The sequence below is a fragment of the Rhinoraja longicauda genome, chromosome 10 (genome assembly GCF_053455715.1).
Source record: "Rhinoraja longicauda isolate Sanriku21f chromosome 10, sRhiLon1.1, whole genome shotgun sequence".
NCBI classification, from domain to species: domain Eukaryota; kingdom Metazoa; phylum Chordata; class Chondrichthyes; order Rajiformes; family Arhynchobatidae; genus Rhinoraja; species Rhinoraja longicauda.
Window position 1 is genome coordinate 4,047,495 of NC_135962.1, and position 60,948 is coordinate 4,108,442.

General features: G+C 45.7%; 2 protein-coding genes and 1 long non-coding RNA gene across 4 annotated transcripts; 1 reads left to right on the forward strand and 2 right to left on the reverse strand.

The window, feature by feature from the left end:
- Nucleotides 1-10,990: 10,990 nt before the first annotated feature.
- Nucleotides 10,991-12,349, reverse strand: arf6b (ADP-ribosylation factor 6b). Its single transcript, XM_078406085.1, has one exon. The coding sequence runs from the start codon at nucleotides 11,888-11,890 to the stop codon at nucleotides 11,360-11,362; it is 531 nt and encodes a 176-aa protein (XP_078262211.1). The 5' UTR covers nucleotides 11,891-12,349; the 3' UTR covers nucleotides 10,991-11,359.
- Nucleotides 12,350-15,413: 3,064 nt separating this feature from the next.
- LOC144597148 (uncharacterized) lies at nucleotides 15,414-54,855 on the reverse strand. Its single transcript, XR_013547701.1, has 3 exons — nucleotides 54,638-54,855; nucleotides 21,818-21,986; nucleotides 15,414-17,999 (listed from the first exon to the last, which is right to left on the reverse strand). It is a non-coding gene; the product is annotated as an uncharacterized LOC144597148 (long non-coding RNA).
- Nucleotides 54,613-60,629, forward strand: cdca4 (cell division cycle associated 4). Of its 2 annotated transcripts, none has more exons than XM_078406083.1 (2): nucleotides 54,613-54,746; nucleotides 59,207-60,629. In XM_078406083.1, exon 2 carries the CDS (start codon nucleotides 59,213-59,215, stop codon nucleotides 60,047-60,049), a length of 837 nt encoding a protein of 278 aa, XP_078262209.1. In that variant the 5' UTR covers nucleotides 54,613-54,746; nucleotides 59,207-59,212; the 3' UTR covers nucleotides 60,050-60,629. The 2 variants fall into 2 exon arrangements, with proteins under 2 accessions (XP_078262209.1, XP_078262210.1); XM_078406084.1 differs by having other exon boundaries at nucleotides 54,714-54,845.
- The last annotated feature ends 319 nt before the right edge of the window (nucleotides 60,630-60,948 follow it).

Genomic DNA, 60,948 nt, shown 5'->3' on the forward strand with positions numbered 1-60,948 from the left:
TCGGAGAAAACCCACGCAGGTCATGGGGAGAACGTACAAACTCCGTACAGACGGCGCCCGTAGTCAGGATCGAACCTGAGTCTCCGGCGCAGCATTCACTGTAAGGCAGCAACTCTACCCCTGCGCCACCGTGCCGCCCCGCCCGTTATAACCTAGTAAGCTATCAACATTGTATGCATTTGAAACAAAGGACAGCAGTTAATGGTTGATACACAAGAGATTCAAAGTGCTGGAGTAACGCAGCGGGTCAGGTCAGGCAGCATCGCTGGGGAACATGGATAGGTGAAGTTGGGACCCTTCTTCAGACAGATTCAGCCTGTTGAGTTACTCCAGCACTTTGTGTCGTTTCACTTCGAGACTAGGCCCGATGCTGCTGGTCCCCCTTCACTGGTTCACAGGGCTGCTGTTGCAGCTCACGTTGAAGTCCCTGGAGACAGCACTCTCTTCAGGCCGCCACCACCAACAGGGCGTGCTTAATCACCGTGGGGCTCCCTCCCCTCTCACCTGCTGCCACTTCCAAGCTGCGACTTGTATGTCGGCGACTGGGGGGGGGGAAGAGTAGGTGGTGGTGTGGTGTTGGAGGGAAGAGGCCGAGTGGACAGAGTGACGGGAGGAGGAGGAGATGGCAGGGGTCGAGCGGACAAAGTCACCACCGACAACAGCAGCAGCTGAGAGGGAAGGGCCCCCCGCGGCGAACGAACGCGTCCTGTCAGTGGCGGCGGCCCCAAGAGAGCACTGTCCCCCAGCTACAACGTGAACCACGCAGTGTCAGCGGACCATACGGTGGGTGAAGAAGGGTGGTGCACCTTGTCAGTCGGGGCTCTAACCAGCTCGGGAGACGATGCGAACCAGGGATAGCTTTGGCAGGTCCGTCCACTATATCTGAAATCCGTTATAAAGGGGTCCATTAAAAGGAGGCTTTGTTGTGCAACGGGTTTGACTATTCAGATTCTATTCAAACCTACAGCTTCTCATGCAGATCCTTCTTGTAATGGGGCGACCAGAACTACACGCAATACTCTTAATTCAGCCTAACCCAAGTCCTATGGAGCTGCTTCATGACTTCCTGACTCTCATACGCAATGCCCTAACCAATGAAGGCAGGCATATCAAACACATCCCTTCACCACATGAGAAGTTCAAACTTGTTAAGGGATGCATTGAAATTTTAGTAACTAATATGGATACAAATCACAGGATAACTTAAGATTTCATTTGGCTTAAATTTAATATATTAAAATAGAGTAGGTATCTCAGCATTTTATTTGTATAAAAGTCTAATTTCATCATGGTGGGGGGGGTTATATATGGAAACATCTGTATTTTTTATGTGATTCTTCCTCGGACTTGGTGCAGTTGAGATGCCAGTTAAAGCACTGGTCTGATCCTCCTGCAAGATGTGGGAAGTCAGGGAGACTGCCAGAGTTCCCAAGGGAAGTGCATGCAGAAGATGCACTTTGGTGCAGATGAATTCTAGAAAGAATTTAGATACCATGTGTAAATAAACCACATTTAGCAATTCTGTTAAGTGCGCGAAAAAGTCAATTTACAGGACCAGAAAAGTCCTTCACCTCCCCCCTCAACTCCATCTAAGGACCCAAACAGTCTTGTCAGGTGAGACAGAGGTTCACCTGCACCTCCTCCAACCTCATCTATTGTATCCGCTGCTCTAGATGTCAACTTCTTTACATCGGCGAAACCAAACGCAGGCTCGGCGATCACTTCGCTCAACACCTGCGCTCAGTCCGCGTTGGCCAAACTGATCTCCCGGTGGCTGAGCACTTCAACTCCCCCTCCCAGTCTGACCTTTCTGTCATGGGCCTCCTCTAGTGCCATAGTGAGGCCCACCGGAAATTGGAGGAACAGCACCTCATATTTCGCTTGGGCAGCTTGCAGCCCAGTGGTATGAACATTGACTTCTCCAACTTTCGATAGTTCCTCTGTCCCTCTCTTCCACCCCCCCCAGTTCTCCCTCTAACTTCCTGTCTCCACCTATATCCTTCCTTTGTCCTGCCCCCGACATCAGTCTGAAGAAGGGTCTCGACCCAAAACATCACCCATTCCTTCTCTCCGGAGATGCTGCCTGACCTGCTGAGTTACTCCAGCATTTTGTGAAATAAACACCTTCGATTTGTACCAGCAGCTGCAGTTATTTTCTTACACTACCCATTCAAATAGTTTGTTCTCCAAATTCTTGACAAAGTCTACATTACAGACCAACACTGCAACACAGTTGCAACAAACTCCCACCTCCAACCAAGAGCAGAACTGCAAAGAATTTAAGACAATACAGTATGCTTTGAACAATGCACAAGTTCAGACAACTAAATAAGGTGAATCACCTCATTTATTCTAATTTTAGAAAATGGGGGCATCAATGTTGGAAAGTTAGGGTTACCCAAACAATGCAACAGTGAAAAGATATCCAATTCTAGAATATTCTTTTATATTTTTGCAGATGGAAGTAGCCAGTGTGCTTCTGCTGACAACTGCCTCCAGTCCCATTCCACTTAATTTTCCTATCAACTATTCATCTCCCATTTGATCTAAGGTCAATAGGGATATCATCAGAAATTGGTAAGAGGGACCCTCCACTTTCCATCATGAAACTTGTTCATAAGTGATAGGAGCAGAATTAGGCCATTTGGCCCATCATGTCTATTCTGCCATTCAATCATGGCTGATCTATCTCTCCCTCCTAACCCCATTCTCCATATCCAGGCCTTTCACTATTTGGTAGGTTTCAATGAGGTCCCCCCTCATCCTTCTAAACTCCAGGGAGTACAGGCCCAGTGCTGTCAAACACTCATCATATGTTAACCCAATCATCCCCAGAATCATTCTTGTAATCCTCCTCTGGACCTTCCCCAGCGCCAACAGGTTACATTCCGATAAACCCGTCGTAAATCAAAATATCGTAAGTCGAAAATGCATTTAATATACCTAACCTACCCGGGAAAAGATCAAAATTCAAATTTGAAGTACAGTTTCTACTGAATGTGTATCACTTCTGCACCATCGTAAAGTCGAAAGGATACAGAGGTCCAACATAAATACAAATCTCCTCTTTCTTACTTCCAATCAAACTTTACGATAGTGCTCGCCCGTTCACAGTAGTACGTATCAGGAATACCAATGGCCACAGGTCTGTCACAGGCAGGCCAATTCAGGGCAATGAATTTACTGCATCGTGAAGAAGTCTGTTCCCTTAGCATAACAAAAATTGTGTTACCCACACATCAAATAAATATTGTGCCAAACACTGCTTATGCAAAGCATGTTAATTTGCAGATAAAATAATATTTTGAGCCAAGTTAATGGTTCTTACGTTAAGTCAATTCTAGTGTAAAAACATAATTCCTGTTGAATACAAAACAAGAGTTAGCACAATTTTAAGACTGGAGACACAAGAGGCAGTAGATCCTGGAATCTGGCACCAAAGCAAACTGCAGAAAGAACTCAACAGATCAGGCAGCATCTGTGGAGGCGAAGGTATGGTCGACTTCAGGGGCCGAGACTCTCCATTCGGATGGATTTTATGTACGAGCTTCAGCAAGCTGAAAATTGTAATCAATTTAAATTCATGATAGAGACAGGTGCAAAAAAAAATTCCTACAGAAAACCACTTTCTTTTCAAGGACTACAATATCACTATTCAAACAAAATTGCAACCTTCGGCAAGATCCTGCTCTTATGTAGATAGACACAAATTGCTGGAGAGTAACTCAGCAAGTCAAACTATTGCAGTGCTCCGTTGAAGGGCGGCGCGGTGGCGCAGCGGGTAGAGTTGCTGCCTTACAGCGCCAGAGACGCGGGATCGATCCCGACAACAGGTGCTGTCTGTACGGAGTTTGTACGTTCTCCCCGTGGGTTTTCTCCGAGATCTTCGGTTTCCTCCTAAACTCCAAATATGTAGATTTGTAGGTTAATTGGCTTAGTATAAGTGTATATTGTCTCGAGTGTGCGTAGGATAGTGTTAATGTGCAGGGATGGCTGGTCGGTGCGGTCTTGGTGGGCAGCAGGGCCTGTTTCCAAGCTGTATCTATAAACTAAACTAAAATCAGGCAACATCTCTGGAGAAAAAGGATAGGTGACTATTCGGATCAGAACCCTTATTCAGACTTTTTTTTTGTTGAGGTGGGGGCAGAGAAAGGAAGTGGACAGGGGTTTAGGTGAAGTATTGCGGGGGATGATGGGGGTTCAGAGAAGGGGGGTGTGAAAAATAGTGTATGGGTGGGGGGTAGTCAGGGTAACCTGGTAAACTAAGGGGAAGTGGAATCGTTACTGAGCTTCCCTGTGCTTGTATTCATTGGTTTGGGAATTAAGTCTAAGAGACAGGTCAGACTTGGATGGGTTTTATCCACAGTGCCGGAGGCTGAGGGGAGACCTGATAGAAAGGGGTAAAGTTTAAAATAGGTTTAAAATTAAAGGGGTAAAGTTTAAAGGAGATGTGGAGGCAAGCATTTGTTTTTTACACATGGTGGTGTTTGCTTAGAATGCACTGCCAGGGGTGGTGATGGAGGCAGAGACAATAATGGTGTTAAGAGGCTTTTAGATTGCACGTGGATATGCACAGAATGAAGGAATATGGATTAGAGTGATACAACAAGGAAACAGGCCCTTCTGATCTTTCCTATCCATGCATCTGTCCAAATGCCTTTTAAATATTGCTAGAGAACTTGTCTCAACTAACTCTTCTGGCAGCTAGTTCCATTTTCCCATATGCTCCATATGTCCGACCTGCTGAGGTACTCTAGTCTTTTTTTTAACCTGCTCTCCTACATCCCTCTGCTCTACAACACTCCCCAGGGCCCTGCTATTCAATGTGTAGGTCCGGTTTCACTACCCAAAATACAACACATCGTACTTATCTGCATTAAAATTCCTTAAACATTCCTCAGCCCGCTTGCCAAACTGATCAAGGTCATGCTGAATGTTTGATGACATGTTCTCTACAATTCCACCCACTTCAGCGTCACCTGCAAACTTACTAATCGTGCCTTCTACGTTCTCATCCAAACCGTTGAAATAAACCAAACCACAATGATTTCATCACTGAACCCTGAGGCACCCACTAATCAGAGGCCTCCAGTCAGAAAGACAACCTTCCATCATCGCCCTCTGCTTTCTTCCATGAAGCTAATTCTCCATCCATTCAGCTAGATCTCCCCGGATCGCATGCAATTTAACCTCCCAGAGCAGCCTACTATGCAGAACCTGATCAAATGACGTGCTGAAGTCTGTATACGATGTCGATGGCTTTGCCCTCATCAACCTCTTTGGTTACTTCTTCAAAAAACATACAAGACCATGCTGACAATCTCTAATCAGTCCTTGTCTTTCTAAATGCATGTATATCTGATCCCTCAGAATCCTCTCCAGTAACTTTCCTACCACACGTTAGGCACACTGGTCTATAGCTCCCAAGCGTTTCCATGCAAGCCTTCTTAAATAGAGGCACAACATTAGCCATCCTCAAGAATTTTGGCAACCCACCCATGTCTAAAGATTCGCAGATCTATGTGTAGGCAGAAGAGATTTGTTTAGCTTGGCACAGACGTTATGGGCCAAAGGACCCATCTCTGTTCGAAATATTGAAATTGGAAGAGATAAGATTATGTACAGCCAAATACTTAATACACTGGTGCAACAGTTATACGATATTTACACAGTACATTAAATTCCACCGAGAACAGAGAGCTTAAAGATGTAGCTGTTCAATATCGCACAAAACTGTATGTGGTATGAATCATAAGTGAACATTTCAAAGATTCAAACTCCAGCCCGTTGTCTAGTGTGGGCTTATACATTTATTTGGTAAAGCCATTTCTAAAATGTACTCAAGATTTTTTTAATGCACTACAGTGTTGAGAACGATATTCTGTACCTTTTCGATCTATCTATTGTACCTGAGTTCAACCCGATTGTATCAGTGAAGAGTATTATCTGATCTGTTTGGATAACATGTAACACAGCTTTTCACGATACCTCTGTATACGTGACAACAGTAAACTTAAATCTATTATTTTATCATTCAAAAATTTTAAATGCTGGAAATGTGAAATGAAGAATACAAGTTCTTTGAAATAAAACATTAGATTTTTCTCTTTCCACTGATGTTGGTCAGTCTGCTGAGTGTTTCCAGAATTCTCCATTTTACATCAGCAATTTTATTCCCCTTTTTGTATATTTATCTAATGTCCATTTCCTTAAGGAATTCTAACAATGAGATATTTTGCGAGCAAGGGCTCCAGTTTCTATTAGGTTTACCATCACATTTTGCAAGCTCCATTAGCAATTACCATTAAGTCAGTTTCCTGCAAAGCAAGATTTTTCCCTCTACAAAGCTACCTTTAGACAACAGACAATAGGTGCAGGAGGAGGCCATTCGGCCCTTCGAGCCAACACCGCCATTCAATGTGATCATGGCTGATCATTCTCAATCAGTACCCCGTTCCTGCCTTCTCCCCATACCCCCTGACTCCGCTATCCTTAAGAGCTCTATCCAGCTCTCTCTTGAATGCATTGAGAATTGGCCTCCACTGCCTTCTGAGGCAGAGAATTCCACAGATTCACAACTCTCTGACTGAAAAGGTTTTTCCTCATCTCAGTTCTAAATGGCCTACCCCTTATTCTTAAACTGGATTCTTAAACTCTATTGCTTTGGATTTAATGTTTGACTTCCACGTCAAAACAATGGGAGAGACACGCTGACTAAAAACTTGAAATGTTGGAACACCTTTGAGAAACCAAATGTTACATATAAGCTGCTGTTCTAACATTTTATCATTCACCTTTTGCTAATGTGAATGGATCTAAATACAACACAATGGAAAGTTCTATACAATAATTAGAGAGGCACTTTTGAATCAGGCCATCTGGTTATCGAAACACTGGATTTTCTGAAGTTAAAAATTATTCACTGCAGAGAAACGTAACAGTGCAATGTTTCTACTGATGACATATGCACAATTGTTTCAAATCAAAATGGCGTACTTTGAGAACAGCTGCAGGAATTAAACAACTATAATTAAGTCTGCAGAAGCATTTCTGTGCAACATTTCAAACTTAAAATATTAAAAAAAGTACCAATTACGTAAAAAGTTGTTGCTCTCTTGTGTAATGGTTACAGTACTGATGAAATGAGCTAATGACGTGAAGGAATTTAAAAATGGTGCCTCCATATTGAAGGAGACAAGACACTGCAGATGCTACAATCTTAAGCAAAATCCATAGTGCTGGTGGAACTCAGCAGGTCAGGCGGCATCTGTGGAGGGATGGACCAGTCTGAAGAAGGGTCCGGACCCTAAATGCCCCTTGTCCAATCCCTCCATGGCGCTACCTGACCTGCCGCGTTCCCCCAGCACTTTGTGTGTTTCTCTCAGGATTTTGACACCTCCCACTATGTTTAATTATGAATTCAGTAAATCTGCTAAACTGGCAAGCACCAAGAAAAATACAAAGTTGTATTTTGGTTAAAAATTAATCATTAACCTCTGAAAAAGGAAATTTGCCACCACTTATTCATAGAACCTTACAGCAGAGGAACATGCCCTTCAGCCCAATGCCCCTGCCAAAGATGATGCCAGGTTAAATTAATCTCCTCTGCCTGCATGTGATCCATATCCCTCCGTCCCTGCATATCCATGTGTCTACCTGAAAACATCTTAAACGCCACTGTCGTATAGAAGGAAAACTTTTTCACCCAGAGAGTTGTGAATCTGTGGAATTCTCTGCCACAGAAGGCAATGGAGGCCAATTCACTGGACGTTTTCAAGAGAGATTTAGCTCTTCGGGCTAATGGAATCAAGGGATATGGGGAAAAAGCAGGAATGAGGTACAGATTTTAGATGATCAGCCATGATCATATTGAATGGCGGTGCTGGCTCGAAGGGCCGAATGGCCCACTCCTGCACTTATTTTTCTATGTATCTGCCTGTACCACCACACCTGGCAGCACATTCCAGGCACCTGCTACCCTGTGTAAAAACCCTTCCCTACACTACTCCTTTACATTTTGACATTTCCAAAAAGGTCAACCTCTCATAATTGTCATAATTTTATTCCATTCTATCAGGTCTCCCCTCAACCTTCGGCATTCCAGAGAAAACAATCCAGGCTCATCCAAACTCTACCGATAGTTAATACCTCGGTCCCAAGTCTCATTCTCAGTCTGACCTTTGTTTGATTCTTTTCCGCAAGGAGGATCACTTCAATGACATGGGAGTGAAAAGAAACAGGAAAGAACGATGCCTTCTTAGCGTTGTTCACAACTCAAGACCGCTGCACGGTAGCGCAGCGGTAGAGTTGCTGCTTTACAGCGAATGCAGCGCCGGAGACTCAGGTTCGATCCTGACTACAGGTGCTGCACTGTAAGGAGTTTGTACGTTCTCCCCGTGACCTGCGTGGGTTTTCTCCGAGATCTTCGGTTTCCTCCCACACTCCAAAGACGTACAGGTATGTAGGTTAATTGGCTGGGTAAATGTAAAAAAAAAAAAAAAAAAGTAAAAATTGTCCCTAGTGGGTGTAGGATAGTGTTAATGTACGGGGATCGCTGGGCGGCACGGACTTGGTGGGCCAAAAAGGCCTGTTTCCGGCTGTATATATATGATATGATATGAATCCAATTAAGAGAGCAAATTTGGTATAAAAGAGTTCAAGATAACTTAAGCTTACTCTTAAACAGGAAAGCAGACTCCAAGAAACTTTATAGACACACCAAACTTTAGGGGGATTACAAGTAAATGAAACAAAAGTGTATGCTGGACATCCAAAATAGCATAAAATGCTGGAAAATATTAGATCAGGCAACATCTGTGGAAAGAGAAGCAGTTATTGTTTTAGCTGAGGGGGCTTTCATCAAACTTTAGAAGGAAAGGTTAGCCTGGGAGGCAGCAAAATGTGCAAAACCAATTGAATTTCTTTATTAGAATGAACCCGTAGTAGATGGGATATGAATTAACGGTTGTGTAATTTGTGACTGATATGGAACTGACATACTATGACTTGGTCAGGGGACCAGAAAAGATAAAAAGACGGCAAGCAGAAGTGATTCTTATATAGACGGGAAGGGTATGTGTTAATTAAGATTAGAAAACTGGATTAGATGCACTTTCTGTTAGAAGCTTTCTGCACTTTTTCTACAAGTGCATAAATCACAAGACTTGATAAATTCTGTGATCAGAATAAAAAGAAAAATCATATTGACTTGTTTGTTCAAATAAACTTTCAAGTTTACTGATTGAAATGCACCAAGCATTTTTTCATTAACGTACAATCAACATGCATGCTGTGCTGAAGTCCAATGATTTTTTGAACCTGAGAATGATAAAGGCAAGTAGATATTTGACTGCAAAATTAGAATACAATTGAATACATCTGAATCCACACATATCCATCCCTCTGTAGTAACCCTCCAAAAGAATAGCATTTGATTCTGAGCAGAACTTTCCTCAATCATTTTCAATAACAAGCTGGGATTACAAAGCAATTTCAAATTAAGACTATTCCCTACTGTGAAGCTTCTTAAAGTGTCTTATGAATAACTAAGTGAGGTCAGAAAAATCTTGTCCAGATACCTGCAGGTTAAATCACACAATATGATAAATAAACATTCATAAAATTGCATCAGATGGGATAGCCTGCAGGAAATGCATTCCCCATATGAGAGGTAGATAAAACTAGGGGTAATGGTTTCAGGAGAGGGGAAGAGATTCTGAAGGAATAAAGGGGACCTTTTCATCCAAAGAGTGCCCGGGAAGTTCTGCCTAAGTCAGTGGTTGAAACTTGTTTCACCAACGGTGTTAAACAGGTGTCTAAATGAACACCTGAACTGGCTTTTCTTCAGAGAGCTATGAACCAAGTGCTGGTGATGGGGTTAATGTGGAAGGGTGTCCCTTGGTTGGCATGGATGAGTTGGGCCAATTGGTCTGTTTCCATGCTGCATGATTCTATGACCACTCACAACATGAAGAATATAATCAACCAGCACTAAATCTCCATAAACCCAACTGCAATTGAATACAAGTTTATGAAAGGTTTACCCCCAATCACCTAATGTATAATTTGAGCTCCCGTCCAATGCCCAGGGAGTGTACAGGTCTTTTCCAGTCACTATTAACACATTCTATATCTATGCAGCCGAAATATTACAACTGGAACTACAGAACTAAAATGGTACCTGACCACAGTATAGTCACAGTCAAATGACTATGACTGCAGTAGATTTGGTTAAAGGAGTCAAATCAATGACAGGGATCTTTGTCTGTTTTATATCTGTTTTAAAGCCTTTACATTTGTATCAAAAAGCAACTTTTTGTTCATCAACTGTAAAAGCCAGCCTAGCCACTCCCAAAACCTCTGTTCTGTTCTGCAGAAAGCCACAGGCACAGGAAGTTGCAAATGACTGCACTCAATGTTGCACGCATATATTAAACTGTTGCTGCTTTATATTAAACTGAAAAGGTTGCCTTTACTGACCCAGTGAAAGCAAAGACCAACTTTCACAAATACTAAAGGTGATTGAATGCAGAAACACCAACCCAGAATGAATATTTAAGAATTTCAGTTCTCCTTCAAACGGACATTTTGGCAGATTGCTGGTTCTGCAGGCATTGAATCTTGATCAATTTAGTTGTATTTGGGAACAGGAGCCATTCTAGTTTTCAATCTGAATACTATACAATCCAGGAGACTTAATATCTTTATGTTGTATATGCAGGAGCTTCTAGGTAAATAGGTTACACAATTACTTGCAATTTTTCCACTGGTGTGCAAACATTTCCTTATGGTAGTACATTTGAGCTAGTGGTACTTATAAAATAGTTAAACTGAAGCTCAATCAGAAAAATGCAAGTAATCCATATGTTTAATCCCTCTTCAGTATATAAATGAAACATTTTACTCAAAACCTCTAAATTCAAATTTATAAATGACAGGGTTCTAAATCATTTATGATTAGAGGGGAAAAAAAGACAAATTATACAGTGACTAGTTTGTTCAAATAAATTTTCATGTTTACTAATTGAAATATAGATCAGACAATTCTCCATTAATGTAAAACCAGCGATCTACTATATTGCAAGCTATTAAAAAGGGAAGTCTAAACAGTTTCAAGTGCTGGAAAAACAAAAATCGAACCATAATACAGAAAGAGGAAGTTATTTCAAATCATGGCAAACGGTTTAAATAAAAACCTTTCCAAATACTTAACATTGCGTTCTCGTTCTCAAGATTAGGAAGTTAAAAATGCGCCGAACTAAAGCAAAGCCAACAAATGTCAAAGAAAATCAAAGGTGATTAGTAAACGGCCCAGGATGTCACTCAGCTGTGGGTACATTGTTTGACCAGTTTGGAGAGACTATTTGGACTTGTAATTGGAGGTGAGCCACGTCAGGCCCTCGAAGAGTCCGTCTCCCGAGGTGGCGCAGGACGGCTGCACATACCAGTTCCTGTCGCGGATGCGGGTCAGGCCCAGCTTCTCCTGGATTTCGTGCGGCTTCATGGCGTCGGCCAGGTCCTGCTTGTTGGCGAATATGAGGATGATGGCGTCGCGCATCTCCCGGTCGTTGATGATCCGCAGCAGCTCCTGGCGCGCCTCGTCGATGCGGTCCCTGTCGGCGCAGTCCACCACGAAGATGAGCCCCTGCGTGCCCGTGTAGTAGTGCCGCCACAGCGGGCGGATCTTGTCCTGCCCGCCCACGTCCCACACGTTGAACTTGACGTTCTTGTAGGTGACCGTCTCCACGTTGAAGCCCACCGTGGGGATGGTGGTGACGGACTGGCCCAGCTTGAGCTTGTACAGGATGGTCGTCTTACCGGCCGCGTCCAGCCCCAGCATCAGGATGCGCATCTCCTTGTTGCCGAAGATCTTGGACAGCACCTTGCCCATGGTCCGGCCCGGGCATGGGCGGCCGCGGCCGGGGCAGCGACAGGCCGAGCCCGAGGCCCCGGGCTCTGGGTGGGATCGGGATCGGGCTCAGTTGAGGCCGAGGCGTCTCCAGCCGCCGCTCCGCTGCCGCTGCCGCTGCAGCAGCTGCCCCGTCCGACCTGCGGTCACCAGGGCGCCGCCGCGCTCATGGAGCCTGGACGCGGGTGTGCCCGCTCAGCTGCGTCCCTCAGGCTCAGCTCCGCCCGCTGTGTCCCGGCCGCGCCGCTCCACTCTGGTCCCGGGTACTGGGCGTGTGTGTGTGCCCGCCGCTGCCCTGTCCTGCCCGCCGGCTGCGCTGCGTTGCTCCGTCCGTCCGTCCGTGTTGCGGCTTCACCGGAAAAGGCGCGGGAGCCGACGAATCGGCGCCGCCACTTCCCGCCCACCGCGCATGCGGCACCGGCGCCAGGCTCGCACGCGCGACGTGCTGACACGTCACAAAGCGGCGGCGGAGGGCGGGCCCTGGTGTGATCGACAGGAGGAGCAGGGACTCTGAGACGTGGGGAAGGCGGGGTCAAGCCAGCGAGGGCGGGGCCGCGGGTGATCGTCATCAGGAGGAGGGGCTCTGGCGTGGGGAAGGCGGGGTACGTGCGGGCAGGGCCCCTGTGATTGACAGGAGGGAGGGGAAGACACTAGGATGGTCGTGTGGGCGGAGCTGGACGCCAGGGGCGGGGCCTTGAGGTGATCGACAGGACGGGTGTTGGGCGAGGCCGTGTGTGAACGTCATCAGGAGGAGGAGGGGCTCTGAGGCGTGGGGAAGGCGGGGTCATGCTAGCGGGGGCGGGGCCTCGAGTGATCGTCATCAGGAGGAGAGGCTCTGAGGCGTGGGGAAGGCGGGGTCCGATCGGGCGGGGCCGCGTGTGATCGTCATCAGGAGGAGGAGGGGCTCTGAGGCGTGGGGAAGGCGGGGTCATGCCAGCGGAGGCGGGGCCGCGAGTGATCGTCATCAGGAGGAGGGTTCCTGACATCAGTCTGAAGGGTCTCGACCCGAAACGTCACCCATTCCTTCTCTCCCGAGATGCTGCCCGACCTGCTGAGTTACTCCAGCATTTTGTGAATAAATCAGGAGGAGGGACTCTGGCGTGGGGAAGGCGGGTCCGTTCGGGCGGGGGCGCGAGTGATCGTCATCAGGAGGAGAGGCTCTGAGGCGTGGGGAAGGCGGGGTCCGATGGGGCGGGGCCGCGAGTGATCGTCATCTGGAGGCGAGGTTCTGAGGCGTGGGGAATGCGGGGACCGGGCGGGGGCGGGGCCGCGTGTGATCGACAGGAGGAGGGGCTCTGTCATGGGGAAGGTGGGGTCCTATCGGGCGTGGGCGGGGCCGCGTGTGATCGACAGGAGGAGGGGCTCTGGCGTGGGGAAGGCGGGTCCCCAGGGCCCGGTGATTGACGGGCTCGCTGATCCAGGCTTGCAGCACAGTGTCCGCGCCCACCCCCATGCAGTCTGCTGCAGCCACTTCGGTGTCAATGATAAACGGTGGCAATAGCCGTGCAAGTGGCTGGGACAGCTGCCAGCCAGGGCTTTGCAGGGAGATGCTGCAGCTCGCCAATGCTTGTGGCGGTGGCTCCACTCGCCGTGTTGCGGCTCTAACGATTCCCCGGCCCTGACCAAGGAAGCTTGAGTTTGCCGGCGGCAGCTGGTTCTCCTCCCACTGGAGCACGCCTTGGGTAAAATGACCTCATAGCAACTGACCGCAGTTTACTCAGCTCACTGAAAACTCAGCAGCATGTATAGGACCTGCAGGGGGACGGGTGTAGTTCCCATGGTGCATTCTGCCGAACGCACTACTCTGCAGGTACCATCCTGTCATCCACAATCAGTAACCCTTGGCTGCCTTCTCCCCACACCCCTTGATTCCACTAGCCCCTAGACCTCTATCTAACTCTTTTGAATGCATCCAGTGAATTGGCCTCCACTGCCGTCTGTGGCAGAGAATTCCACAAATTTACAACTCTGGGTGAAAAAGTTTTTCCTCATCTCAGTTCCAAATGGCCTACCCTTTATTCTTAAACTGTGGCCCCTGGTTCTGGACTTTCCCAACATCGGGAACATGTTTCCTGCATCTAGCGTGTCCAATCCCTTAATAATTGTATATGTTTCTATAAGATCCCCTCTCATCCTTCTAAATTCCAGTGAAAACAAGCCCAGTCACTCCATTCTTTCATCATATGCCAGTCCTGCCATACCGGGAATTAACCTCGTGAACCTACGATGCACTCCCTCAATAGCAAGAATGCCCTTCCTCAAATTAGGAGACCAAAACTGCACACAGTACTCCAGGTGCGATCTCACCAGGGCCCTGTACAACTGCAGAAGGACCACTTTGCTCCTCTACTCAACTCCTCTCTTTATGAAGGCCAACATGCCATTAGCTTTCCTCACTGCCAGCTGTACCTGCATGCTTACTTTCAGTGACTGATGTACAAGGACACCCAGGTCTCGTTGTACTTCCCCTTTTCGTAATCTGACACCATTCAGATAATAATCTACCTTGCCATTCTTGCCTCACATTTATCCACATAATACTGCATCTGCCATGCATCTGCCCACTCACCCAACCTGTTCAAGACACTCAGCATCCTTTTCACCGTTCACACTACCACCCAGCTTTGTGTCATCTGCAAATTTGCTATTACTTTTAATTCCTTCATCTAAATCATTAATGTATATTGTAAATAGCTCCGATCCCAGCACAGGGCCTTGCGGCACCCCACTAATCACTGCCTGCCATTCTGAAAGGGACCAGTTAATCCCTACCCTTTGTTTCCTGTCTGCCAACCAATTTTCTATCTATGTCAATACTCTACCCCCAATATCATGTGCTCTAATTTTGCCCACGAATCTCCTGTGGGGGACCTTATCAAAGGCTTTCTGAAAGTCCAGGTACACTACATCCACTGACTCTCCCTTGTCCATTTTAGTTGTTACATCCTCAAAAAATTCCAGAAGATTTGTCAAGCATGATTTCCTTTTCGTAAATCCATGCTGACTTGAACCAATCCTGTTACTACTATCCAAATGTGCCGTTATTACCTCTTTAATAATCGACTCCAGCATCTTCTCCACCACCGATGTCAGATTAACTGGTCTATAATCCCTTGCTTTCTCTCTCCCTCCTTTCTTGAAAAGTAGGATAACATTAGCTACCCTCCAATCCACAGGAACCGATCCAGTATCTATAGAACATTGGAAAATGATCACCAATGCGTCTACGATTTCTAGAGCCACCTCCTTGAGTACCCTGGGATGCAGACCATCAGGCCCTGATGGTCGAGACCCTTCTTCAGCCCACCACGTGGCGCCCGCAATGGCTGCCTCGCCAACAGTCTGTCTCGTCCTTTTCCTTCTTTGTTGTGTTTTAGTATGTGTTAAATGTATGTTTTAGTGTTCTTTAGCTTCCTGCATTATGTCCCTCCATATCCGTGTGCCTATCTATAATAATAATAATAATAATAATATTCATTTATTGTCATTGCAACGAGTACAACAAACTTAAAAAATAGCCAATCCTGACGGTGCTTAAAAACATATATGCAATAAATGCAAAAACAAATAAATACAATTATATTAAGTACAAAAGATTTTTTAACAGTGTTGCCTAGTGCAGAAGGTAGTGTTCAGTTCTCGTATGGCTCTGGGGTAAAAACTGTTCTTAAGTCTGTTTGTTCGGGATTTGATCGACCTGAAACGTCGACCAGAGGGCAGATGAACAAACAGACGGTGGCCGGGGTGGGATGGATCTTTTATTATTTTGCCTGCTCTACTGAGGCAGCGTAGGCTGAACAGGTGCTCCAGGGAGGGCAGTGAGCAGCCGATGATCTTCTGGGCCGTCGTGATGACCCTCTGAAGGGCCTTCCTGTCCTTTTCTGAGCAGCTGGCATATCATGTGGTTATACAGTATGCCAGCACACTCTCGATGGAGCAGCGATAGAAGGACATCATGAGCTTCTCCTGCAGGTTGGTTTTCCTGAGGATCCTCAGGAAGTGGAGTCTCTGCTGTGCCTTCTTCACTGTGGTGATGGTGTTGGTAGACCAGGTAAGATCCTAAGCTTCCTGAACATGACTATCGCATCTGTCTCTAACACCAGGCCCAGCAGCATGTTCCAGGCACTCACCACCCATACGGGCGGCACGGTGGTGCAGCGGTAGAGTTGCTGCCTTCCAGCGAATGCAACGCCGGAGACCCAGGTTCGAACCCGACGACGGGCGCTGTCTGTATGGAGTTTGTACGTTCTCCCCGTGACCTGCGTGGGTTTTCTCCGAGATCTTCGGTTTCCTCCCACACTCCAAAGACGTACAGGTTAATTGGTAAATGTAAAAATTGTCCCTCGTTGATGTGCAGGTATGTGAGGAAAAACTTTTTCAGTCAGAGAGTTGTAAATCTGTGGAATTCTCTGGACGCTTTCAAGAGAGAGCTAGATAGAGCTCTTAAAGATAGCGGAGTCAGGGGGTATGGGGAGAAGGCAGGAACGGGGTACTGATTGAGAATGATCAGCCATGATCACATTGAATGGCGGTGCTGGCTCGAAGGGCCGAATGGCCTACTCCTGCACCTATTGTCTATTGATCACTGGTCGGCACGGACCCGGTGGGCCGAAAGGGCCTGTTTCCGTGCTGTATCTCCAAACTAAACAACATCCTCTTAAAAAAACTTGCCCCGCACAACTTCTTAAAACTGCTATCTCCTTAAACCTGTGCCCTCTAACCTTTGACATTCCCACCCCAGGAAGAGGATTCTGTCTGTCAATCTTATATAATTCCATCACCTCTCCTCCTCAGCCACTGATATTCCAGATAAGCCAATATTCATTTGTCCAAACTCTCCTTTGAGCTAATTCTCAGCAGATCCAAATGACCCTGCAATACGGTTTTTATTCACAAAATGCTGGAGTAACTCAGCAGGTCAGGCAGCATCTCGGGACAGAAGGAATGGGTGACGTTTCGGGTTGAGACCCTTCTTCAGACCCTGCAATACTATCTCCAGGAAGAACAGAGGAGTTATACCTAATATTTAACTCTGACAACAGTATAAAATCTGATTCTGCGGATCGCTTTCTATTTGCCAGTGTTTGCAACGTAAGGAACACTGTGGGTTCTGCATTTCCTACGTGACAGATTACATCTGAAATATTACACCATTGTGAGTCCTTTCACATGAGGCTATTTTAGGGGGTATGTAAATATAAGACAAATATAAATGTTAATCAACAGGTTAGACACAAAATGCTGGAGTAGCCCATCGGGACAGGCAGCATCTCTGGAGAGAAGGAATGGGTGACGTTTCGGGTCGAGACCCTTCAGACTAGGTGATATTTCAGGTCGAGACCTTTCTTCATACTAGGTGACGTTTCGGGTCGAGACCCTTCTTCAGACTGGGTGACATTTCGGGTCGAGACCCTTCTTCAGACTGGGTGATGTTCCAGGTCGAGACCCTTCAGACTAGGTGACGTTTCAGGTCGAGACCCTTCAGACTTGGTGACGTTTCAGGTCGAGACCCTTCTTCAGGCTGGGTGACGTTTCAGGTCGAGACCCTTCAGACTAGGTGACATTTCAGGTCGAGACCCTTCTTCAGACTGGGTGACGTTTCAGGTCGAGACTCTTCTTCAGACTAGGTGACGTTTCGGGTCGAGACCCTTCTTCAGACTGGGTGACATTTCGGGTCGAGACCCTTCTTCAGACTGGGTGATGTTCCAGGTCGAGACCCTTCAGACTAGGTGACGTTTCAGGTCGAGACCCTTCAGACTTGGTGACGTTTCAGGTCGAGACCCTTCTTCAGGCTGGGTGACGTTTCAGGTCGAGACCCTTCAGACTAGGTGACGTTTCAGGTCGAGACCCTTCAGACTTGGTGACGTTTCAGGTTGAGACCCTTCTTCAGGCTGGGTGACGTTTCAGGTCGAGACCCTTCAGACTAGGTGACGTTTCAGATCGAGACCCTTCAGACTTGGTGATATTTCAGGTCGAGACCCTTCTTCAGACTGGGTGACGTTTCGGGTCGAGACCCTTCTTCAGACTAGGTGACGTTTCAGGTCGAAACCCTTCTTCAGACTAGGTGATGTTTCAGGTCGAGACCACCTATCTTCAGAAATGGAGAGGCAGATGTCAAGGAAGAAAATCTGAAATGTATCATGCAAAGATGAGAGATAAAAGGACATTGGAAACAAAGATGAATACATTTCTGATTCAGAATGGAAGAAGGAAATTAGATCAACAATGTCAATCTGCCAGAAAGGTGTGTGAGATAACGAACATAAATCAGGATTGGATATGACCTGGTCAGTCAAAGATTCAAGCATTTACAGTTCCTTGTGTCTACAACTCCCTACAGCTCAGGTCCTCAAGTCCTGGCAACATCATGAATCTTGTTTCCATTCTTTGCACCTTAATGGCAGCTTTTCTATAGCAGGGTGACCAAAATTGAACCCAATACTTCAAATGCGGCCTCACCAACATCTTGTACAACTGTAACATAACATGTAGAAAGGAACTGCAGATGCTGGTTTATACCAAAGATGGTGCTGGAGTAACTTAGCGCGCCAGGGTGCCAAAAACCTCCTTCACTACACTATGTAATCCAATGTCTCCAGAAAGCGGCAGGTTATCAATCTGTGAGAAGAAACAAGGAACTGCGGAATCTGTCTGAAGAAGGGTCTCGACCTGAACATCCATGTTCTCCAGAGATGCAGCCTGACCTGCTGAGTTACTCCAGCATTTTATGTCGATCATCCCCACCAAGCTCATCACCAAACTCCACCAGCTAGGCCTCAGCTCGTCATTATGCGACTGGACCCTGGACTTCCTGCTGGAGCGACCGCAGGCAGTGAGAATGGGCCTGCACCTGTCCTCCACTATCACCCTGAGTACTGGCACACGACAGGGCTGTGTTCTGAGCCCCATGCTCTACTCCCTCTTCACACACGACTGTGTTGCTGCTTTCGACACCAACACCATTGTCAAGTTTGCAGACGACACAACGGTGATCGGGCTGATCACCAACGGTGATGAAACAAAATACAGAGCGGAGGTGCAGAACCTGGCGGACTGGTGCTCTGATAACAACCTGTCCCTAAATGCCACCAAGACCAAGGAGCTAATCATCAACTTCCGTAGGTCATATAACGGGGAATACGCCCCGATCTTTATCAATGGGGACAGTGTGGAGAGAGTGTCCAGCTTCAAGTTTCTGGGCACTCACATTTCGGAGGACCTCACATGGTCCACTAACACTGCTGCGCTGGTCAAGAAGGCACAGCAATGACTGTTCTCCCTAAGAACACTGAAAAAGTCTGGTCTACCCCAACAGCTGCTGATGACATTCTACCACTGCACCATAGAGAGCATCCTAACACATGGCATCCCTGTGTGGTACCTCAGCTGCACGGAGGCAGAAAGGAAAGCTCTTCACGGGTAGTCCATAGAGCTCAGAGGACCATCGGAACACAGCTACCAGCCTTGGAGGGCATCTACAACTCACGATGCCTCAGAAAAGCCACCAGCATCCACAAAGACTCTTCACACCCCTGCAAAAGTCTGTTCGAACTCCTTCCATCGGGCAGACGATACAAGGCCTTCTATGCCCGCACCTCCAGACTCAGGAACAGCTTCATCCCCAGGGCCATAGCTGCTATGAACCGGTCCTGCTGAGCCGGATGGTCACATCGCACAGTGATCCGGCACAGATCTACTTGCACTTTATTCTGTCTAAAACTGTTACAATTTGTTTCGTTGGGTTGTTGTTGTTTAAATTAATTAAATTATTGCATTGTATGGGAGGCGCATTCCCAATCTCGTTGTACCCCTGTACAATGACAATAAAGATATATTGTATTGTATATTGTATTGTATTGTATCTGTAACATCGGCCCAGGTCTTCTCCCTTCACACAGCTGGATCTGCTGAGCATGTTCACCATGTGGTGGAAATCATACATCCTTTTGTTTGTGCTCTCATTCTCTCACTGCCTTCATATCAAAGGACTTCCTAACTACCCCCGTTAACCCATCAACGGAATGATCTTGTTTACAGCCTAGCCCAGGACAACCTGGCCTCAACCTATCGAGGTGTTCTCCTTCTCTTCCCTCCCTCTACCAACATTGAAGGTGGAGGCAGAGGGATGGAGATGACAACAAAGGGAGAGAGGGAAAGGAGTGATGGTGATAACACAATGGAGGCTCCAGCAAAACCGATAGAGTGGAGTCCCTAGATAAAGAAGAATGAAGCAATATCAGACGCACTGATGCAGAACGTGGCATCACAGAGCAATGGTCGACAGGGTGGTCAAAAAGCCTTTTGACACATTGGCCTTTATCAGTCAGAGTATTGAGTGTAAACGTTGGGAGGCCCTGTTACAGATGTATAAGACGTTGGTGAGGCCGCGTTTAGAGTTTTGTGTTCAGTTCTGGGCACCATGTTATGGGAAAGATGTTGTTAAGCTGGAAAGGGTGCAGAGAAGATTTAAGAAGATGTTGCCAGGACTAGAGGGTCTGAGCTATAGGGAGAGGTTGAGTAGGCTGGGACTCTATTTGTTGGAGCGCAGGAGGATGAGGGATGATCTTACAGAGGTGTACAAAATCATGAGAGGAATAGATCGGGTAGATGCACAGAGTCTCTTGCCCAGAGTAAGTGAATCAAGGACATAGGTTTAAGGTGAGGGGAGGGGAAATTTAATAGGAATCTGAGGGGTAACCTTTCACACAAAGGTGGTGGGTATATGGAACGAGCTGTCAAAGGAGGTTGTTGATGCAGGGACTATCCCAATGTTTATCATATCATATCATATCATATCATATATATACAGCCGGAAACAGGCCTTTTCGGCCCTCCAAGTCCGTGCCGCCCAGCGATCCCCGTACATTAACACTATCCTACACCCACTAGGGACAATTTTTACATTTACCCAGCCAATTAACCAATGAATTCAACAATTAGACAGGTACATGGAAAGGACAGATTTAGACCCATATGGACTAAATACAGGCACGTGGGACTAGTGGAGATGGGACATGTTAGTCGGTGTGGGCAAGTTGGGCCAAAGGGCCTTTTTCCACGCTGTATGACTCTATGACATTCCTGTCCCCCTTCCCCATATCCCCGCCCCTCCTTCACACATCCCTGCCCACCTTCCCCATATCCCTGCCCACCTTCCCCACATCCCGACCCACCTTCTCTACATATCCAAACCCCCAAATTTTTCTCTCTTTTTTTCAGATTTCCAACAGTACTTTAGATTTTCGAGGAGGAAATATGCTTGTTAGTGGGATCGCTGGTGGGTGCGGACTCGTTGGACTGAAGGGCTGTAATTTCTAAAGTAAACTAAACTAAACTGTCTGCACGTTTTTTTCCTGTGCTTTGCTGTGGTTTGATAGAGGCGAGTGGCTGTATTGAGCTGATCACGGTGGAGTGTAGAGACAACTGTGTGGACATGGGGCTGTGACCAGCACCAGCCCGCCAGTGACAACTGGTTTCCTTCCCCAAAATACGTCGGGGAAGGAAATATGCAAGTTGTGCTGACATGGCAGATGTGATAATGTGTGCTTCATTGGACACATCCTTCGGCACAAGAAGCACACAGTCTGTGTAGAAAGAAACTGCAGATGCTGGTTGATACCAAAGATAGACACACAAGGTGCTGGAGTAACTCAGCGGGACAGGCAACATCTCTGGAGAAAAGGAATGGGTGACGTTTCGGGTCGAGACATTTCTTCAGACTTTAAGGGTTTCGACCTGAAACGTCACCCATCCCTTTTCTCCAGAGATGCTGCCTTTCCCGATGAGTTACCCCAGCATTTTGTGGTAACCTTAAGTGTACAGTTTAACCTGTACACCTTAAGTGTACAGTTTGTGCAATTCAGCTATTTGTTTTAAAGGACTTGGATTTTCTTCAAGTAAAAAAGATACAAAGTGCTGGAATAACTCAGTAGGTCGGGCAGCATCTCTGGAGAACATGGATAGGCGACGTTTCGGGTCAGGACCCTGCTTCAGACTTTCAGTACTTCAGCAAGGCCTACATCTCTGGCAGCAGAGGAAGCCTGAGAAGACACCCGTGTTTTGTCACGCTTACATTCTCCTGAAGAGCAAATTCATAATCATAATCGTACTTTATTAGCCAAGTATGTTTTGCAGCATACGAGGAATTTGTTTTGCCATACAGTCATACCAATAAAAAGCAACAGAACGAACAAAATACATTTTAACATGAACATCCACCACAGCGGCTCCTCCGCATTCTTCACTGTGATGGAAGGCGAAAAAAAGTTCAATCTCCTTCCCTTTTTGTTCTCCCACGGTTGGGGGCCTCGAGCCTTCTGTTGACGGGACGATCTTGATTCCCGTAGCCGGCGGCGTTTGGGCCCGCCACATCAGGGCGATCATGCTCCTGCATCGGGGGGGAATCTTAGCACCGCCGCGCCGGTCGGGGCTGGTCGAAACCTTCTGTGCTGTTTGGAACTCCCAACATCGGTCTCTACCCAAGACTGTGAGCTCCTCGATGGTGATATCCGCAGGCCACGGTTGGAGCGTCGATCCCAGGCAAGGGATGGTAAGTCCACGGCCCCACGGTGGGGCTCAAAGTCAGTCTCGGGCAAGGCCGCCAGCTCCATGATGTTAGGCCGCAGAGCGACCGGAGATACAATCCAGAAAACAATCGCATCTCCGGCAAGGTAAGAGATTGAAAAAAAAGTTTCCCCTGACCCCCCCCCCCGCACCCCACACATAAAACAAACCAGAGAACATGAACACATACTTTTAAAACACAATAAAAGTAACAAAAAAAGACGAGAAAGACAGACAGACTGTAGGCAAGGCTGCCATCACGGCGCCACCTGGTGGAATGGAAATAAATGTAAATGGACCAAAAGCAAGTCTTTAGCAGGGCCGGATTGGCATCGTAGCAAAAGTAGCATTTGCTACGGGCCCCGCACCTTTGAGGGCCCTGCGGTGAATGGTTGAAATCAGCATCCCTAAATGCTTGAAATCAGCATCCCTAAAAGCTTGAAATCAGCATCCTAAATGGTTGAAATCAGCATCCCTAAATAGTTGAAATCAGCATCCCTAAATGGTTGAAATCAGCATCCCTAAATGGTTGAAATCGGCATCCCTAAATGGTTGAAATCGGCATCCCTAAATGGTTGAAATCAGCATCCCTAAATGGTTAAAATCAGCATCCCTAAATGGTTGAAATCAGAGAAATGGTTGAAATCGGCAGGGATGCTGTGTTGCGCGTCACCGCCCAACCGCTCACTCTCCGGCCCTCTTACTCCAAACACGCCCGGCCTCAACCAAACACCTCACTCCCCCGGACCTCTCTGCTCGAATATCGGCCTTGTCTCCCCACACATCCCGGCCCTCTCACTCCTCGCTCATCGGCTCTTTTCTCTCAGGTCCCCGGGCCACTTTCATCACTTCATCACCTCACCACCCACCCCCCCCACCCCCCTCCATCTCTCCCACTCCTCCGGCCCTCCTTCTCCCTACTCCTCCGGCGTTCTCTCCCCACTTGCTCCCACCGAATCCTCCACTGCTCACTCTTCCGCCTGTTCTTTCCCTACCCCTCCGCCCCTCCCTCTCCTTGCTAGGGCCTTCTCCCTCTCTTCACTCCAGCGGTCTTCTCTCTCTCCCCACTCCCCCGGCTCTCCTCCCCACTCCACTGGGCATCTCTCCAATCCCCCTTCCCTCTCGTCTCCCAGTCTTTCGTCCCTTCAAATAGCTACTGTTCCTGTCCTCTCTTCCACCAATCTACCTCCCCCTACTTGAGCTGCGAGGAGGATGCTTTGAGGCTGCAGGGTGATTTGGATAGATTGGGTGAGTGGGCAGAAGCATGGCAGATGCAGTATAATGTGGATAAATGTGAGGTTATCCACTTTGGTGGCAAGAACAGGAGGGCAGATTATTATCTGAATGGTGTCAAATTAGTAGAAGGGGAGGTGCAACGAGACCTGGGTGTGCTTGTACATCAGTCACTGAAAGTAAGCATGCAGGTACAGCAGGCAGTGAAGAAAGCTAATGGCATGTTGGCCTTCATTGCGAGAGGATTTGAGTTTAGGAGCAAGGAGGTCCTACTGCAGTTGTGCAGGGCCCTGGTGAGACTGCACCTGGAGTATTGTGTGCAATTTTGGTCTCCTAATTTGAGGAAGGACATTATTGCTATTGAGGGAATGCAGCGTAGGTTCACCAGGTTAATTCCTGGGATAGCGGGACTGACATATGATGAAAGAATGAGTCGACTGGGCTAGTTTTTACTGGAATTTAGAAGGATGAGCGGGGATCTTATAGAAACATATAAAATTCTTAAAGGATTGGACAGGCTAGGTACAGGATAAATGTTCCGGATGTTGGGGGAGTCCAGAACCAGGGATCACATGTTTAAGAAATAAGGGGTAGGCCATTTAGGACTGAGATGAGGAAAAACCTTTTCACCCAGAGAGTTGTGAATCTGTGGAATTGTCAGCCACAGATGGCAGTGGAGGCCAATTCACTGGATGTTTTCAATAGAGAGTTAGATTTAGCTCTTAAGGCTGAAGGAATCAAAGGATCTGTGGAAAAAGCCGGAATGGGGTACTGATTTTAGATGATCAGCCATGATCATATTGAATGGCAGTGCTGGCTCGAAGGGCCGAATGGCCAACTCCTGCACCGAGTGGATTTATTGCTTTGAAATATCTTTCTTGTCTCATGGGACTGATTCATTTAATGAAGCTTTGTTTGAGACACACCCTATGAGTGTACATAACCTTTCCTGGCCGTTCGGTCATGTCAGTAGGTTCAGTAACCCCGTCTCATTTCTTCCCTAACTCTCTTTGAAGCTTTCAGTTCTGGCGCCTTCTAGATTGCCCTGCAGGTACACTGCTGATCTGGATGCCAGCTTTTAAAATATACCATTGGCTTCCAAACTATACCATCAACTTTGGAGTTTTTTATATTTTTGGTTCGCGCAACGTCTAAAAATCTGAGTATTCGCCAGTAACATGACACTGATGTTTATCATCAGCCTGATGAAGGGTTCCAACCCGAAACGTCACGTATCCCATTTTAGTTTAGTTTAGAGATACATCGCAGAAACATGCCCTTCGGTCCACCGAATCTGCACCGACCAACGATCCCCTAACATTAACACTAACATTAAGCATGCAGGTACAGCAGGCAGTGAAGAAAGCCAATGGAATGTTGGCCTTCATAACAAGAGGAGTTGAGTATAGGAGCAAAGAGCTCCTTCTGCAGTTGTACAGGGCCCTAGTGAGACCGCACCTGGAGTACTGTGTGCAGTTTTGGTCTCCAAATTTGAGGAAGGATATTCTTGCTATTGAGGGCCGGAATGGCGGGACTATCATATGTTGAAAGACTGGAGCGACTAGGCTTGTATACAGTGGAATTTAGAAGGATGAGAGGAGATCTTATCGAAACGTATAAGATTATTAAGGGGTTGGACACGTTAGAGGCAGGAAACATGTTCCCAATGTTGGGGGAGTCCAGAACAAGGGGCCACAGTTTAAGAATAAGGGGTAGGCCATTTAGAACTGAGATGAGGAAAGACTTTTTCAGTCAGAGAGTTGTGAATCTGTGGAATTCTCTGCCTCAGAAGGCAGTGGAGGCCAATTCTCTGAATGCATTCAAGAGAGAGCTAGATAGAGCTCTTAAGGATAGCGGAGTCAGGGGGTATGGGAAGAAGGCAGGAACGGGGTACTGATTGAGAATGATCAGCCATGATCACATTGAATGGCGGTGCTGGCTCGAAGGGCCGAATGGCCTCCTCCTGCACCTATTGTCTATTGACTACCCTACACACATTAAAGACAATTTTAAAATTATACCAAGCCAATTAACCTGCAATCCTGTACATCTTTGAAGTGTGGGAGGAAACCGAAGATCTCGGAGAAAACCCACGCAAGTCATGGGGAGAACGTACAAACTCTGTACAGACAGCACCAGTCGTTAGTATCGAACCCGGGTCTCTGGCGCTGTGAGGCAGCAACTCTACTGCTGCGCCACCGTACTGTGACATTACTACGTTGCATTCTCTACACCAGTGCTCCACAGGGCTGCCTTCTCAGTCTCCTACTGTACTCCCTGTATTCATGATGGTGCAGCCATATTCTACTCTTAACTCCATCTACAAGTTTGCAGATGACACCACTGTAGAGGGTCGGATCTACAACAATGATGAGGTGGAGTACGGGAAGGATAGAGGGAGAGAGCTTATTCAAGGTAACAACCTCTCCCTCAATAGTGTCAAGACAAAGAAGCTGGTGATCAACCTCAATACATGCCCCAATCAACATCGATGTTGCTGAAGTAGAGATGCTGAAGAGCTTCAGGTTCCTGGGCATAAATATCAGCACCAATTTCTCCTGGTCTAATGACATTGACACAGCAACTATGAAAGCACACCAACGTTCAGCATTCTCCAACGGCACTTGCCAACGTCTGCAGCTACACTGTAGTAAACATCCTATCGAGATTTTAGTTTTAGTTTTAGAGATACAGCGCGGAAACAGGCCCTTCGGCCCACCGTGTCCGCACCGACCAGCGATCTCCGCACACTAACACTGACCTACACTCACCCGGGGCAACTTACACCACGCCAATTAACCTACAAACCTGCTCGTCTTTGGAGTGTGGGAGGAAACCGAAGATTTCGGAGAAAACCCACGAGGATGCATCACAGCTTGGTTGAGCAATAGCTCTGCCCAAACCAGAGAGTTGTGAATGCAGCCAAGTGCATCAGGCAGACTAGCCTCCCTCCCATTGACTCCATCTACACTTCACAGCACCTCAGGAAAACAGTCAAAATAATTAAGGACCACCCACGTCCTGATCATTCCCTCGGCACGGTGGCGCAGCGGTAGAGTTGCTGCCTTACAGCGAATGCAGCAGCGGAGACTCAGGTTCGATCCTGACTACGGGCGCCGTCTGTACAGAGTTTGTACGTTCTCCCCGTGACCTGCGTGGGTTTTCTCCAAGATCTTCGGTTTCCTCCCACACTCCAAAGACGTACAGGTATGTAGGTTAATTGGCAGGGCAAATGTAAAAATTGTCCCTAGTGTGTATAGGATAGTGTTAGTGTGTGGGGATCGCTGGGCGGCGCGGACCCGGTGGGCCGAAGGGCCTGTTTCCGCCCTGTATCTCTAAATCTAAATCTAAAATCTACCGTACTGACATTCCAGACGTGACATTTCACACAGAGTCAATGTTTTCAGTTCGAGACATTAACTCAGCTTTTCTTCCCACACATGCGGTCTGATCTGTCGAGTATTTTCTGCGGTTTTTGATATTTTATATTGTGTTTTTTTTTTGTTGCTGAATCCCAATCAGAAAAAGTAACACAATTAATCCTCTGAAATATAGACTAAGGTTAAAACCTTTGTTTGATTCGTCAACTTAAATCGGCGTATATTTCACAATTTTTGAGCCGTCAATATAACCACAACATTTAATTCCTTTTAAAACTGCATCCTCTGTGACTGCAATCGATACTTTCAACTATTCTTATGTCATGTCCTTATCATCAAACCATGCACATTTAATCCTTGATACCAATCCTTGCACATCAGATTGAATTTACTACATCAATTGATTCAATGAAATGTCTATTCCTAAAATATCTGTTCACATTGCAAAGATTTCACATTTGAAACACATTCACATTATAAAGATTATAACTGCACTGTTAACCTGAGTCTCCGGCGCTGCATTCGCTGTAAGGCGGCAACTCTACTGCTGCGCCACCATGTCGCTGTGGTAGATCGTGACGTGAAGCAGAATGCAGTCAGTTTAGAGCTGAAAAACAGAGGAGGAACCATGCCCATGGAGCAGCCAAACACGCCACCAACTGACATCATCACCCCTTGTGGGATACTCACACAACACCCGCGGCACCAAACATCCAAGACTCAAGATTCAAGATATTATCACGTGCACCAATTAAGGTGCAGTGAAATTTGAGTGACCATACAGCCATACTAAGTGAAAAGTAACAAGACACACAGCCACATAAAATAAAATGTAACATGAACATCCACCACAGCGGATTCCACATTCCTCACTGATGGAAGGTAACAAAGTTCAATCATCTTCCTCGTTGTCCACCCGCGGTCGGGGCTGTTGAACCGTCCGCAGTCGCCGCTGCCGACTGTCCGAGGCCCTCGCGTCGGGATGATCGAAACTCCCGCGTCGGGACGGTTGAAAAAACTCTCTGCAGCATGGAGCTCCCGAGTCGGCCTCTTCTTACCAGAGACCGCGGGCTTCACGGTGTTAGAGTCCACAGGCCCCGCGGTTGGAGCTCTCCACAGACGATCCCCGGCAAAGGATCGCAGCTCCGCGATGTTAAAGTCCGCGCCGTGCCCGCGGCATGAAGCGCCAGGAAAGGCCGCCAACTCCTCGATGTTAGGCCGCAGTGGGGACGGAGATATGACACGGAGCCAAATCGCATCTCTGTCGAGGTATGAGATTGAAAAAAAGTTTCCCCCAATTTCCCCCCCTCCCACATAAAACAAACCAAGGAACACTAAAACATACTTTAACACATACTTAAAATACTAAAAACAGTAGAAAGGACGGACAGACTGTTGGCGAGACAGCCAGTGCTGGTGGCGCCACCCGGTGTTTGTTCCTTTTAACATGTGCCAGTGATTACGCTCCTGGGAACAATGGCACTCTGTGTGTCGGTGGCTGGTGAGTAATTTATACAGCAAATTGGTTGTACCTACAGGACTTATCTTGTACCTACAGAAACCAAAACACAACTAAACATCGCAGCAAGAAGCCATTGCAACAAGTAAGTTGAAGTAATGGCATTAAATATGGTTGCTGGTGCCATGTTGTCTTCTGAATTTCAGAACTGCCTTCAGCAGTTTGGAAAAATGCAGAGAAAATTTACAAGGACATTGCCAAGATTCGAGGACCTGAGCTATCGGGAGAGGTTGGGCAGGCTAGGACTTTATTCCTTGGAGTGCATGAGGCTGAGGGTAATCTTATAGAGGTGTAAAAGATCATGAAAGGAATAGATCGGGTAAATTGCACAGTCTTTTTTCCCAGGGTAGGGGAATCAAGAGCTTGAGGACATAGGGTTAAGGTGAGAGAGGAAAGATTTAATAGGAACTTGAGGGCCACCTTTCTCACACAAAGAGTGGTGGGTGTATGGAACAAGCTGCCAGAGGAAGTAGTCGAGGCAGGTACAATAATAACACTTGGTTTAGTTTGGAGGTACAGCATGGAAACAGGCCCTTCGGCCCACCGAGTCTACACCAACCATCGACAATCTATCCACACGTTCGATGTTATCCCACTTTCACATCCACCTTTCACATCGGGGGCAATTTTACAGCAGGCAATTAGCCTACAAACCCACCATCTTTGGGATTGGGGATGAAACCCACGCGATCAGAAGGGAGAAGGTGCAGACTCTACTCAGACAGCACCCGAGGTCGGGATGGAGGCCGGGTCTGTGGAGCTGTGAGGCAGCAGCTCTATCCACTGCGCCACTGTGCTGCCCTTGGTTCACTGTGTCTCCCTTTTAAAAGACACTTGGACAGGTACATGGATAGGAATAGTTTCGAGGGATATGGGCCAAACACGGGCAGATGGGACTAGCTCAGGGATGGCATCTTGGTGGGCGTGGGCAGGTTGAGCGGAAGGCCTATTTCCATGCTGCATGAGTCCATTCACACTGCTGTGCTCTCCTCAGGCAAGTCATTGTGACAAAGAGCAGAAGCTTTGATGGTCAGACAGGGCAGGGAGAAAGCATTAACATGCACCCTGTAGTGTAGGCCATCAGTAAAACCCATTCCTTCACCAAATGACTTGGTCAAGTCCTGGAATGGAGAAAGCCTGTGGGAAAGGATCTGGATGAAGTAAACTGCACGGTGGCGCAGCGGTAGAGTTGCTGCCTTACAGCGAATGCAGCGCCGGAGACCCGGGTTCCATCCTGACTAAGGGTGCTGTCTGTACGGAGTTTGTACGTTCTCCCGTGATCTGCGTGGGTTTTCTCCGAGATCTTCGGTTTCCTCCCACACTCCAAAGACGTGCAGGTTTGTAGGTTAATTGGCTTGGTAAATGTAAAAAATGTTCCTAGTGGATTTAGGAGAGTGTTAATTGAAATTCTTTATTTGTCATTCAAAACATAATGTGCGGGGATTGCTGGTCGGCGTGGACCTGGTGGGCTGAAAGGACCTGTTTCCGCACTATATCTCTAAACTGAACTAAACTATACTAAAGTGGGGGGCTGCAGACAGCTGTCAGAGTCTGACTCATAAACAGCAGCGTCCATAACCCCACTGCATCCCAACACAGCCCCAATTAATCCCTCCCCACAATTATCCCAGTCATTTTATCCCACCATCAAATGTGAGGCAATTATCAAACAGACATTTACTGCCCAACAGTGCAGCCCTGGTCAAATGTCCCATAAATCAGTTCTGCTCTCACGGCCATTATCCCCGACACACTCACAACATGTAGCTGCAACTGCACTGTTAATGCGAGGTTGAGAATAGCTGAGTGCGGAGACTAAGTCTGATCTTCCTGGTTGTTAACAGACTACTGAATGGTCCTCCCATGAACTAGTGTGCTCCCGATCTCCCAACCTACCAGATTAAGATGCATAGGATTCATGGTGACTTGTTCATATGGAATCAGAACTGGCCTATTCATAGGACGGTCACGGTGGCACAGCGGTAGAGTTGCTGCGAATAGAGTTCCAGCGAATGCAGCGCCGGAGACCCAGGTTCGATCCTGACTACGGGTGCTGTCTGTACGGAGTTTGTACGTTTTCCCCGTGGGTTTTCTCCGAGATCTTCAGTTTCCTCCCACACTCCAACGATGTACAGGTATGAAGGTTAATTGACTTGGTAAATGTAAAAATCGTCCCTAGTGGGTGTGGGATAGTATTAATGTGCGGGGATCGCAGGTCGGCGCGGACCCGGTGGGCCGAAGGGCCTGTTTATGCTCTGTATCTCTAAACTAAACTAAAAATGTAGACAGAGAGATGTGGTGGAAGGAAGATATTCAGGCTGGGGGTCTATGTCCAGTGGAGTTCACAGGGATCTGTGCTGGGACCTCTGCGGTTTGTGATGACTTAGACGTAAATGTAGATGGGTTGAGGAGTAAGTTTGCTAATGACTCCAAAATTGGAGGAGTTGCAGACAGTGAAGAAGTCTAAAAGAAGATACAGCAGGATACAGATCAGCTGCAGAAATGGGTGAAGAAATGACAGATAGAGTTTAATCTGAGCAATGCAAGTTAATGGCAAGACTTTAAACAGCATTGATGTCATAGAGAGTCATAGAGTGATACAGTGTTGAAACAGGCCCTTTGGCCCAACTTGACAACATGTCCCAGTTACACTAGTCCCACCTGCCTGCGTTTGGTCCATATCCCTCCAAACTTGTCCTACTTCCTCTGGCAGCTCGTTCCATACACCCATCACACTTTGTGTGAAAAAGTTACCCCACAGATTCCCGTTAAATTGTTTCCCCTTCACCGTAAACCTATGTCTTCTGGTCCTCAATTCCCCCACTCTGAGCATGAGACTGTGCATCTACCCGATCTATTCCTCTCATGGTTTTATACACCTCTATAAGATTACCAGGTAGTGTAAGAAAATAACTGCAGATGCTGGTACAAATCGAAGGTATTTATGCACAAAGTGCTGGAGTAACTCAGCAGATCAGGCAGCATCTCAGGAGAGAAGGAACGGGTCTGAAGAAGGGTCTCGACCCGAAACGTCACCCATTCCTTCTCTCCTGAGATGCTGCCTGACCTGCTGAGTTACTCCAGCACTTTGTGAATAAATACCTTCTATAAGATCACCTCTCATCCTCCTACCTCCAAGGAACTGAGACCCAGCCTACTCAATCTCTCCCTTAGCTCAGACCCTCTAGTCCTGGCAACATCCTCGTAAATCTTCTCTGAACCCTTTCAAGCTTGACAATATCTTTCCTATAACATGGTGCAGAGGGATCTTGGAGTCCAAGTTCATAGCTCACTGTAGGTGGCAGCACAAGTAGATAGGGCGGTAAAGAAGGCATGTGGTATGCGTGTCTTCATTGATTCACTGCATTGAGTATAAGAGTCGGGAAGTCATGATGCAGCTCTGTAGGACTTTGGTTGGGCAACATTTGGAGTATTGCCTGCAGTTCTGGTCACTTCAATTCCAATAAGAATGTGAAGGCATTTGGAGAGGAGGTGCAGAGGAGGTTTACCAGAATGCTGGAGGAAGGAACTGCAGATGCTGGTTTACACCAAAGATAATAGAGAGGAGCAAGATGGGCCACTCCGTCAAAATCACCTATTGGGGCGTGGCTGTGTTCTGCAGCTGCGGCTCGCCGGCAGTCTCTCTGTCTTTTTTTTGTTTTTGTCTATTGTCATCGTTTAATGTACGTTTTGTTCTATTTTTAATTCTGTTTATGTGGGGGGTGGTGGGGGAAACATTTTTTCTAATCTCCTCCTCAACGGAGATGCGACCTTTACCGTGTCGTGTCTCCGTTCGCGCTACGGCCTAACATCGTGGAGTCGGCGGCCTCCAGCTGGGATCGACCTTGAAGACTCCGGTCGCAGGGCCTGGACTTACCATCTCGGAGGCTTCGGCCGTGGGCCCTGCAGACCGCAACATCTGGAGCTCGCAGGTCCCTGGCTGGCGACCGGTTTTTGGGAGCTCCAGCCGTAGCAGCTTCGACCGCCCCGAAGTGCGAGGTACGATCGACCCACCCGCAGGCCCTTCAACGCCCAGCGCGGCTCGGCCGCGGCACTTTCCATCCCCGGTGGGGGCTCAGGACCTTCATCGGCCTGCTCGGCTCGGCTCGGCCCTGGGACTTTCCATCGCACGGTGGGGGCTTCAAAAGTCGGGAGCCTCGATCGCCTCGTGGCGCCACGGGAGAAGAATGAGGAGATAATGACTTTTCGTTGCCTTCCATCACAGTGAGGGTGTGCCTGGAGCAATCACTGTGATGGCTGTTTGTGTTAAAATTGTATCTGTGTTAAATCAAACATTTAGAACAATACAAAGAAACTTTATGGATTATAGTTTAATAACGGGAAAAAAATTAATTCTAAAATTTTGGAAAGGCCCTACGGTCCCCACAATCAAAATGTGGATTATAGAAATGACGGAGACCTTAAACGTGGAAAGAATCAGATTTTCCCTGTTGGACAAACAGGAATTATTCATTGGAATATGGTCTCCTTTTATTGATTACTTAAAGGGTCAGAATGGTTCAGCACAGGAACCTGACTAGCACTCGGACTAAAGAATGGATGAAATGCTATACTTTGAAATGTACGTATATATCTCGAATGAAGTTTTTGTTATTTTAATAAATTTTTCCATTCTTCTTTAACTAACTTTTTCCTTATCTTTATAATTTGTTTTTGTTTTTGTTTTTATTTTGCTTCTCTCTCTTTTCTTTCTTTACTTCATCTATTTCTTTAGTTCTATCTAGTTTTAAAAAAAAAAGGGGGCAAAAGGTATTGGAGACAATATAATAATAATTGACAATATTATCAATTTAAAAATGTATGACTGTAAAGATGTACCTATCTCCAATAAAAAATTTATCTCTAAAAAAAATTGTATCTGTGTGTCCTGTGCTTTTTGTTGTCTACTGCCGGACCCTGACGTGAGAGGACGCTGGCGCTGTTTGTTCGCCGCTTCTCCGTCAGGATAGTTTGTCTGTTTGTTTTTATGTTATGACTGTTTTTGTAAAGCGCTTTGAGCACCTGGTAAAGCGCTATATAAAATAAATGCTTATTATTATTATTATTATTATTATACTGAAGTGTAGTAGGCAAAGGAGCCATTTTAGTAAGCAAAACTCGCCTTCCGTTATGCCTCTCGCAGTGTAATCAATGATTTAGGGGAACAGTATGTATGATGATTCCATTAAAATGCAGAATATATCTCATCTATCAATTTACAGATTTTTGGTATTTTTCTTTTAAAATGTTTCTGCAAGTTTCTGCCTACTAAAATGGCACGGTGACATACTACGGTTTTTGGGGTAGAGTGGTCTATCTTGCTCTGCTTTATTATCTTTGGTTTACACCGAAAATAGACACAAAATGCTGGGGTAACTCAGCGGGACAGGCAGCATCTCTGGAGAGAAGGAATGGGTGACTTTTCCGGTCGAGACCCTTCTTCAGACCTTTATCAGAGTGCTGCCTGGATTAGAGGGTTTCAGCTAAAGGGAGAGGTTGGACAGACTTAGATTGTTTTCTCTGGAAAGCCGGAGATTGTTGGGAGACTTGATAGAAGTATATAAAGTTATGAGAGGCCTAGATACGGTAGACAGTCAGAGCCTTTTTCCCAGGGTGGACATGTTGAATACTAGAGGGCATGGCTCTAAGACGAGAGGAGGAAAGTTTAATGGAGGGTGTGGGGCACGGTTTTTACACAGAGAGTGGTGGGGGCCTGGAACGTATTGCCAGGGGTGGTGGTGGTGGCAGATAAAATAGTTGTATTTAACAGTCTTTGAGACAGGCACATGGAAGTGCAAGGAATAGAGGGATATAGATCATATACAGGCAGAGTTTAACTCGGCATCATGTTCAGCAGAAAAAGTGTGGGCCGAAGGGCCCATTCCTGTGCTGTACTGTTCGGAGTTCTAAATTGCAGACCTTGCCGGGGTTTTTTTTGCATGTTCTTTACAACTATAATGCTGTAATGCTATAATGCTGTAATGCTATATTGCGCACTCCTGTATTTTTCTTCCATCAACATAGGCAGTTATTCCTCTTCCCCAGCTAGCCTCTCCTGCGGAGTTCCACAAGGTTCCATCCTAGGCCCTATTCTCTTCTCTCTGTACATGCTCCCCCTCGGCCAAATCATTCAAAGGCACGGCATTTCTTTCCACTGCTATGCGGATGACACACAGCTTTATCTCCCCCTGAAACCCAACAACTGGTCAAATTTAATCAGCCTCATGCACTGCCTTGAGGACATAAAATGTTGGATGGCACAGAACGTCCTTCAACTAAACGAGAGCAAGACTGAGGTCATCCTATTCGCCCCCCCCTAACTCCATCAAAACGATAACAGGCAGCCTTGGAAGCCTAACCTCCCTAGTCAAACCGCATGCCAAAAACCTTGGCGTGATATTTGACTCTGCATTAAAGTTTGACAAGCAAGTCAACACTGTGGTAAAAGCCAGCTTCTTCCAGCTTCGTACCATAGCTAAAATCAAACCATTCCTCCAATTTGACGACGTTGAAAAAATCATCCATGCATTCATTTCCTCTTTGCAGCTCCTAGACTGTGGAACTGCATCCCTCTCCCCATCAGAACTGCCCCCTCCATCGACTCCTTTAAGTCCAGGCTCAAAACCTATTTCTACTTCCTACCGTTTGAGGCTCTCTGAGGGGGCACTGTGAACTGTTTATATATGTGCTGCTATGTTTGTGTGCCATTGTATGTTCGTTCTTAGTACCTGAACTGATGTACAGCACTTTGGTCAACATGGGCGGCACGGTAGCGCAGCGGTAGAGTTGCTGCTTTACAGCGAATGCAGCGCCGGAGACTCAGGTTCGATCCTGACTACGGGTGCTGCACTGTAAGGAGTTTGTACGTTCTCCCCGTGACCTGCGTGGGTTTTCTCCGAGATCTTCGGTTTCCTCCCACACTCCAAAGACGTACAGGTATGTAGGTTAATTGGCTGGGTAAATGTAAAAATTGTCCCTAGTGGGTGTAGGATAGTGTTAATGTACGGGGATCGCTGGGCGGCACGGACTTGGTGGGCCGAAAAGGCCTGTTTCCGGCTGTATATATATGATGATATGATGATGATGGGTTGTTTTTAAATGGGCTATACAAATAAAATTGACTTGACTTGACTACCTGTTGTAATTTTGTATGGTTTCATTGTACTCATGTACAGTATGATTTGACTGGATACAGTACTGCAAGTGTGGTCTCACCAACGACTTGTACAGCTGCACTGTGATGTGCCACATTTGTACTCGCTACTCTCCCCAATGAAGGCAAGCGTGCCTTCAATATTTGGTGTCCGGTCAAACTTTAAATCATTGCAAATTGCTTGATGCTGGCAGTGTGTATCCGATGCACCGTTTGATCAGAGGTGCTAGTGGATACTTAGAAACATAGAAAATAGGTGCAGGAGGAGGCCATTTGGCCCTTCGAGCCAGCACCGCCATTCATTGTGATCATGGCTGATCATCCACACTCAGTAACCCGTGTCTGCCTTCTCCCCATATCCATTGATTCCACTAGCCCCTAGAGCTCTATCTAACTCTCTTTTAAATTCATCCAGTGAATTGGTCTCTACTGCCTTCTGTGGCAGAGAATTCCACAAATTCACAACTCTCTGGGTGAAAAAGTTTTTTCTCATCTCAGATTTAAATGGCCTCCCCTTTATTCTTAGACTGTGGCCCCTGGTTCTGGACTCCCCCAACATTGGGAACATTTTTCCTGCATCTAGCTTGTCCACTCCTTTTACAATTTTATACATTTCTATAAGGTCCCCTCTCATCCTTCTAAATTCCAGTGAATACAAGCCCAGTCTTTCCAATCTTTCCTATGACAGTCCCACTATCCCTGGGATTAACCTGGTGAACCTACGCTGCATTGCCTCAACAGCAAGGATGTCCTTCCTCAAATTAGGAGACCAAAACTGCACACAATACTCCAGATGTGGTCTCACCAGGACCCTGTACAACTGCAGAAGGACCTCTTTACTCCTATACTCTAATCCTCTCGTTACCTGTTCTAGTCTTTCACAAACTTGAATATTTGGTCGACACGAAATGCTGGAGTAACTCAGCGGGTCAGGCAGCATCTCTAGAGAAAAGAAATGGGTGAGATTTTGTGGCAACACCCTTCTTCAGAGAGGAGGGGGACATTTAGTCCTTTGGCGCCCCCAAGTGGTGGTAAATATAACCGAGGATCACGGCAGGATTGACTTGTGAAAAAGGTGCCCATTTTCAGGCAACTTAGAAGCTGCCAAATAAATAAGTCAGATCTGTCCTTTGGCGAAATCCTGCCCTTAATCGCTCTGGTTATGGAGAATAGGCACATTTGAAAATAAATCACGTTTAAATGTCACAGTATAACTGTTTGTTAATCTAGGGGAGGTGCCCTGTCACTTAGAAATCTGAGAAACTCAGATAATTGAGAGCCATATTGAGAATTGTGAATATTGTGAGCAATTTTGGGCCCCATATCTGAGGAAGGATGTGCTGGCTCTGGAGAGGGTCCAGAGGAGGTTTACAAGAATGATCCCAGGAATTAAATACTGTAAGAAAATAACTGCAGATGCTGGTACAAATCGAAGGTATTTATTCACAAAGTGCTGGGGTAACTCAGCAGGTCAGGCAGCATCTCAGGAGAGAAGGAATGGGTGACGTTTCGGGTCCAGACCCTTCTTCAGACTGGTCTCGACCAGAAGGATCTCGACCTGAAACGTCACCCATTCCTTCTCTCCTGAGATGCTGCCTGACCTGCTGAGTTACTCCAGCATTTTGTGAATAAATTCCAGGAATGAAATAGGTTATGATGAGCCTTTGACAGCACTGGGCCTGTGCTCGCTGGAGTTTAGAAGTATGAGGGGGGACATCATTGAAACAAACAGAATAGCGAAAGGCTTGGATAGAGTGGATGTGGAGAGGATGTTTCCACTAGTTGGGGAATCTAGGACTAGAGGTCATAGCCTCAGAATTAAAGGACATTCATTTAGGAAGGAGATGAGGGGAAATTTGTCAAGTTATGTCAAGTTAATGTCAGCATAAGCCTGTTACTCTACATAATTTGCATTATACAGTATTATACAATGCTTAGGTGGCAATTGCAAATATGTTTAATTTCCTGATGTGAGTTTAAGTTTAGTTTAAAATTAGCTTGTTAAAGCATTGTTTGCCAGTATTCCGTAAATGGTGGAGGCTGCGTTATGTTTATTAATTTTTGTTTACCCTATTTGGCTTGACGTAATTTAAATCAGCCTGCTTGCCTATATATTTGGGGTATAAAGTGACAAGCCGATGTCAAATTTAATGTCAATGTCCGCCGATTGGAGTGTAAGGTGATGTACATTATTTACACTATATTATTTTGAGTTATTTGCAGTAACATTAAATCTCTTGATGTGAGTTCAAACATAAATAATGGAGGATTAGAGTGAGCTAGTTAAAACTATATTTTAAAAAGGGTTCTCTTACATATTGATACCTACGCCTAAAGGTTTTTTTTTTAATGTTCTGTCGAGTTTAGCTTTTAGCTTAGTAGTTTCTCTAATATAAGCACATTGTGTGGATGTTGTTACAATGGGGAAAGGGTTCAACCCAGTTAGGATGGGTGAGAAGGGAGGGGAAATGAGGGACTTAAAGATGTTTTTCCATTCAGATTTATTCTTCCATTTGTTTTATGTCATGCTTTTTTTAAATTTACTTATTCATTTATTTATCTACTTTTTTTTTTTTATCTATCTATCTATCTATCTATCTATCTATCTATCTATCTATCTATCTATCTATCTATCTATCTATCTATCTATCTATCTATCTATCTATCTATCTATCTATCTATCTATCTATCTATCTATCTATCTATCTATCTATCTATCTATCTATCTATCTATCTATCTATCTATCTATCTATCTATCTATCTATCTATCTATCTATCTATCTATCTATCTATCTATCTATCTATCTATCTATCTATCTATCTATCTATCTATCTATCTATCTATCTATCTATCTATCTATCTATCTATCTATCTATCTATCTATCTATCTATCTATCTATCTATCTATCTATCTATCTATCTATCTATCTATCTATCTATCTATCTATCTATCTATCTATCTATCTATCTATCTATCTATCTATCTATCTATCTATCTATCTATCTATCTATCTATCTATCTATCTATCTATCTATCTATCTATCTATCTATCTATCTATCTATCTATCTATCTATCTATCTATCTATCTATCTATCTATCTATCTATCTATCTATCTATCTATCTATCTATCTATCTATCTATCTATCTATCTATCTATCTATCTATCTATCTATCTATCTATCTATCTATCTATCTATCTATCTATCTATCTATCTATCTATCTATCTATCTATCTATCTATCTATCTATCTATCTATCTATCTATCTATCTATCTATCTATCTATCTATCTATCTATCTATCTATCTATCTATCTATCTATCTATCTATCTATCTATCTATCTATCTATCTATCTATCTATCTATCTATCTATCTATCTATCTATCTATCTATCTATCTATCTATCTATCTATCTATCTATCTATCTATCTATCTATCTATCTATCTATCTATCTATCTATCTATCTATCTATCTATCTATCTATCTATCTATCTATCTATCTATCTATCTATCTATCTATCTATCTATCTATCTATCTATCTATCTATCTATCTATCTATCTATCTATCTATCTATCTATCTATCTATCTATCTATCTATCTATCTATCTATCTATCTATCTATTTATCTTTTATGTAACGATGGGGGCCTGACATGCAAATGATCATTTGTCTCTAGATATACTCATTATCTCTGGTCATGGCACAGAATGTGACTAAAGGAGGGATGGCTACTTGCCCAATCTCGTTTGTGAGCTGGAATGTTAAGGGGATGAACCATGAAGAGTCCTGACACATTTACATCAGTTAAAGGTGGACATTGCTTTCCTTCAGGAAACTCACCTAAATATATCTAGCCATTCACGTTTGCGTGCGAGATGGGTTGGTGAAGTTTATCATTCCAAATTTCAATCTAAGTCAAGAGGGGCAGCACTTCTTATTAGTAAACATGTGCCTTTCATCTCTTCCAGATTGACACAGACACTTTGGGCCGATATGTCATTGTCACAGGCAAATTATACAACACCCCAGTTACCTTAGCTAGTGTTTATGCCCCTAATTGGGATGACGTTGCAAATTTTCACTCATTTCTTCTCCCGATTACCTGATTTAAATGAACATCATTTGATAATATAAGAAAATAACTGCAGATGCTGGTACAAATCGAAGGTATTTATTCACAAAATGCTGGAGTAACTCAGCAGGTCAGGCAGCATCTCGGGAGAGAAGGAATGGGTGACGTTTCGGGTCGAGACCCTTCTTCAGACTGATCATTCTGAAGAAGGGTCTCGACCTGAAACGTCACCCATTCCTTCTCTCCCGAGATGCTGCCTGACCTGCTGAGTTACTCCAGCATTTTGTGAATAAATCATTTGATAATAGGTGGAGATATAATAATATAATAATAATAATAAACATTTATTTTATATAGCGCTTTTCCAAATGCTCAAAGACGCTTTACAAGAACAGTCAAGACATAAAAACAAACAGACGAACTGTCCTGACGGAGAAGCGGCGAACAAATAGCGCCAGCGTCCTCTCACGTCAGGGTCCGGCAGTAGACAATAAAGAACACAAGACACACAATTACAATGTTAACACAAACAGCCATTACAGTGATTGCTCCAGGCACACCCTCACTGTGATGGAAGGCAAAGAAGAGTCTTATCTCCTCCTCATTCTTCTCCCGAGGCGATCAAGGCACCGGGCGATGGAAAGTCCAAGGGCCGAGCCGAGCAGGCCGATGAAGGTCCTGAGCCCCCACCGGGCGATGGAAAGTGCCGCGGCCAGGCCACGCAGGGCGATGAAGGGCCTGCGAGCGAGTCAATCAAACTTCGGGCTCCGGGGCGGTCGAAGCTGCTACAGCTGGAGCTCCCGAAAGCCGGACGCCAGCCAGGGACCTGCGAACTCCCGATGTTGCGGTCTGCAGGGCCCACGGCCGAAGCCTCCGAGATGGTAAGTCCAGGCCCTGCGACCGGAGTCTTCAAGGTCGATCCCAACTGGAGACCGGCGACTCCTGTCAGGCCGTAGCACGAACGGAGACACAACACGGTAAAGGTCGCATCTCCGTTGAGGAGGAGATTGGAAAAAAAGGTTTCCACCACCCCCCACATATAGAGTTAAAAATAAATCAAAAGAAACATTTAAACGATAACAAAGACAAAAAAAAAAAAAAGACAGACTGCCGGTGAGCCGCAGCTGCAGAACGCAGCCACGCCCCCATGAACTGTGTGTTGACCTCTAGCCCAGACCGTAGCTCTGTTAAAACTATGCCAACCTCTAAGGCTGTGCTTTCAATTCAGTTGTTTCTTGATACCGATGGTATTGCTGATGTTTGGCGTACGCTTAATCCCACTGCTCGCAAGTATTCCTTTTTTTCAGATGTTCACAAAACATTCTCAAGCATCGATTATATTTTAATGGATAAGTTTCTTATTCCTTCGGTTCAGGAATGCGACTATCATGCGATCGCAATTTCTGATCATGCTCCCCATAAACTGAAGCTTAATCTACCAGCCACGAAACCTGTTTACAGGTCTTGGCGTCTCAGCCCACTTTTACTTTCAGATACAATATTTTCAGATTTTATCTCATCACAGATTGATCTCTTTCTAGAAATTAATCAAACACCAAATATGTCATCATCAACAGTATGGGAAGCACTTAAAGCATACTTAAGAGGTCAGATTATTTCTTACAACACAGTTACGAAAAACCAGAAATACCCGTACAAATGAATTTTTTTAGATTTAGATTTTTTAGATTTAGAGATACAGCGCGGAAACAGGCCCTTCGGCTCACCGGGTCCGTGCCGCCCAGCGATCCCCACACATTAACACTATCCTACACACACTAGGGACAATTTTTACATTTGCACAGCCAATTAACCTACATACCTGTACGTCTTTGGAGAGTGGGAGGAAACCGAAGATCTCGGAGAAAACTCACGCAGGTCACGGGGAGAACGTACAAACTCCGTACAGATGGCGCCCCGTAGTCAGGATCGAACCTGAGTCTCCGGCGCTGCATTCGCTGTAAGGCAGCAACTCTACCGCTGCGCCACCGTGCCGAATTGATGAATAAGATTAGTAACCTTGATTCACGATTAGCAACATCCCCATCAGCTGATGACATTAAAGACCGCCTTCTCCTCCAAAAAGAATTTGACCTACTAACCACACTAAAAGCAGACAACCTCTTGGTTGGGTCCCGTCATACTTACTATTAGCATGGCGATAAAACAGGGAGGATCCTTGTACACCAACTTCACCAAAAAGCAGCAAGTCAGGCAATCCCTGAGATCCAATAGACAATAGGTGCAGGAGGAGGCCATTCGGCCCTTCGAACCAGCACCGCCATTCAATGTGATCATGGCTGATCATTCTCAATCAGTACCCCGTTCCTGCCTTCTCCCCATACCACCTGACTCCGCTATCCTTAAGAGCTCTATCCAGCTCTCTCTTGAATGCATTCAGAGAATTGGCCTCCACTGCCTTCTGAGGCAGAGAATTCCACAGATTCACAACTCTTTGACTGAAAAAGATTTCCTCATCTCAGTTCTAAATGACCTACCCCTTATTCTTAAGCTGTGGCCCCTTGTTCTGGACTCCCCCAACATTGGGAACATGTTTCCTGCCTCTAACGTGCCCAACCCCTTAATAATCTTATACATTTCGATAAGATCTCCTCTCATCCTTCTAAATTCCAGTGTATACAAGCCTAGTCGCTCCAGTCTTTCAACATATGAAAGTCCCGCCATTCTGGGAATTAACCTAGTAAACCTACGCTGCACGCCCTCAATAGCAAGAACATCGTTCCTCAAATTTGGAGACCAAAACTGCACACAGTATTCCAGGTGCGGTCTCACTAGGGCCCTGTACAACGGCAGAAGGACCTCTTTGCTCCTATACTCAACTCCTCTTGTTATGAAGGCCAACATTACATTGGCTTTCTTCACTGCCTGCTGTACCTGCATGCTTCCTTTCAGTGACTGATGCTCTAGGACACCCAGATCTCGTTGTACGTCCCCTGTTCCTAACTTGACACCATTCAGATAATACTCTGCCTTCCTATTCTTACCACCAAAGTGGATAACCTCACACTTATCCACATTAAACTGCATCTGCCATGCATCCACCCACTCACACAACCTGTCCAAGTCACCCTGCAACCTCATAGCATCTTCCTCACAGTTCACACTACCACCCAGCTTTGTATCATCTGCAAATTTGCTAATGGCACATTTAATCCCTTCATCCAAGTCATTCCTGTATATTGTAAATAGCTGCGGTCCCAGCACCGAGCCTTGTGGTACTCCACTAGTTACTGCCTGCCATTCTGAAAGGGACCCATTTATCCCCACTCTTTGCTTTCTGTCTGTCAACCAATTTTCTATCCATGTCAGTACCCTACCTCCAATACCATGTGCTCTAATTTTGCCCACTAATCTCCTATGTGGAACCTTGTCAAAGGCTTTCTGAAAGTCAAGGTACACCACATCCACCGGCTCTCCCCTGTCAATTTTCCTGGTTACATCCTCAAAGAATTCCAGAAGATTAGTCAAGCAAGATTTCCCCTTCGTAAATCCATGCTGACTCGGAACAATCCTGTTACTACTATCCAAATGCTCCGCAATTTCGTCTTTTATAATTTACTCCAGCATCTTCCCCACCACTGATGTCAGACTAACTGGTCTATAATTTCCCGTTTTCTCTCTCCCTCCTTTCTTAAAATGTGGGACATTAGCTACCCTCCAATCCACAGGAACTGATCCTGAATCTATAGAACATTGAAAAAAGATCACCAATGCGTCCACAATTTCTAGCGCCACCTCCTTAAGTTATCTGGTATGCAGACCATCAGGCCCTGGGGATTTATCAGCCTTCAGTCCCATCAGTCTACCGAACACCATTTCCTGCCTAATGTGGATTTCCTTCAGTTCCTCCGGCACCCTAGGATCTCTGCCCACTAGAACATCTGGGAGATTGCTTGTATCTTCCTTAGTGAAGACAGATCCAAAGTACCGGTTCAACTCGTCTGCCATTTCCTTGTTTCCCATAATAAATTCCCCCGCTTCTGTCTTCAAGGGACCCACATTTGCCTTGACTATTTTTTTCCTCTTTACATACCTAAAAATGATCCGGGATGAATCTGGTATGATTTGTACGTCATCAACTCACACTTTATGAGGTTTTACCGTAACTTGTATTCATTTGAATCGCTGAAGGATGATCAATGAATTAAATCATTTCTTGAAAGCGTTGAGATCCCTCACATAGACCCTGTGTCAGCAGCTGAGCTAGAGTCTCCGTTTTCAACAGGAGAAATTGAGATGGCCATTAGGAGTATGCAGTGTGGAAAATCCCCTGGTCTAGACGGATATCCAACAGAATTCTTTAAGACATTTTCTAATCAACTGGCTCCCATTTAAAAATCTGTGTATAATGACTCCTTGTCAGTTGGCTCACTGCCTGAAACATTGCGACAAGCTAGCATTTCACTTATTCTGAAAAAGAGCAAACAGCAACGGGAATGTAGCTCCTATCGTACTCTCTTTGCTCAATGTGGACAGCAACATTTTTGCAAAAATGATCGCTCGCCGTCCTGAAAAAATCCTTCCAACTATAATCTCACCAGACGAGACGGGCTTCATAAAAAGTCGGCAATCCTCCTTCAACGTTAATAACATCATTTCAAAATTAATAACATAATTTATAGCCCTTCTACACCCGACAGTGGTTATATCTCTAGATGTTGAAAAGGCTTTTGATCGAGTGGAGTGGGACTATTTATTTCATACTCTTGAGTGATTTGGATTTGGACCAATTTTTTAATCATGGATCAAAATTCTATATAGCTCGCCAAAGGCGGCAGTATGTACTAATAATAATATATCACCTTATTTTTCACTGGCATGAGGGACAAGACAGGGTTGTCCACTGTCCCCTCCCCCCCTCCTTTTTGCGATTACAACTGAGCCGTTGGCTATAGCCTTACGTGGCAATAAAGATATTAAAGGTATTACAAGGGCTGGGTTGGAACATAAAGTCTCGCTATATGCAGACGATATGTTACTTTATTTGTCTGATCCTACCTCATCTCTTCCTGCAGTTCTTAATCTCTTAAGTAAATTTGGCAAAATCTCTGGCTACAAAGTTAACACACAAAAAAGTGAATTGATGCCCTTAAATCTGGCGGCAAGAGAATCCCTGTTTATACGTACGGTCCCGTTTAAGGTGTGCATGGACAAAATAAAATATCTTGGTATCTGGGTCACACGTAAATTTAATGACCTTTTCTCAGCAGATTTTCCCCCTCTCCTGTCCTCTATTAAAGAGGATATTGACCTTTGGGATCGGTTACTTCTATCTCTGGCAGGTAGGATTAACACTATAAAAATGAACATATTGCCCAAGCTTCTTTATATGTTTCAGTGTATACCAGTTTTCTTTTTTTTATTACTTACTTTTTTAAATTTCTTCAACACACATAGTACAGAATACATACAACATGAAGGAGATACATATTCAGTTACACCTGTTTTCACGTATATTTTCTTCTTTTTATGTCTGTTATGAACATGGTTAATAACTACTTCCTCATTGGTAATAATAATTCACATATTACCTAAACAAGGGTATCACTTATCATATACCTTACCTCTCGTACCACCTATGAATCGACTACTGTAACTGTGATATTAACCAAACGATCAACAGGTGTAACAAAAATAAAAATAAATACGAAAAAGTAAATAAATATTTTATTTTTTTCAAAAGGGAAAGGGGCCAGAGTTTAAGAATAAGGGGTAGGCCATTTAGGACTGAGATGAGGAAAAACTTTTTCAGTCAGAGAGTTGTGAATCTGTGGAATTCTCTGCCTCAGAAGGCAGTGGAGGCCAATTCTCTGAATGTATTCAAGAGAGAGCTAGATAGAGCTCTTAAGGATAGTGGATTCAGGGGGTATGGGGAGAAGGCAGGAACGGGGTACTGATTGAGAATGATCAGCCATGATCACATTGAATGGCGGTGCTGGCTCGAAGGGCCGAATGGCCTCCTCCTGCACCTATTGTCTATTGTGACTAGAGTTCTAGCATCGCCTGTATTAATGGTGACCATCTTTTAACAAACTTGTCTGTTTTCAACTGTATTTTTGCATTGATTTTCTCCACGATAAAGACATTTTTTACCATTGAACATTTCTCTCCATTGCGTTATGCTGGGGGGTTGTGGCTTCAACCAGGAAACTGTTATCATTTTTTTTGCTATCAAAAGTAGAATTCTCAGTAGATAAATTAACTCTCCATCTGTCATGTTATCAGGGAGTATACCCAGGTGTACAGAGTGCTGGATCTAAAGTAAAGTTAATGCCCAACGCCTGTTCAATTTCCTTTTGAACACTCTTCCAGAAATCCAGGAGCTTTGGGCAATCCCAAAATATACCAGTTTTCTTAACTAAAACGTTCTTCATTTCTCTGGATAGAAAGCTTTCTTCCTTTATTTGCAAAGCTATACTACAGAGACCTCATCAGCAGGGGGGGCTTGGACTGCCAAATTTCCAGTTCTACTATTGGGCAGCAAATATTACAAGTATTTCTTATTGAATGGAAAGAAACGTGTTAACCACTGTACCTGACTGGCTAATTCTAGAGGGAGGCTCGTAAGAACACCTCATTATTTGCCTTATTACGTTCGGGTCTGCCATATCCAGAGCCTATTACCAAATAGACTTCTAACCCAGTTGTTATTAATTCTTTAAAAATATGGAAGCAATTCAGACAATCCTTTAATATCTGTAAATTCTCAATACTCGCTCCTATTGTAAGGAATAGTATTGTATACACAGGAATAGTATTGTATACACTAGGCTTGTATACACTGGAATTTAGAAGGATGAGAGGAGATCTTATTGAAACGTATAAGATTATTAAGGGGTTGGACACGTTAGAGGCTGGAAACATGTTCCCAATGTTGGGGGAGACCAGAACAAGGGGCCACAGTTTAAGAATAAGGGGTAGGCCATTTAGAACTGAGACGAGGAAAAAACTTTTTCAGTCAGAGAGTTGTGGATCTGTGGAATTCTCTGCCTCAGAAGGCAGTGGAGGCCGATTCTCTGAATGCATTCAAGAGAGAGCTAGATAGAGCTCTTAAGGATAGCGGAGTCAGGGGGTATGGGGAGAAGGCAGGAATGGGGTACTGATTGAGAATGATCAGCCATGATCACATTGAATGGTGGTGCTGGCTCGAAGGGCCGAATGGCCTCCTCCTGCACCTATTGTCTATTGGAACCATGCATTCCTGCCACCTTCGACAGATGCTTCATTAAGTGCTTGGCTCAATCATGGGGTCTGTTCATTTAAAGACATGTTTATAAATGGTTGGTTTGCATCTTTTGCGCAGATTGTTCAGAAATTCAATATCTCTAGGTCACACTTCTTTAGGTATATGCAAATCCTCAGCTTCATATCTTCCAATATCACTCAATTCCCTTCACAGCCCTCAGACACACTCCTGGACTCAATTAATGACATCACATTATTCAGAAAGGGAAAGATAGGTGACATATATTCTTTATTAATGAGAGAAAGCATGACAAGTCTTAACTTCCTAAAAGAGCAGTGGGAAGGGGATCTGGGTATGAAAATTTCAGACTCCATCTGGTCAAAGATGATTGGGGGTATATACACATCTTCCATATGCATGAAGCATATTGTTATGCAGTTTAAGATTTTCCACCGACTGCACTGGACCAAAGCTAAGCTAGCCCAATTCACACCCAATATAGACTCCATGTGTGACCGCTGCAGGCAGAACCAAGCCACTTTTATTCATATGTTTTGGGATTGTCCTAAGTTATCCTAACGGTGGCACGGTGGCGCAGCGGTAAAGTTGCTGCCTTACAACGAATGCAGCGCCGGAGACTCAGGTTCGATCCTGACTACGTGTGCTGTACTGTACGGAGTTTGTACGTTCTCCCCGTGGGTTTTCTCCGAGATCTTCGGTTTCCTTCCACACTCCAAAGACGTACAGGTTTGTAGGTTGATTGGCTGGGCAAATGTAAAAATTGTCCCTAGTGGGTGTAGAATAGTGTTAATGTGCGGGGATCACTGGGCGGCGCGGACCCGGTGGGCCGAAGGGCCTGTTTCTGCGCTGTATCTCTAAAAAAAATATCTAATTTTTGGCAATTAATATTCGATAAGCTCTCCCAAACTACTAATGAATCCTAAGAACCATCAGCTCCCCTTGCTTTATTCGGTGTGGTAACACAAAATCTTGCATTAAATAAGAATAAACTAAATCTTTTGTCTTTTGCCACGCTGGTGGCCAGACGACAAATCTTGATCAGATGGAAAGATTGTAACCCTCCAACATTTACACAGTGGATTAGGGATATGTTGTATTTTATTAAATTGGAGATTAGGTACACTGTTCGGGAGTCAGCTGACAAGTTTACATTGATTATGGCAACCTTTTCTTAGTTGTATTGATGCTTTAGGCTCTGATAATTTTATGGTTGAGTAGAGTCTTTGATATGTGTGTATGTAATTAAGAGTGGAATTGAAGTATTAGAATGGTCCCTGATATGTCTTAACATTCCCATTTTTGTTTTTATGCGTGTTAGTGCCGTAGATAATATGGTGTACTGCTTTAAACCTCTAACAATTTATCTTTTTTAAAATATATTATTTTTTATTTATTGATTATCTTTTTTTTTGTTCATTTTTTAAAAACGTTGTCTTTTTTTATGCTTATGTTTACTTATTTACTTATATTCATCGCATATCTTAAGTTGTATACCCTCTGAATGGTATTGTGGGTGGGGGGTGGTGGGTGGGGGGGGATATCTATCAGCACTAATGTGTTCATGCATTGAATTGTCAAAGCTGTATTAATTAAAAAATCAGAAATAAACTTTGTTCAAAAAACAAAAAGAAATATAATAATGATTTCCCTGGTGGCATTGTTGTGACATTGATTGTCCGATTTTACTATTTTTAATGGAGAATGTGTCCCAGCGCTAACCAAACAATTGTGTTGGAAGGAACTGCAGACGTGGGTTTATACCAAAGATAGATACAAAATGCTAGAGTAACTCAGCAGGATAGGCAGCATCTCTGGAGAAAAAGAATATGGCGACATTTCGGGTCTGAAGAAGGGTCTCGACCCAAAACGTCACCTATTCCTTTTCTCCAGCTTTTTGTGTCCACATCCCACATCATGTTCTTCTTTCTGTCTTACTTCACATCCCAAAAGAAGGGGTTACGCTAATCAACTGTATCCAGATTTAAAGGAACTCAAACTTGATCAAATTTGAAGACCATAAATTCTCAATCAAAAAACAATCTGCTGGCGAAACTCAGCGGGTCGAACAGCATCTGTGGAATCACGGTCAGTGCTTCAGGTCAAGTCCTTGCACTGTCTCGATGCCTCTGCAGACGCTGCCTGACCTGCTGAGTTCCTCCATTTTATTCCAGATTCCAGCATCTGCAGTCTCTTGTGTTTCCATAAATTCATAAATTCATTGCCCACTGTACAAACGTAATCCTGAACTGCTCAGGCAGAACACTTCCACTTTAAGTGGAAATGGCTTGGTGACAATGATCGGTCTGCTAGGAAGAACGATGGCGATGGTGATGTCTGAGGAAGGGTCTCGACCCAAAACATCACCCATTCCTTCTCTCCAGAGATGCTGCCTGTCCCGCTGAGTTACTCCAGCATTTAGTGTCTATTATTCCCGGAATGGCGGGACTGTCATATGTTGAAAGACTGGAGTGACTAGGCTTGTGTACACTGGGATTTAGAAGGATGAGAGGAGATCTCATCGAAACGTATAAGATTATTAAGGGGTTGGACACGTTAGAGGCAGGAAACATGTTCCCAATGTTGGGGGAGTCCAGAACAAGGGGCCACAGTTTAAGAATAAGGGGTAGGCCATTTAGAACGGAGATGAGGAAAAACTTTTTCAGTCAGAGAGTTGTGAATCTGTGGAATTCTCTGCCTCAGAAGGCAGTGGAGGCCAATTCTCTGAATGCATTCCAGAGAGAGCTAGATAGAGCTCTTAAGGATGGCGGAGTCAGGGGGTATGGGGAGAAGGCAGGAACGGGGTACTGATTGAGAATGATCAGCCATGATCACACTGAATGGCGGTGCTGGCTCGAAGGGCCGAATGGCCTACTCCTGCACCTATTGTCTATTGATGGTGATGTGTCACCAGGTGCTCTGGAAATCTCACAATCTAAGCAACCAGCAGAATCTGCCTGCCCCATATGTGCTTTTGAAGGGAACTACTTTTTAAAGGTACACTAGACGGGCGTGGACCCTTTGTGTCCAAACCTCTCCTGCGGGTAGTCGAAATGCATTTAATACACCTGATCATGAGGCCGGAAGCGAGCTACGGGTTACTGCCGTTTGCACGATCGCAAAGTTGAAATATCGTAAGTCAAAATATCGCAAGTCGAAGCATCGTAAGTCGGGGAGTATCTGTGTTAGATCAACGGGCCCCAACTGCACAGGCACAGACCTGTTGGGTTCCCATTGTGACATCGAACACGAAGGTATTACTGCACAGGCAGTAATACCTTCTGACGGGCAGGGCAAGTGGAAAAGGGATTTATTAAAGTTTAAAAAGTGATTTTTAAAGTTTAAAAAGTGAATAGCTTTTAAAATATATCAACCATTTGAACCGCAGGCCAATGGTGAGTAAGGTGGGCCAAAAATTGTTGCGCTATCGTGTGCCGTTTTGGCTGTATTTTGGGTATGTACAACCAATCAAATACTGGAGTAACTCTAGTCCTCACCTTTCACCCCATCAGTTGTCGCATTCAGAACATAATCCTCCGACATTGTTGCCACCTCCAATGGGATCCCACGACTAGTCACATCTTCCCATTACAACCCCTTTCCGCAGAGACCGTTCCCTTCGCAACTCCCCGGTTAACTCATCCCTTCCCACCCAAACCACCCCCTCCCCAGGTACCTTCCCCTGCAACTGCAGGAGATGCAACATCTGTCCCTACACCTCCTCCCTCGACTCCATCCAAGGACTCTGACAGACCTTTCAGCTGAGGCAGAGGTTCGTGAGCACCTCCTCCAATCTCATCTACTGCATCCGCAGTTCCAGCTGTGGACTCCAGTATATCGGCGAGACCAAGTGCAGGCTCGGCGATCGTATCGCTCAACACCTCCGCTCAGTCCGCCTGAACCTACCTGATCTCCCGGTTGCTAAACACTTTAACGCCCCCTCCCATTCCTATACTGACCTTTCTGTCCTGGGCCTCCTCCACTGTCAGAGTGAGGCCCAACGCAAATTGGAGGGACAGCACTCATATTTTGCTTGGGCAGCTTACACCCCAGCGGTATGAACATTGATTTCTCTAACTTCAAGTATCCCTTGCTTTCCCTCTCTCTCCATCCCACCCCCACCCTAGTCTTCTGACTAGTTTCACTGTCCTTCTGATTATTTTTACTGATTGCATGCCTCCGTGTTACCTTCCCCTCAGTTAACAATGAACCATTCTAAATTTCCTTATCATTGTCTGCTTTGATCTGTCATTTTCACATATTACCCTTCCATATCTCTACACTCCCTCTGCCCTGACTCTCAGTCTGAAGAAGGGTCTCGACCCGAAACGTCACCCATTCCCTCTCTCCAGTGATGCTGCCTGTCCCGCTGAGTTACTCCAGCGTTTTGTGTCGATTATCGCTGGAGTAACTTAGCAGGTCACACAGCATCTGCAGTTCCATCTTATCACACATTCAGCTGAAGATGGACACAAAGTGCTGGAGTAACTCAGCAGATCACACAGCATCCGCAGTTTCTTCTTGCCACACTTTCAGCTGCTGGGCAAAGCTCGTGCCAGTCATTGCGTCCTTTGCATTTTTGCCTCTATCCAATTAACAAATAGAAATGGAACTGAAATGATATTAGTTAGGACCCGTGTGCAAAGCACATCTCCCAAGTCGCAGACTGAGCCAGGGAGTCTGTTAGTTCCCAGGATCCCGACAGTTCTGATGTTGTTACAGAGTGTGGCCCTGCCCACCTTCCCTGATGCAGAATCTAGCAGCATTGGCTGACCACCGGGGAGAGGTACAGTGGGTCAGCAATGGCTACATGGACGTGTCAAATCCTCCCACTACTGGCCCAAAATGCAGATAAGTACCAGCAGTTACCGCAGTAACATGGGCGGCTGGGCAGGCTGGACCCTTGTGTAGTGACTTGTGGAACAGTGCCCATCAGAGGCTAACTTCTACTGGAAACCAGAAATAGAAAACCTTGGAAGTATACAGTGGGTCACATGGCAGGTACAAAGGATAGGCCATTAACTCTGTTTCTCTCTCCACAGATGCTGCTTAGACAGTCTGAAGAAGGGTCTCAACCTGAAACGTCACCCATTTCTTCTCTCCAGAGATACTGTCTATCCCGCTGAGTTAATCCAGCATTTTGTGTCTATCTTTGGTGTAAACTAGCATCTGCAGTTCCTTCTTACACTGATGCTACTTAACCTACGGAGAGTGTCCACGATTCTCTTTGTTCATTCAGTAACTTGTTATGTTTTGCAATTAACTGGAGGAGCTAAGGAGAGTGTTATTCCACCTGAGGATTAATGTGTGGAACCATAGGAAATGGACAAGGTCTTAAATGAAAACTCCTCATCTGAATTTACCATGTAAAAGGACATGGATACTGGTGCGTTCAGGGGAGGAAACAACGATATTCTGGAGCATATCAATATTACGAAGGTGGAGGCATAGGAATGAATTGCAGATCCATTTGACGGCACTGGGCCTGTACTCGCTGGAGTTTAGAAGCATGAGGTGGAACCTCGTTGAAATTTACTGAAAAGTGAAAGGCCTGGATAAAGTGGATGTGGAAAGGATGTTTCCACGAGTGGAGAGAGTCTACGACCAGAGGTCATTTCTACTAGTGGAGAGAATCTACGGCCAGAGGCCTCAGGATAAAAGGACGTTCCTTTAGGAAGGAGATGAGGAGGAATTTCTTTAGTCAGAGGGTAATGAATCTGTGGAATTCATTGGCACAGAAGGCTGTGGAGGCCAAGTCAATGGATATTTTTAAGCCAGAGATAGATAGATAGATAGACAGGTATCATGGGTTATGGGGAGAAGGCAGGAGAATAGTGTTGAGAGGGAAAGATAGATCAGCCATGATTGAATGGTGGAGTTGACTTGATGGGCCGAATGGCCTAATTCTGCTCCTATGACTTAGACTTATAAATAGTCAACTTTCCATTGGAGATAGACACAAAATGCTGGAGAACTCAGCGGGACAGGCAGCATCTCTAGATAGAAGGAATGGATGACGTTTCGGATTGAGAACCTTCCTCAGACTGAGAGTCGGGGAGAGGGAGACACAGAGATAAGGAAGTGTAAGGTGTGAAAACGAGACATCAAAGGAGATGCTGGTCAAGGAAAAAAGTAGAATAGATCATTGTTAGCTAGGAGAAGGTAACTTAGCATATATAGAGATCAAGTTTAATCAGGTATTTATTCACAAAATGCTGGAGTAACTCAGCAGGTCAGGCAGCATCTCAGAAGATGGGTGACATTTTGGGTCGAGACCCTTCTTTAGACTGAGGGGCAGTCAGACTGGCTGGAGAACTAGGAAGGGGGAGGGATGGAAAGGGAGGGAAAGCAAGGGTTAGAGAAGCCAATATTCATACAGCTGGGTTGCAAGCTAAGCAAGCAAAATATGAGGTGCTGTTCCTCCAATTTGAGCTGGGCATCAGTCTGCCAGCAGAGGAAGCCCAGGACAGAAAGATCATGGAAACATAGAAAATAGGTGCAGGAAGAGGCCATTTGGCCCTTCGAGCCAGCACCACCATTCATTGTGATCATGGCTGATCATCCACAATCAGTAACCCGTGCCTGCCTTTTCTCCCCATAGCCCCTGATTCTGCTAGCCCCTAGAGCTCTATCTAACTCTCTTTTAAATTCATCCAGTGAATCGGCCTCCACTGCCCTCTGTGGCAGAGAATTCCACAAATTCACAACTCTCTGGGAGGAAAAGTTTTTTCTCGCCTCAGTTTTAAATGGCCTCTCAAATGGTCAAGTCAAGTCAAGTTTATTTGTATAGCACATTTAAAAACAACCCACGTTGACCAAAGTGCTGTACATCTGATTAGGTACTAAGGGAAAAAAAATGAAACATACAGTAGGATCTCTAGGTGAGCGACGACAGGCAGCCAAACACAACAATGTGGGAATGGGAGGGGGAGGGGGAGTTAAAGTGTTTAGTGACCGGGAGATCAGGCGGATGGAGTTGAGATGTACTTCAGGGAAACTAGCTGGCAATGATCTGTTCTACATTTTTGCTTGAACTCCATCCTCTTTGATGTGTCGTTTTCACACCTTACACTTCCTGATCTCTGTGTCTCCCTCTCCCCTGACCTCGGGTCTGGACCCGAAACCTCACTCTCCTCTCCTCTCCTCTCCTCTCCTCTCCTCTCCTCTCCCCTTCTCTCCTCTCCCCTTCTCTCCTCTCCCCTTCCCTCCTCTCCTCTCCTCTCCTCTCTTCTCCTCACCTCTCCTCTCCCCTTCTCTCCTCTCCCCTTCTCTCCTCTCTTCTCCTCACCTCTCCTCTCCCCTTCCCTCCTCTCCTCTCCTCTCCTCTTCTCACCTCTCTTCTCCTCCTCTCTTTTCTCCTCCTCTCCAGAGATGCTGCCTGCCTGTGCCGCTGTGTTGTGTGTGCTGGGTGTAAAGCAGCGTCTGCAGTTGCCCGCTGCCCGCTGCCTGTGCCGGGCCTGGGCCTGGGCGGGCGGGGCCGGGGCGGCGCCATGGCAACGGCTGAGCCTGCCCCCGCGGCTGTCCGTCTGCCCGCCCGCCCTCCCGCCCGCAGCCACTCACTCACTCACTCACTCACTTAGTGACGGCGCCGCCGCCGCGGCCCAGCTTGTGGTCGCCGTGTAGTCCGGCCGCCCCGGCTCCCGGCGCTCGCCGCCCGCCCGCCCTGACCTCTGGTGTGGCTGCAGGTGAGGCGAGGCGCGGCGCGGCGAGGGATCGCGGAGGGGGAGAGGGGTGGGCGAGGCGGCTGGGTTTTTAGACTCGGCTCACTCTCCGCCGAGTGCGAGGTAAAATGGCGCCCGCGAAAACCGAGCGGGCGGGAGGGAGGGAGGTGGGGAGGGAGCGACAGGCCGGCACCGACACCGAGGGAGGAGAGGGGGGTGGTGGGAGGAGAGGGTGGTGGTGGAAGAGGAGGAGGTGGTGGGAAAAGGAGGAGAAGAAGAAGAAGCAGACGACGGTGCGGGGTGGAGATTTTTTGGGGGGAGGGGGGTGTGTGTGGAGTTGGAGGTGTAGGTGGTCGAGGCCGCGGCCGCAGCCGCCCCCCGGTCTCCACACTGGCCCATTGGCGCCACTTTTACCGGTTTTCCGATTTAAACATTTACCTAATAGAGCCTGCGTGGGTAGGCCGCGGGTCACGTGTCCCTACTGACGTCAGGGGTGTGGGGACCCCCCCCCCCCCCTCTCCTCTCCGGGATAGGGGACACCACCCCCCCCCACACACACACACACACACACACACCCAGGATAGGGGGCACAGACCCCCACCCCCAGGATAGGGGACACAGACCCCCCCCCCCCCACACACATACCTAGGATAGGGGGCACAGACACCCACCCCCAGGATAAGGGACAAAGACTTCTACTCCCCACCCCCTGGGATAGAGGACACCCCCCCACTCCACCCACTGGGATAGGGGACAAAGACCTCCAGGATCAGGGACACAGACACCCCCACCTCCCGGGATAGGGGACACAGATTCCCACTCCCCGGGATAGGGGATACACACCCCAACCCCCCCGGGACAGAGGACACAGACCACCCCCTCCGGGATAGGGGACACCGACCCACCCTCCGGGATAGGGGATACAGACCCACCCCCCGGGATATGGGACAGAGACTCCCCCATGTGATAGGGGACAGAGACCTCTCTCCCACACCCCGAGATAGGGAACGGAGACTCCCCCACCCGCTGGGAGACAGATTCCTATCCATGCACCGGGACAGAGAGCTCTCCCCACACTACGGGGACAGAGCCCCCCACCCACTGGGAGACAGACCACAGAACTCCCCCACCCCCTCCAACACACATCCCGGGACCCCAGACCGTGCATACCTCGTAAGCGGGACAGCCCTGAGACAGCCCATCACGCTGGGACAGAGACCCCCACACACACCTGGCAATGCAAGTCTTCCGCCTGCAGCTTTACGGACCGCCCTGTCCTCTAGCCGTTGCAGATTCAAGCCTGCGTTGTCATTGTCACAACTTGCCCGCTTGTAAAACTTCAAAACCAAACTCAGCTAAAGAAATTGAATGCAGTTGAATGATCCCTGAGGAATGGAGAGGGAAGGACAAGGCGTGTTTGGGAGATGGGCTATTTCTGTGGGGAGAGGCGGGGAAGGGGAAACATGGAAGGTGGGGACTGTTTGGGGACTCTCCTCCAAGGAGAGGAGGTTGGGAGAGTCAGGTTTCTGAGTCGAATGTAGAGTGAGAGGAGATTGCAAAGGCAGGAGAGGGATGGTGGATGGTGGGAAGAGATTGTGAAAGATGATTGGAGGATAGATGGCAGGGGAAGTGTGGAATGGAGCATTAGGGCCATTTGTAGGGGTGTGTGGAGAGTCCAGCTTCATTAGCAGCGGGTGGTAAGGGGAGGGGATTGAAATGGATGTAAGCAACATTTGAGCAAAGCCTATCCATTCCCTCGTTTATCCCATTTGCAGTTATTACACAGATTTCATTAATCTGTTTTTTGCATTCTGTAGTCCTGCAATAAAACAGACTTTAGTACAACTTGCTTTTTCCATGCACTTCTGAAATTGAATTGCTGGCTTTAATATTCAATAAACTTAATGTCATTTGTGCTAATATTTATCCAAAATGATTTCGCCTCGCTTGTTGGCATTTGGAATTACATCCCTTGCTTTTTTTCCTTCCCTTTCAGTTTGATAATTTAAAAGAATAATTATTCTCCTATTTCCTTAGCATTTTGCCAGCAGATTGAGCACTATTTCCTTCAGGCTTGTGTTCCAAATGATTTAACGCATTAAACAAAATTAACCTTGGAACTGAACCCCTACCTCCGAACACTTTGTGAAAAACTCAAGTCCTACTTTTTTCCCTCTTCTCGCATGTCAACCAACTTTACAGTCTTCCCGGCATTCCAAACTCCTTAGTATATCTGAAGGAGGGTCTCGACCCGAAACGTCACCCATTCCTTCTCTTCCGAGATGCTGCCTGACCTGCTGAGTTACTCCAGCATTTTGTGAATAAATCCTTAGTATATCTGATATTTCTCGCACTTCTGATTATTTCAACCTAGTATATCTTGTCAAATGCTACCTTAAACTCAAAAAAGGACACAAAGTGTTGGAGTAATTCAGTGGGTCAGGCAGCATCTCTGGTGAACATGGATAGGTGACATTTTGGGTCGGGGCTCTTCTTCAGACTCACAAGGAACTATAAATGTTGGTTTTGTCCCAAAACTACCTATCCATGTTCTCTAGAGATACTGCCTGACCTGCTCAATTACTCCAACACTTTGTGTATCTTTTATAAACCAGCATCTGCAGTTCCTTGTGACTTCCTTAAATTCTATGCTTTCAACATTATTCGCTAGCAACAAATGCTCTGTCAGAGCAAGTCAGCAGATTGAGCAGCATCGGGATTGTTGATTTTTTGGGACATGATCAAGATACCGTTGCAGGGTAGACACAAAATGCTGGAGTAACTCAGCGGGTCAGGCAGCATCTCAGGAGAGAAGGAATGGGTGACGTTTCGGGTTGAGACCCTTCTTCAGACTGATGTCAGGGGAGGGGGCGGGACAAAGATAGGAAGTAGACGGAGACAGGAAGACTAGTGGGAGAACTGGGAAGGGGGAGGGGATAGAGAGGGGAAGCAGGGACTACCTGAAGTGGGAGAAGTCAATGTTCAAACCGCTGGGGTGTAAACTGCCCAAGCAAAATATGAGGTGCTGTTCCTCCAATTTGCGCTGGGCCTCACTCTGACAATGGAGGAGGCCCAGGACAGAAAGGTCAGATTGGGAATGGGAGGGGGAGTAGAAGTGCTGAGCCTCCGGGAGATCAGGTTGGTTGAGACGGACTGAGCAGAGGTGTTCAGCGAAACGATCGCCGAGGCTGCGCTTGGTCTCACCGATGTACAGAAGTTGACATCTGGAACAGCGGATACAATAGATGAGGTTGGAGGAGGTGCAGGTGAACCTCTGCCTCACCTGGAAAGACTGGGTCCTTGGATGGAGTCGAGGGGGGAGATAAATGGACAGGTGTTGCATCTCCTGCAGTTGCAGGGGAAAGTACCTGGGGAGGGGGCGGTTTAGGTGGGAAAGGACGAGTGGACCAGGGAGTTTCGGAGGGAACGGTCTCAGCGGAAAGGGGTGGAGATGGGAAGATGTGGCCAGTGGTGGTTTACTGTTGGAGGTGGCGGAAATGTTGGAGGATAATTTGTTGTATGCTACTCTAGCATTTTGTGTCTACCTTCGATTTAAACCAGCATTTGCAGTTTTTTTTCCTACGCATCTTCCCGTTGCAGGGATTGGATCCAGAATGGTGAACATTTCTCGCCCTTCCCCACAGCCACGTACAAATGCTGCTTGATCTGCCGGGTTCCTCCAGCAGATTGTTGCTTCAGATACCTGTATCGCCAGCCTTTTGTGTATCTGAACGTATTTCTATTGTTTACCTTGTGTGATCTTGCTCAAATTATTATTTCCAGCTTACAACGCATGGTTGACTGTGGAAAATAGGAAATCTATTTTAGTTTCCTTTAGGTCCATTGATAATGTTAACTTACACCTTCCAATTAAGCAAATTGGAAATTGAAGTCCCAAGGTACTTCCCAAGTGAATCAAGGAACACAGGCAACCAATAGCTTGGTCAAAGAGGTGAGACTAGAGGAGCTCTGAAAGAAAGGAACAATCATAGATGAATGAAGCCAACTATAGAGCTTGGGGCTTTTGCAGTTGAAAACATGCCACCTAATGATAGAATTTGGGGAGTTTCAAACGCCCAAATTAAAAGAGTACAAAAGTAAATTTTATTTCCTTTGCTCATTTAGTAATTACATGCATAATTATCCCATGCTACTAAAACTATTAAGCGACTGACCTATAATCATTATTAATTGTGGTATTTGTGATTTAATGCTTCTAGTTTGGGATTTTGATCCACAGGGGGCTCTGAAGTTACTGGCACCTCCAGGGATCTATTGAACCAATGCTACGCACATTTTCCAAAAGGAAGATGGAAGTAATGGTGATTACCGACCGGTCAGTTGCAAAATGGGCATGATAGGAATATTAATATGATATGCAAAAGCTAAATGCTTGTTTTGATCAAAATATGTCACGCTGTTAGGTCTTCAAGTTATTTTTAACTTAGTTATGAAGAATGCACTTTAATTGTTTTGTTCTTTAGGTGAACATGTTGGCAAAAGGGATAAAGCGAAAATTTTCTGAAGAACAAGTTCTGGATGCCTGCCTTGATCCTGTTGGTGGCAATGTCAGTTTGCCATATAACTTGCAACGCCAGTCACTTCTGAATATCTCATTGTTCAAACTGCAGCTGTGTAAAATGCTGGTGGAACCAAACCTTTGTCGGTCAGTGCTAATAGCCAACACGGTACGACAGATCCAGGAGGAAATGATCCAAGATTGCAGCTGGCAGGAACAAACGGCTTTCACGGGAAGCGATCTATACGTAGGTCATACTTCCTCAGATAGTCTGATTGCCACAGATTTCTTATGTACTCCAACAAAAGAGCTACATGTGGAAAGTTCCACTGCCTCCGCAAGTAATACCAGCAATGTTACTAAAAGCAAGGTAAACTGCTCATCTTGTGAGAATATTACTTGTTCTGCAGCTGCTGCTTCTGTTAAAGACACCAGTACTGTAAAAGATCTGATTGAAGTGCATTTTGAAAATGATCTGAATATGTTGGAATCTGAGGAGCGGCAAGTGGATCTGAAGGAGTGTCCAAAGCCCTTGGATCAAGTATTCGGGAGTTTTGAGATTGCAAATTACTCCAGCTCTCTCACAGACATGACAATAGATGATTTATTTGCGGATATTGATACTTCCTGGCATGAGCTAGACTCAGTTGTGTCTGGGTTGATGACCAGCCCAAAAACGACACCAGTCATATTTGAGTTATTAAATGGCTTACCATCACACGCATCAACACCCATAAATTCTGCCCAAAACTGTAAAACAGATCTAACCGAGCTCGATCACATTATGGAGATTATTGTGGGCTCCTGAGTTTAAGGATTTTCTTTCTTTTTAAGATACTTGTAAAATCACCTTATTGTATCTCTTGTGAAGTTTTCTGACCAGTTTTCAGAATCTTGTCACCAGCAGTGCTCAGATAATGCCTTTTGCTTGCATTGCCGTTGTTCTACTTGTCAAGAATTGTTCAAACTAAAAATGGTACATATTTTCATACTCCATGAAATATATATTTTAATACAAATTTAGATTTTTTACAGTTTCAAGACTTCCCTGTTTGTAATTTTTACATCTCGGTTTTTTAAGTAACGCTTTGTTTTGTACCTGAACAATGAGTCAGAGAAGTTTTATGAATGTCTTCCTTAGCTGTGCCAAGTAAAAGTTGCATCTTGTGTCTAAGGTAAACTCTTACAATTTTTAAATTACCCACACAAATGAAACCCTTTCAATTCAACATTGTAATTCAGAGAAAAAATATAAAAAGGGAATTGTCACTAAAGTGTAGGGAAAATATACTTGCATTGCTGTCTTACAAGCACAAAATTCTTAATTATAATCTATAAATGTATTGTATTAATAGATGAATGTGCTATAATGGTATTGAATTGTTTCCTTGCTAGATACTCTGTGGACTTGACATGAAAATGTTCCACTTTGTTCTCTGTAATCGCAACAGTACTGTGAATCTGGGCAGAGAAGACAACGCTGACTAAAGATTGAAAATTGTGAAAATTTAAAGGTTTATTCCCAATATTTTTTTTTAATGCAGCGCTTATGATGTATGCTTTCTGGTGCATATTATTTCAAATTAAGCCACTTTTTACATTTATAAAAGCCATATTTTCTGATGGTTGGATAGTTAGCACAACTGAATTCTAATTGGGACTGTTGATCTAAGTTATTAAAAGCGTTATTTATTTATTTAAGCGACT

Bases quoted from the DNA above. Each gene is read 5' to 3' on its own strand.
- cdca4 (XM_078406083.1), top strand. From the start codon at position 59,213: ATGTTGGCAAAAGGGATAAAGCGAAAATTTTCTGAAGAACAAGTTCTG.
- arf6b (XM_078406085.1), bottom strand. From the start codon at position 11,890: ATGGGCAAGGTGCTGTCCAAGATCTTCGGCAACAAGGAGATGCGCATC.